This window comes from Glycine max, chromosome 13 (assembly GCF_000004515.6).
Source record: "Glycine max cultivar Williams 82 chromosome 13, Glycine_max_v4.0, whole genome shotgun sequence".
NCBI classification, from domain to species: domain Eukaryota; kingdom Viridiplantae; phylum Streptophyta; class Magnoliopsida; order Fabales; family Fabaceae; genus Glycine; species Glycine max.
In genome coordinates, this window is record NC_038249.2 from 15,861,381 (window position 1) to 15,930,781 (window position 69,401).

At 31.5% G+C, this 69,401-nt stretch overlaps 6 protein-coding genes and 2 long non-coding RNA genes across 9 annotated transcripts; 4 read left to right on the top strand and 4 right to left on the bottom strand.

Annotated features, from left to right (window-relative positions):
- Positions 1–2,945: 2,945 nt before the first annotated feature.
- LOC100811858 (alpha-mannosidase 2) lies at positions 2,946–10,145 on the top strand. 2 transcript variants are annotated; one of them, XM_006593581.4, is made up of 5 exons: positions 3,743–3,879; positions 5,238–5,301; positions 5,386–5,535; positions 5,889–5,921; positions 6,952–10,145. In XM_006593581.4, the coding sequence occupies exons 3-5, from the start codon at positions 5,416–5,418 to the stop codon at positions 9,688–9,690; spliced, it is 2,892 nt and encodes a 963-aa protein (XP_006593644.1). In that variant the 5' UTR covers positions 3,743–3,879; positions 5,238–5,301; positions 5,386–5,415; the 3' UTR covers positions 9,691–10,145. The 2 variants fall into 2 exon arrangements, with proteins under 2 accessions (XP_003543837.1, XP_006593644.1); XM_003543789.5 differs by lacking the exon at positions 5,238–5,301 and having other exon boundaries at positions 2,946–3,879.
- Positions 10,146–22,535: 12,390 nt separating this feature from the next.
- On the top strand, positions 22,536–34,091 carry LOC100801385 (protein NRT1/ PTR FAMILY 5.8). The gene is made up of 5 exons (XM_003543492.4): positions 22,536–23,013; positions 28,513–29,168; positions 29,670–29,887; positions 32,121–32,635; positions 33,049–34,091. The coding sequence occupies exons 2-5, from the start codon at positions 29,114–29,116 to the stop codon at positions 33,881–33,883; spliced, it is 1,623 nt and encodes a 540-aa protein (XP_003543540.1). The 5' UTR covers positions 22,536–23,013; positions 28,513–29,113; the 3' UTR covers positions 33,884–34,091.
- Positions 34,092–37,153: 3,062 nt separating this feature from the next.
- Positions 37,154–40,230, top strand: LOC121173383 (uncharacterized). Its single transcript, XR_005888131.1, has 2 exons — positions 37,154–38,407; positions 40,143–40,230. It is a non-coding gene; the product is annotated as an uncharacterized lncRNA (long non-coding RNA).
- Positions 40,101–41,973, bottom strand: LOC100797484 (uncharacterized). The gene is made up of 3 exons (NM_001255113.2): positions 41,745–41,973; positions 41,430–41,551; positions 40,101–40,729 (listed from the first exon to the last, which is right to left on the bottom strand). The coding sequence occupies exons 2-3, from the start codon at positions 41,539–41,541 to the stop codon at positions 40,527–40,529; spliced, it is 315 nt and encodes a 104-aa protein (NP_001242042.2). The 5' UTR covers positions 41,542–41,551; positions 41,745–41,973; the 3' UTR covers positions 40,101–40,526.
- Positions 41,974–48,765: 6,792 nt separating this feature from the next.
- On the top strand, positions 48,766–51,270 carry LOC100793075 (cytochrome P450 82A4-like). The gene is made up of 2 exons (XM_003543475.5): positions 48,766–49,807; positions 50,543–51,270. Exons 1-2 carry the CDS (start codon positions 48,788–48,790, stop codon positions 51,164–51,166), a joined length of 1,644 nt encoding a protein of 547 aa, XP_003543523.2. The 5' UTR covers positions 48,766–48,787; the 3' UTR covers positions 51,167–51,270.
- Positions 51,271–51,601: 331 nt separating this feature from the next.
- LOC106795487 (uncharacterized) lies at positions 51,602–54,961 on the bottom strand. Its single transcript, XR_001384135.3, has 4 exons — positions 54,795–54,961; positions 54,561–54,700; positions 53,544–53,628; positions 51,602–52,016 (listed from the first exon to the last, which is right to left on the bottom strand). It is a non-coding gene; the product is annotated as an uncharacterized lncRNA (long non-coding RNA).
- Positions 54,962–55,881: 920 nt separating this feature from the next.
- On the bottom strand, positions 55,882–56,544 carry LOC100499837 (NAD(P)H-quinone oxidoreductase subunit 3, chloroplastic; the record flags this gene model as incomplete). The annotated part of the gene is given in 1 exon segment (NM_001249765.2): positions 55,882–56,544. A coding segment is annotated over 1 exon segment (363 nt). The 5' UTR covers positions 56,508–56,544.
- A 4,941-nt stretch (positions 56,545–61,485) lies between these two features.
- CYP82A3 (cytochrome P450 82A3-like) lies at positions 61,486–64,625 on the bottom strand. Its single transcript, NM_001254043.2, has 2 exons — positions 63,158–64,625; positions 61,486–62,396 (listed from the first exon to the last, which is right to left on the bottom strand). Exons 1-2 carry the CDS (start codon positions 64,109–64,111, stop codon positions 61,767–61,769), a joined length of 1,584 nt encoding a protein of 527 aa, NP_001240972.1. The 5' UTR covers positions 64,112–64,625; the 3' UTR covers positions 61,486–61,766.
- Between the last annotated feature and the right edge of the window lie 4,776 nt (positions 64,626–69,401).

Consider the following 69,401-nt stretch of genomic DNA (forward strand, 5'->3'; position numbering starts at 1 on the left):
CTTAAAGGAATTAATTGGTACTACATATACCAACAAAATACATATACTTTTCGGTAGCCTATCACTTAAAAACTTCATAGTTAAGCATGTTTGACTTTGAGTAGTTATGAGATAGGTGACCTTTTGGAACGTTTCTCAAAAAACGTGTGAGTGAGGATAAAATACGTTGAAAAGTTTCATGTTGGTTTGTGGGGATAATCAGTGATCTTGGAAGCAGTTAGACCTAATTGTTGAGGTCTCAAAAAGGGCTATAGATAGAGGATTCTGACCGGTGAAGGATTCTGACCAACAAGGATGTTGAGTGAAGTGTCACCGTGTGAAGTATCATAGTGTGTGAGTTGTTGAGAAATTGACAATCAAGGATGTTCCACAAAGTTTTGGCAATCATTTAAGTTAATGCTTTGTGTTTGAGATTTATTTTTACAGAAAATGTCTTGAAACATTCTTCCTATGATTTGTCAAAGGCCAAAGGAAGTGAGAGAATAATCAAAGATTTAAAGAACATTTATCCTTTTCTTAAAATATGTGTTTGTTGTGGACAATATCTTTTATGAGCAAAAGCACTCTAACCTTTTTTGAAGTGTAGATCAAGAAAGATAAAAGAAAGGTGTTGCAACATGGAGAAGACGTGCATTTAATGCACCAACTGGCATGTTTTCATACAGAAGCTCACAAAGAAAAAAGAAGTTTAGAGACAACAAACACTTTCTGAAGTTTGTTTATAAATACAAGAAGCTTTGAAGAGAAAAAGCTACCAACTTGTAAGATATATTTGAAATTAGCTTTCGCTCTTCTTTAAGCCATTTCTCGATAATTGTTTAAATTATAAAGTTCTCAAAACACCTTGTAGCCCTGAGAGAAAAAAGACTTAGTGATTAACTTGTATATTTGTCTTTGAGACAATAATAAGAGTAGTTTGTGTGCAAACAACACACCAAAAAATATACTGATTTGTGTAGATCTAAGAGTGACTTTGTAGTTAAAGAGTACTTATTTGTTTTGTAAGCTTGGGTATAAGCTCTTTTTTGTAAGATTCAGAAGTGGTCGTGGAGAATACTTTTAATGTTAGTAAAACTTGATGGATTGTCAAGAATTAAACGTAGTTTTAGTAGTAGAGATAAATCAGTATAAAACTGTGTGTATTATGTCTTTATCTCTCTTGCTTTAATTGACTAAGGATTTGAATTTGATTGTATTTTGATTTTTTTTTATAAAAAGGGTTGATATCGCCTGACCAAGTGTATTTGTGAAAATCAAGTTATCTATTTTTATATCTTCATTAGACAATAGCTTTGTTGTTAGAAAAAGTCTTATGAAATTTTTCAAAATCACACTTTAACTCTCTTCTTAAGATATTTATCTTTACATAATTTCTAGCATAATTATTTAACTTGTGTCCAAAAATACGTTAAGGAGACTTGTCACTTTTCAACTCATTAATTAGACTGTATGGCACTCTTGTTGACAATAATCCAGTCTTCTATACATAGTTCATTTTACCAACTTTAGTTTAGATTGAGTAGGATGCAATTTCAACATATTTCTCATACAAAATCATATATGTGTATAAAATGAAAAAAGGGAATAAAAATCACCTTTCTTGATGGATAGAATGCTCATATTTTAACTAAGATTACCTTTCATAATTAACTTAGTTATATGGCAACTCTTATCCTAAAAAAAAGTTAAATGATCTATTTGATCTTCTATCTTTTAAAAAAATTATTTTAATCCTTTATCTATTTAAATTGATCCAAAATGGTCATTCCGTCAATTTAAAGTTAACATTGTTAACAATATTTAGATTTGACCTTCCCTAAACAACACATTTTGCACCATGATACTCCCAATTTCAACTTTGACCTTCCCAAAATTTTTTTTATTATGACCCACAAATGGGGTGCACCATGGACAAGAAGGTTTGTAACTGGGACTAGAACTGAGAGGTGTGGCACAAACTCCACCCTTCCTTCACCACTACAATGCGTGAACAAGTTTTAATGGTGATGGCATGCCAGTTGATGTTGTGCAAGAACCCTTTGATGACCACCTTCTTCTATGTTTATCACAAGCTTGTAATTGGCCTTGTTGACACAGGTGAGGATCATGTGGACCTTGGATTGGAACTGTCCATGTGGATTTGCATGAAATAGAGTATGTGATTATCAATTTGGGGAAATGGGATTAAGGTTTACGAAGAATGAAATTGGTTCTTCTTATTTTTGTTTTTGTGACAGTTAAAAGTTGTCAGTATCTAAATATTATAAATGGTGTTAACTTTAAATTGATTTGAATCAATTTAAATAGATAAAGGATTAAAATGAATTTTTTAAAAGATAAATAAATAAATTAAATCAAAAAATAAGGTAAAGAAAAAAAAACTATATGACAATTCTTAATTTAGGTTCCCAACACTAATAAATTAAGAGCATATTTGGATTGTTGGTAGGATTGTTCAAACCTACATTTTAAGAAGGAACTTCATCATGCTTATGTGATACAACATTGGACTTTGTGTTATTGCAAGTACACCACAAATCGAAACACACACTAAATAATAGTAAAAGTAAATTGTAGTTCTAAGCATATTTGGCTTATAATGTCACCACTTTTAAAATATAGAATGATTTTGTTTAAACTTAATTTTTTAATGAGTAGATATGATTTGCTAATTAAAATAAGTAAAAAATTATTTTTTAAGTAAAAAAAATTTAAACAAACATATTAAGAACCAAACAAAATCACTTTTTTTAATAAATAAATTTAAACAAATGGCCTCATAAAAACTAAAACTAATTTGAATAAAATCTATCATAATAATGATAGAAACAATCTCTAACACATTTTTTTTATCAATTAAAATTTATTAAAACTTTCTATCCCACATCATATCCAATGTCTTTCTCTTAATTTTATAATTTTAAATAAATCTATTATTCTGTCCCTTAAAAACAATATTATTTTCAATTTTCATGACATGTTGGCCGGACTGCATTACTTTCCCAAAGTCTTTGTGCAGAACATTTGCCAGTTTCCAAAAACACATTTGACAATTCCAAAGTACCAAACAAAATATCCCCACCAATTTCCAATTTCCAATTTCCCTCAACACAGACACACACTCACACACACCAGATGCTTCACTCGACACAACAACACAAACACAACACAGAAAAACACTCTCCCAGGTCGAAACCTCCCACGATCCTACTTGAAAATTCATTCCCAAACCCTTCACATCTCGTAACATAACAGATCCCCACAAAGACCAAAAACCAAAAACTCATTTTTCTTTTCTTTCCTTCTTTGCATCCCAATTCACCCAAACCAAACATGCCCTTCTCCTCCTCTCGCCGTGGAACATCCTGGGCCTCCTCGATCCTCCCCTCTTCGAACCCACCCAAATCAAAGGCACCCAGAAAGGGTAGAAAACGCGCGTTGGTGAAAGACTTCATCTTTTCCAACTTCTTCGCCATTGGCCTCGTCCTCTCCCTTTCCCTCTTCCTCCTCATCCTCCTCCGATTCGGGGTCCCCAAGCCCCTCTCCACGCACTTCCGCACCACCACGCGCTCCTCACGCGCCCGCCACACCCGAAAGCCCCTCCCTGCCGGTACCAACCGCAGCACACTCGCCGGCGCCGCCGTGGACGTCACCACCAAGGCGCTGTATGACAAGATTGAGTTTTTGGACGTGGACGGCGGAGCGTGGAAGCAGGGGTGGAGCGTGACCTACAGGGGCAACGAGTGGGACTCGGAGAAGCTGAAGGTGTTCGTGGTGCCACACTCGCATAACGATCCTGGGTGGAAGCTCACTGTGGATGAGTACTATGATAGACAATCGAGGCATATACTTGATACCATTGTGCAAACACTAACCAAGGTCCAAGTCAAATCTCAATTCATCCTTAGTAGTACTTTTAAGAGTTTCATTTTTAGTGTTAAAAAAAGTTTATTTGTGGAAGTGATAGGAAGGAATGACCTTTGAAGTAGTTAATACAATAAACTTATCATGCATGATGATTGTGACTAGACAGACACTATAAGAATAAAAATCTCTTACGTTGTTAATGGCGTCAGTGTAAAAAAGGATTCTTTGTGGAACTGCTGGAATTCGTGATAGGTAATGACTTTTAAAGTAGTTAATGTAACAAACTTAATAGTGTGTTTGGATAGCACCAAGAATCAATTCTACTCCTCAAAATCATGGTGGTACCATGAAAAAGTAGAAGCAACTATTTGTTGCTTTGCCTTCACCATTAAAAAATTATTGATTATTTCTCACCATGAAGGCATGAATCTAATCCAAACACACTATTATCATGTAGGATGACTGTGACTAGATGGCAGTGTAAAAATAAAAATCCTCTACATTGTCAATGCACATACTATTTTATACTACTTTTAATGGGTTTTTGGTGTTTCTTCTTTTGAATAAATAATAATAGTATATACATTGACGGTGTATAAGGTCTTTTACAGCATCATCTATTTTTGTGGACTTTTATAACTATGTTTAGTTTCCATGCACTATTACTGTAGTTTACATCGTCAACCAATTGGAAATCATGGTAAGTATGACTTTTAGGATAATTATTGTAAAAGTCAATAGAGTTGCCATAGCTGACAATTTGTGATAGAGCATGATTATTATTAAGCTCTTTCTTTCTTGTTTTTTTTTTTGCTTGTTCATTCCTTGATGAAATTGTAGGTGACTGCAGTTGGTTAAGTAAGGTTGTTATTTCTGAAAAAAAAAATAAGGTTGTTATTTGGTTCGTGTGAAGTGATGGGAGGTGTGCATGTGGATAGCTTTAGTTTGTTTTATTGAAGCATTTGGCCATTTGGAGTGATGTGAGGTGTGTGTGACTTGTGATGCGAGTGAAATTGGGGAAGGTTAAATGGTACAAATTTTTCTTGGTTGAGCGTTTTAACTAGTTAACTAGGTGCTTTGAAGCTGCAAATGAATGATGATGGAGCACTGCATGTGATGACAAAAATGGTATGCCTTAAAATTAAATATTAATGTTGTTGTTTAAATGTTGGATTGGAGGATAGTAATGAGTTAGTCAACAAATGCCCTGTTGAATGAAGTGGTTGAGTAAATTTGTGTTTCTGGGTTGAAGTAGTTAACTTGCTGCTTTGGAGCTGCAGATCATGTGCTGGGCGGTGCTTGTGATAAAAAAAGTGTTAGACATTAAAAGTGAAAATTGTTTTCTTAATTTGATAAGGTTTACATGTTAGGTTGTAGTGTAGGAGATTAAAAAGCCCGAGTGAAATGGAGCTAATAAGCCCGCCAGTTCCCTAGGTAGCCCTTTTTATTTTAATCTTCATTTTTAGAGCAACTTGAGCTATGAATCTATGATATTGACTGGATGATTTGGCTGTGTAGGATTTTCGCCGGAAGTTCATATGGGAGGAGATGTCATACTTAGAAAGATGGTGGAGGGATGCATCAGATGAGATGAAGGAATCCTTCATCAATTTGGTAAAAAATGGACAGCTAGAAATTGTTGGAGGTGGCTGGGTGATGAATGATGAGGTAACATGATACTGGTATTTTTACACTTATCTTATTTACAACAAATAGCATTTATATATGTTGATACTTCATTCCTGTTGAAGTAATTATGACATGAGAATTTGTGGAAGGTAGGTTTTGTGATGCTTTTCATCATACTTGTTTTGTTGCTTAAATTATTTTAATTTAAGGACCTTCTAGAGTTCCAGTTTCCTCTCCTGTTAATGAAGTTCATGCTCTAGTAATGTACATGTCAATGGAATAATTATGTCTAAATAAGAATCTCATGAAAGCCTTCCTGTGAATAAAGTTGATTATTGGTGCCCGTTTTGCTTTTGGAAATTTGACATTTAATTGTTTTCTCATTTGTGCAGGCCAATTCCCATTATTTTGCTATAATTGAACAGGTATGCTGAAAGCTTTGTCTACTTTTGCAAATGCATATATTATTTATTTCTTGGCTGTGTTGCTATAATTTTTTTAGTTGATCATTATGTAAGAAACAGGGACAGTCCAATTATGTATTGTATCACATTGCATGGTATTTGGCTGGCATGCTGATGGATGCAAATTCTTCCATGCTTTTTAAGCTATTCTGTAAAATTACTGAAAAAATTGCTCATTATATGAATGTAGTGTATTGTCTCACTATGCATGGTATTTGGCTGGCATGCTGATGGATGTTAATGCTTCAGTTCCATGCTTTTTTAGTTATTCAGAAATATTACTGAAAAAATGGCTCATTATATGAATGTAAGGTCGTAGTGATCTATTTTGTCTTAAAGGTGATTAGTTATTGTATTAAAGACTGGATGTGCTAATAAGTACTCAGGTATGCTAGGTACAGATAATATACATGTTTTGTAATTAAAGTTAGGACTTTTAGTTAGTCAATAGGGATGCATTTTATCATTTACCTAATAATACTGGTGAGATTAGATGATTAAAATTTAAAACCATTATCTTGCTTGTTTTTTTAGATAACTTAATCAGGTTTTATAATGTGATAAGTAGATTGATGCAAAAGTATGTTTTCAATGTTTTTTTTTAAATAAACATGTTTATATATCGTTGCAATACTCTATGTCTTCCCTGTATTTTCTGAACTTAGTTTATTATTATAATTGGCATCTCAGACATCATGTTATTGCAAACAACAATACAAAGTTTCAACAACACATAAAGGCAAGGGTACTGTGTATTGATCATGTAAACTTTTAAAGGGCGTACCTTTTCTTAATAATGGACCACATTCTCAAGTTTTGAGTATGCAGTAGTGCACTTGGTATTCATTCATTAGAAGAGGAAATTATGTTTCCATGTTTCAGCCTGTCTGTGTCTTGTGATTTCATGTTCATATCAGACTATGATCTTTCTGCTCTAGAGATTTGTATATTATTTTGCGATGGTGCTTGATCTCTGACACTTGTGTAACAGATAGCAGAAGGAAACATGTGGTTGAATGACACCATTGGGTTTGTTCCAAAAAATTCTTGGGCAATAGATCCATTTGGATACTCATCTACCATGGCATATCTTCTGCGTCGCATGGGTTTTGACAACATGCTTATCCAGAGGACCCATTATGAGCTGAAGAAGGAGCTTGCATGGCATAAAAATTTAGAATACATATGGCGTCAAAGCTGGGATGCAGAGGAAACCACTGATATATTTGTCCATATGATGCCCTTCTATTCGTATGATATACCTCATACATGTGGCCCAGAGCCTGCTATTTGCTGTCAGTTTGACTTTGCACGCATGTCGGGTTTTGCTTATGAACAATGCCCATGGGGGCAGTATCCTGTGGAGACCACTCAGGAAAATGTTCAGGAAAGAGCTCTTAAATTACTGGATCAATACAAGAAAAAGTCAACTTTGTACCGAACCAATACTCTTCTTGTTCCTCTTGGAGATGATTTTCGGTATATTAATGTTGAAGAAGCAGAAGCCCAATTCCGAAATTACCAAATGTTGTTTGATTATATCAATTCAAACCCCAGTTTGAATGCAGAGGCCAAGTTTGGTACTTTGGAAGACTACTTTGTAACCCTGCGTGAGGAAGCAGAGAGAATAAATTACTCGTCTCCTGGTGAAATAGGATCTGGTCTAGTTGAAGGTTTTCCTTCTCTATCTGGTGACTTTTTTACTTATGCTGATCGGCAACAAGACTACTGGAGTGGTTATTATGTTTCACGACCCTTCTTCAAGGCTGTTGATAGGGTACTAGAACAGACACTTCGTGCCACTGAAATGATGGTAGCTCTAATACTTGGCACCTGTTGGAGATCACATTGTGAAAAGTTTGCAATGGGGTTTTCTTATAAGTTGACAGCTGCTAGAAGGAACTTAGCTCTTTTTCAGCATCATGATGGGGTGACTGGTACTGCAAAAGATCATGTGGTTATGGACTATGGAATGCGCATGCATACTTCATTACTGGACTTGCAAATTTTCATGTCCAAGGCAGCTGAGGCACTTCTTGGAATCCGCTTTGATAAATTAGACCACAGTCCTGCTCAGTTTGAGCCAGCAATAGTGAGATCTAAATATGATGCTCAACCATTGCATAAAGTGATTAGTGTTCATGAGGGTTCTTATGAATCAGTGGTCTTTTTTAATCCTTTGGAGCAAACCAGAGAAGAAGTTGTGATGGTTGTTGTTGACAGTCCTGATGTTACAGTTGTTGATTCTAGCTGGACTTGTGTTCAGAGCCAGATTTTGCCCGAGTTGCAGTATCATAGTAGCAAGATCTTTACTGGGAAGCATCGACTTTACTGGAAAGTTTCTGTTCCTGCAATGGGGTTGGAAACTTATTATATTTCCAATAGTTTTGCTCAGTGTGAAAAGGCCAGGCCTGCAAAGTTGAAAATTTTCTCTAAATCTAGCTCGGTTGCCTGTCCTACACCCTATTCTTGTGTGAAAATAGAGGCTGATGTGGCTGAAATTGAGAATGAGCATCAAAAACTAATTTTTGATGTGAAGTACGGCTTGTTGCAGAAGATAATCTCAGAAAATAGTTCCCCAAATACTGTAAATGAGGAAATTGGTATGTATTCTAGTTCTGGTGGGGCATACTTGTTCAAGCCCCATGGCGATGCCCAGTCCATTATTGAAGAAGGTGGCCAGTTGTTGGTGTCAGAGGGTCCTTTGATGCAGGAAGTATACTCTTATCCAAGGACAGCTTGGGAGAAATCCCCCATTTCTCATAGCACCCGAATATATAGTGGAGAGAGTACAGTCCAAGGGTTTGCCATTGAAAAGGAATATCATGTTGAGCTTCTTGGCCATGATTTCAATGATAGGGAATTGATAGTTAGATATAAAACAGATATTGATAACAAGAAGATTTTTTACTCAGATTTAAATGGATTTCAGATGAGTCGAAGAGAAACTTACGATAAGATTCCTCTGCAAGGTAATTACTATCCCATGCCCTATCTAGCATTCATACAAGGATCAAATGGTCGGCGGTTTTCTGTCCATTCCCGGCAATCATTAGGTGTGACTAGCCTTAAAAATGGATGGCTAGAAATAATGGTTGACCGCCGGTTGGTAAGAGATGACGGTCGTGGTTTGGGACAAGGAGTGATGGATAATCGTGTGATGAACGTTGTCTTCCACCTAACCGTGGAAGCCAATGTTTCTGCCACATCAAATCTGGTTCCCACCCCTTTTCCTTACAGCCCTTCTCTTTTGTCTCACCGAGTTGGTTCTCACTTGAACTATCCAATACATGCATTTGTTTCTAAGAAACCGCAGGATATGTCTATGAAGCCACCGCCTAGATCCTTTTCTCCTCTTGCAGCCCCCTTGCCGTGTGATTTGCACATAGTGAACTTCAAGGTTCCCAAACCCTTAAAATTTTTGCAGCAACCACCTGAAGGTCCTAGATTTGGGCTAATTTTGCACAGGCGACATTGGGATTCTTCGTACTGCCAGAAGGGAAGATCGCAATGCACTAATCTGGCCAATGGCACCATGAATCTGTTCAGCATGTTCAAGAATCTTACAGTCTCGAAGGCCAAAGCAACTTCCCTGAATCTCTTGCATGAAGACCCTGAAGTAATGGGATTCTCAGAGCAGTTTGGAGATCTTGCACAAGAGGGGCATGTAGCCATATCTCCAATGGAAATACAAGCTTACAAGTTGGAATTGAGGCCACAACCACAATAGAATACTCATTACTGAGTTGCTCCTGCTGATTTAAGCTGAACCACACGGGATTCTTGGACCGATTCAAAGACGAATTGTTAGCAAATTTTTTTGACTGCTCCATTGATGGTAGGGATGAGTTATTCTTGGACTGCTTGCTCGGTGGAGCAGGTAAGAGAATGTCCAAGCAAAGAGGAGTTACATTGGTTGATGAAGTGTGAGAATGAACTTTTGTAGATTGCTGTTATGAAGACATGACATGAATGAGATTGTAGCATCTGCGGCTTCTTGTCTGTTTTTGTGCTTTGCTGTAGCATTTGTTTACGTTTTCAGACTTAAAAAGATGAATTTTGCTTTGTCCATGTTATTGTATAACATGTCTCTTAGAGACTAGATACATGTACAGATTTAATACCTCCATGCAGGGGAGAGAGTATAATCTTTTTTGGAAGTGGGCTCAACAATTTACAAAACAATACTTGTCATGCTTCACAATTACTAGAATAAATTGGCAAAAAGTTGACATTAACTATTAAGGAACAGATTTTAAATTTCTATTAGATCGTGTTAGCTGGTGTTGGTTTAGGATTTAATAACAGAAAGTTTTTATTGAATATTACATTACATTAAAAATTATGGCAGGGTATATCAATACTGTTTTCAATAATTTCCTTTTTCACTTTTGATGACATTGGTTAGTATTTATCTAGTATATCTACTAATTCTTTTAAACATATTTTTACATATTGGTTGAAATTGATTGAAAATCATAAAATTTGATGGATTCCACTTCTTATTTAATAATCCTTTCTCTCCCCCTCTTAACCCATCTTCTTATTTAATAATCCTTTCTCTCCCCCTCTTGATTTTGTAGTTTCAATACATTTGTTTTTTGTTTAAATAAGTTTCTAGGATCCATAAACATTTTTTTTTATTTTTGATCCCTATAAATTTATATTTCCAATTTTAATCATTCTTGTAAGTTGATATTTTTTTTCAATTTTGACCCTTATAAGTTTTTTGTTTGTTTTTAGTTCCTTTTAATTTTGTGTTTTTTAATTTTAGTTCCTTTAAGATTTTAATTTTTTCATTTATAATCCCCATAAATTTGTATTTACATGGACCAAAATAGAAAAAATGTAAATTTATAAGGACAAAAAAATAAAAAAATAAACTTATAGGGATCAAAAATGAAAAAAATGTTAACTTACAATAATAAAAAATATTTTAAAACTTTTTTATTTTTTTATATACAATGGAGCCCAAAGACTTAGTATTCAATACATTTTAACCAATAAAAAATATGTTAAAGAGTATGTTGCTAGCACTCTTCATCAATTAATGGTCCCATGAAATCATCCTAATTTGGATTTCTCAAAAGTATTGGGAGATTCGTTGCTTGTAGATTTTTCTCAGCCGAATTATTTATGTATTATTCATTGATTCTTTGAGAATAACTATATAGTTGTTTGTAAGTTTGTTTAAAGGTTACTTGTGTTCAGAAAAGAAAAAAAACAACTTATAGCTGTTTGCTAACAATTTCTAGTTTCAGTTAGTCATAATTTATTATTTATTTCAACCAATCAAAGACCCTGTTAGTTTCTCTATTTAAGCTATATTTATAATAGTTCAAAGTGTTCAAAATATAAGTTACAAATCTGAAATATATCATATCAATTTTTGCTCTTTATTTTTTTATACGTTTATATTCTTGCTGTCCTGATGTTCAATTTCTGTTTTTCCCAACAATCCCCAATGTAAAGGGATTAGCCATTTTGAAGGACAACACGCCCCAAGATAGAGCATGCTTTCAAATTTTATGCTTCTAAACTGTGGAAAGATAACTATTTTTTAATTAATAAAAAAATAGATCGCATGGTTTTTTCGTCCCGAGAGGTTTCATAATAAATAACATTTGAAGCTTTTATTTTTGATTGCGCTAAATAACGTATATCTATTTAACTAACAATCTGCAAACATAACGTAGCCAATCTGTTAGAATCTATACACTAATAATTCCAAAGTTAGTCCACACTATAACATAAATGGTAAAAGCAGTGATAAGACAAGTTTTTCTAACCGGGTTGTCTTCAAATATCTAGATAGATATCAATAACACACCATGGTTAGGTCTAGCATTTAACAGAGCTTAACATGCTTTCTCTTATTAAAGCTACATAATATAATTGCTAATGCACTAATCACCTTGCTGGCAATTTCAGCTCATTTGAGATTGAAGAGACATATAAAGCAAATTCTCGATCCTCGTAGAATCCAGTAAGATATATTTGAGCTAAATTGGGTATCTGTAGAAGACAAAACTAGTAAGTAAAAACACTCCACACCTTTTACGTCACATACCCCCTCTCCTCTCCTCTTCATCAGTTTTTAATGTGAGCTTTAATTTGAATTTTAGACTAATGGAGACCATATATACTTACACACATAGTATGTAAGTCAACACTAACATTGAAGTTCCTTCTAATTTTTTCTCTTCTCAATTTGATCAAATTTGAATTTTAGACTAATGAAGACCAAAATAAAAATATTAATCATATTATTAAAAGCAATTTGTTAAAAGATTCCTTAAGTTTATATGTTTGATATTTTTATTTCAAATTTATAATTAATATATTATAATAAAGTTAATATGTAAAAAAAATTAGATATTAAACTCTAACCTTTTTATAGATTAAATCTTTAACTACTATCAAGTCGTGGGTCCCCGTGATAATAAACTTGTTTTTCTTAAGTAAATTCTTTGAATTCAAGTCTTCTTAATGAAAAAAATATAGTTAGGAGGAGAGATCCCCCTAAACATAACTTGTTAGGTTCTAGACATTAAAGTTAAAGGATATTTCATATTAATGTCATGGTTAAAAAAAAATAATTAAATTATTAACTTATTTTTCTTAAGATTTATTTAACATTAGTTTACTCTTTCAAATTTTTGTGATATCAAATGAGTTTTAAAATATGAAATGATGTGAAAAGCATTATTCTAATTTTTAATTGGTTTATTTGAAATCAATGCTTTTAAAAAATAAAATAAAATTATTGTTATTGTAATTTTCTATAATCTAATTAAATAAATAATTTAGTTTTATAAATAAATTCTAATATTTTATTTTGTTTAAAATATTTAATGATTTAAAGAATAAATTACCAATTTCTTCTTTGAAAGTGCAAGATGTTATCAATTTAATCTCTAAAAGTAATAAAATGATAAAAAAATTCTTAAAAGTATAATTTGTCACTCATTTTGGTTTAGAAGTTGTGTGACTTTGGTGACAATATTAACCTACTATTTCAGAAATTAAAATGATAATAAATAATTAAATTTAGGAATTAAAGTGATAACAGAAATTTTTAGGATTTTTTTTGTCATTTTATTACTTTTAGGTATTGAATTAACTGCGCCTTATGCTTTTATGGACAAAATTAGTGATTTACCCTAATTTAAACGATATCAACCTAATTAATGTTGTAATAACTTAACTTTAAACGAGTAATTTTATAAAATAAAAAGAATACTTATACATGTAGATAATCTAGTTTCTGAAACTCCATAATATACATGTTCTGTGAACAATAGTGGGGTGATTATTTTATAGATTTGTAATTATTTTACCATTTTTTTGTAAGTTGAAACTTGAAAGTGTACCACTACCGTACCACCTCCTAAGCAAGTCAAGTACCCTTTAGGTATCGCAATAAATTTTCGCCCATGGAACAACCTCTTAGCCTAATAAACAAAGTACCCCCCAGGGGAAATTCCCCCCCCCCTTTTAAAAAAAGGGGGAAACAATTTTCTTTTTTTGGAAAAAAAAAAATTTTGGTTTTTTTTTTTTTAAGGAATTTTTTGGCCCCCCCCCCCCCCCCCCCCCCCCTCTTCCTACTTATTTGATTTTTTTTTTCTATTTTGAAAATTAGCTTTTAGAATCTAAAAATACATTTAAAAAATTAGGTTATGAAAAAAAAGAAGTGTAAAGAGAAAAAAGAGTAAAAATAAAATGGGCCTAATATTATGACCATGGGTGTTACTATTGGTCTTGACGTCATTGCTATTGGTCCCTACTAAGTAATTTTTCTATAATGGAATCTAGTTTCCGGTGTTTCCTGAAGAGGGTGCAGAAAAAAATAACAAAAACACGATTATGTTATTTTCTGGAGGGGGTGTAAAAAAATAAATAACGAAAATATGATTTCGTTTTATACTGTACAATGGATTGTATTTCCATTTTTTTAAAGGGGGTGCAAAAAATGGAAATATGATTCCAATGTGCAATGTACAACAAAATTGTGTTTCCGTTGCCTCTTCTTCTTCCTCTGTGCTTCACATTCTCATACCTCAACCATAATTATGTTGCGCGACGCCATCACCACCACCATACCAAGAACATCATCGTGGTGCCATCACCACCATACCAACAACATCATCGCATGCCCAAACAACACCCACATGGGTGATGCGGAGCCTTGGAGGTTGAGTGCGCAGGGAGCCTCATATGTTATTTTGCGCAGGGAGCCTCAGATTAAATAATGTTTTTATACATAACACTAAACTTTTTAATGTATATTTAATGCGCATGTAAATTTAAATAATAAATTTTGTAACAATTAATTTTAATATAACTAACTCATATGAATTATTTAATCCGTATATTTTTTTATAAATAAAAAATATTTACTGTTAAAAAATTTAATATATTAATAAATTAAAAAAACATATTTTTGAAAAAAAAACACTTACAGATTACGTGATCCGTATGAGTCATACAAATTAACTCATATGGATTACGTAATCTCTACGAGTCATACAGATTATGTATGAATTGCATAATTCATATGAGTTAACTCATATGGATTACATGATCCGTAAGTATTTTTTTTTCAAAAATATGTTTTTTTAATTTATTAATATATTAAAATTTTTAATAGTAAATATTTTTTATTTATAAAAAAATATACGGATTAAATAATTCGTATGAGTTATATTAAAATTAATTGTCATAATTTATTATTTAAATTTATATGCGCATTAAATATACATTAAAAAGTTTAGTATTATGTATATAATAATATTATTTATTTTATAACATAATTAACTTATTAGTTCAATTGATTAATAAAAATCACAACTAAACTGATCCGGATCAGCTGCAGCTATATAAGTCTTGGGCCTTAGCCTCGTTGTTCCTGAACTACCAAGAGAGAACAAGGAATGAATGATGAAGCACGTTGAGATTCACAACAAATTTGTTAAGAACGAAAAGAATATTAAAAATAAAAAATTTAAAATTGAATTATAATTTTAGTAAATATTTGGTTTTAAGTTTATTATTTAATTATTATCTAGGGTGGGCAAGTCAACTATTATTATTTTTTTATCAAGGGCAGTGTGGACAGTTACATCCCTAAACTTGTTTCTGTCCCACTCTTACAAGTTGAAAAAATTCAAACCTAATTAAAATGTATTTTTTCTGGTCAAGATTTGATTAAAATCGAAAGGGTACCTACTACAAGTTTAAATTTTTTTTATCATGCCTGAATAGATATTAAGTACACAATTTTAATATAAAATAAATAACTTAATTGAGAATCCAACAAGAGAATTTAGTCAAACATAACAGAGAAGACAATTTTTTTTTTTTTTTTATGAATTCGGGGTATCCCTAAGTTAAGTGTAGGTGAATAATTTTTTGAGATATTGACTATGTTTGTTTAAACTTTTTGTTTTATTTGTAGGAATGAAACATAAGTATCAGAATGTTTATAACAATTGATGTATCTATTCAATTAATTGAGATAAATTCTTTTGATTATTTAAACATATTTGTTAAAAGAATATTTTTTAGAAATAAAATAAACAATTTTCTATAAATGATGTATATATTTAAATTATTTTTTCTTGAAAAATGTTTTATTGTTTTTTAAGAAGTAAATTTTATCTGTTTATTGAAAAAACGTTTTTCAAAAAGTACTTTTTTATAATTGTTTTTTTTAAGTTTAAACACAAAGGTCCAATGGTCCAGTTTGTTTAAACTTAAAAAAATATATTCTAAAATACTGTTTTTTAAATGATTTTTTTGATAAGTAGATGATATATGCTTTTTAAAAAAAATAGAAAACTATTTTTTTTTAAAAGAAAAGGAGTTATGAGAAACACAATGTGCCTAATTCTTTAGGCACCCTTAGATAAACATTTCCTCAATTTTTGGAGTTCTCTTTTTAACTCCTCGCGTGGATGATCTTTGATGACTTTATCTACCTTCATAACATATACAAACAACTAAGTAAAATGAGAATTAACTTAAATAACCTAATTTCTTAATAAAATTCCAAAAATAAGGAAACACTTAAATTGATAACAAAATGAATCAAAGGATAAATTTCGTCCAAAAGTCAAAATGGATAAATTTCGTCCAAAAGTCAAAATTGAGAAAAGAAATCACACATTACCTATAATCTATGACTAAATATGAGGTTCATTAAAACCGTCCAATTACTATTTGTGAAAGTAATGAGGCCACTTTGTAGACTCTGAAAAGTAATTGGAATAAATGATGTTGATTTCTAATTGAGGGAAGCAAAAATCTTCTCTGCTCCCACATGCTTAGGCCGGCAATTTATGGTGAAGTTTTTTTTTTCTTTTCTTTTTCATGGAGCAACTCGAGATATGACAAATGGAAGAAGTTTTAATTTGTTGAATAATTTTTTAAAGCAAGGAGTACTAGGCTAAAATCCGTATAATTTATTTTTTAATTTTGAAATCCTATTTTCGAACATCATGTTAATATGTTAGTATCACATCATCTCTAATATGCTATGTTTGACAAAATTTCATTTTAAATAAATTAATGTCACCTAATTAATGCTATTAGAAATTGACAATAAATTAAGTTTTGGACTTTATTTCATTAATTTAAAAAATATAGGAACTTGATTTGAGCAATTAATACTAGAGGGACTAAAATCACCCATTTGTACGGATAAGAAACACAATTAGATGTGGATAACTTAGCATATATTTAAATTGTCAATTAATTAAAAATATTCTAAACATAATTTTTAAAATAATTATTATAAAAATAAACAATTTTAAATTAGGATGTAATGAAAACAAAAAAAAAATATTATTAATGCATTATAATTTTTTTTACCCTTCCATTATAATTCAACTCAATTTATTCAAACCATCGAATTAATTAACACCCCTGGTCATAGAAAAAAAATGTAGTGAACATAGATTTTCTCTATAAATAGTAACTCCCACAAAGGCATTTGTGGTACCAATTCAAAAGAATGCAAGTGAGTGCATGTAAGATTTCTTTGAGTTTTTCTAAGTGTATTGTTCGATTTTATTCTCACCTTTTTGTTTTTTTTTCTTTAATTCTATTCTCACCTAACGTTTAAAGAAATTAAAACATTTTTTACAGAATGAAAATTTTGTACAATCTTTGATTCTTTGTTCATGACTTACTCGACTCTATTTTTCACTGCATGAAACTATTTAGGAACTTTGATTCTGATCACTTTTGGCCTTGGTAATGTCTCCCAAAGAAAGCTAACAACATATCAGGCAAGAGCAATTTATAATATCTTGTTTTATGTTTTCTGATTAATCATGTATTTCTTTTTCTGATTGATTTCTTCAAGTTAATATTTTTTAAAAATAATTTGACTTATCAACCCAATCTAATCCGATAGTTTACTTCAGGTTGAATTAAATCAGCTCTTCATCCTAACATTTTTTGTACTTTAAAAGTAAGAGTCATTATTCTCGTTGTAGATGTGAGAATTTTGTTGGCAATCGATTTGTAAGCATTAAGTGAAGCTTGAAGCATGTCTTATTCTTGTTGAATTCTAAGATCCAATTCACCTAAATTTTCTTATATAAAAAGTTAAGAATAAAATAAGAGTCATCATATTTCCTCTTTGTTGGAAAATCAACGAGAATAAATATCAGAGAGATTTACACCAATGAGCAACCATATAAATGAATTTGACACCATACCTTAACTCAAAATCTTAAAGCTAAGGTTTATGAGTCTTCTCCTTACTTATATTGTGCTCAAACTTCTCATTCCTACACGATGTTAGACTTCACCTTACACTTCAACAATCTCCCCCTCAAGTGTGAGTCTCATCCACATGGTAGTCTCTCCCTCAAACAAAAGCCATTTTCATCCATGAGTATTTCCATGATGACCATTAGACCCCACATGCTCTAAATACTTGCATCGTCGCTCCATCCACGAGCCATGTCACTTGGACTCACTACTAAGAAGACTTTCGAACAAAGAATTCTCAGGCCAATGATTTATCGTCGCCATCAGAGCTGAACACCAAGTCAAACTATCGACTCTAATACCAACTGTTGGGGGGGGGGGGGGGAACACACTCATATCTTTATTACTCAAAAATCGCACAACCAAGAACAAGAGATAATACCATAAACAAAATAGAAAAAGATCACAAATTTGTTTAACGTGGTTCAAACCCTCATCCTTACGTCCACAACCTCAATTTGTTTAACATGGTTCAGACTCTCATCCCTACATCCACGATCACCTAGGGTGACAATCCCCTCTCCAGACTGACTAATTATTCTCATCTTGAGAATTATATATATATAGTGGCGAACCTATACTATGGTGAGGGTGTGCACTTGTACCCCCTCATTTTTTAAAATTCACTAATAATTTTTTTAAAATTAAAAATTGTAAATAAAATCTTATATTTTTGTATTTTATTTCATATATATTTATATAGTTGAACCCACCAATTTTATTTTTTATAATTTACTCCCACTTAGGATCTTGGTTCTACCACTATTAATATATATATATATACACACACACACACACACACACACCTAACATCATAATCTTAAAAGAGAAAACAAATTTTTAATTTATAGAATATATCTTTAATTCTAAAACACATCCTAGAAATAAAACAACATCTTTTTTTAAAAAATTTAAACAATATCCTAAAGATTTGAAATTTCCCTCAATTAAAATTTAATTTCTTCTTCAATCTTCTTAGATGCTCGTCATGCTTTTGCTTTGGTTGCATAAAATCTAATATATTTTATGATATGCTCCACGAATATTAATATGATAAATAGAAGATAAATTAATATATATCTATATCTATCTAGATAGATATAGATACATAACATAAATAAAGACACATTATGGTATGACATTGATTCTAATTCACTAATATATATATATATATATATATATATAATTCTTTTTTTCAAGTATACAATTTTTTATAGTGAATCAATAAAAAGTAAAATGCAAAAAGAAGGGACAAACTTTCATTTTTTATGGTTAAAAATTCATTTATATCATCACACATTAAGGTTCAAGTTTATGAGTCTTCTCCTTTCTTATATTATGCTCAAACTTCTCATTCTTATAAGATGTGAGACTTTACCTCACATTTGTACTCCAACACTTATGTATATCTTTTCTCTTGCCAGTAGCAAATGCCAACTTCCCACCAAACCATATGGCCAAAATCATAAGTGCAGGAACAATTAATTAAGAAGAAAAAATGAACCAAAACCCAAGCCATCCAGAATCCGTTCTCCCTTGCACTATAAGCTTTAGTTAAAAGTTGATTATATTAAGCAATATAGCTTGTTTTCTACCCACCAAACCATGCGGCCAAAACCACAAGTGCAGGACGAAGAAGAAGAAAAATTGAATCAAATTTAAATCCCAAACCAGAAACCATTCCCCCTTGCATACCATCTTATAAGCTTTAGTTAAGGGTTGATTATATTTAGCAATATACAGCTTGTTTTTAACCCCCTAGCTAGTGAATCATACAAATCAAATTAAACTAAGGCATCAAGTAGGCAGGTACAACATGGACAAATAACATGAGCTGCATGACAAATTAATGGAATTCATTGAATCAATGCGCAAAATATCCAAAGAGAGATACAAAGTAAACTATGAGAAATAGCATTTACGTACGTTTGGTAAATTAAACATAATAAAATAGGATAGGATAAGATGAATTATTTTCTTATATTTTCTGTTGTAAAAAAATTAGGAGATAACATCTCAGTTTAAGGTAGGAAAAATATCTAAGCTAAAAAAAATACTTACAAAGAAACTTATCTTTATCTCATCATAAAGAAACGAGTAAAATTTCGAACCTATAACTTATCAAATTACACTTGAGCAACTGCTCGATGTTTATCTCATTGTAATAATCAATTGTATCGGGTGCATAAAATTATCCTAATCTAATCTCTATGCAAGCACACATGCCATGGGTATATAATTTGCTTCCTATTCCTGATTCATACAAGTGCACAGAGAATATATTTTGTAAAATGACACTAACAATATTTTTTCACTTCAAAAGAAAATCATGCATGATGATTATGTACATAAAATTACCCAATCAATAAAATGTATATAAAATTTTACATGATTTAAACATATCTATATAACTAAATAGATTATATCTTTATTATGCTTATATTTTAAATAATATATCATCTATACTTATATAAAATCTTCCAAGCCATTGTCACATGTCACCATTTTATACAGTATAGCCCACTTTTTATATATTATTTTTTCACTATATATAGCATGGGATCTCCCTGATTAAAAAAAAAAAGCATGTGCTCTCACTCTAGTATGTTAATATAAAGTGGGATGACCAAGTCTTTGTGTGAAATTTCGTAAATTTGATTTGCAAATGCTAATTTCAAAATAAAAAAAATAGGTTTAGTTAAAATATAACTATATATTTATATCTCACTTTATTTTAAAAACAAAATAATTTTGATTTTTAATTTTAAAAATAATCATTTAATTATTTCATCTCTTTCTTTTTTTATTAACAAATATTATTTGTTAATTTCTTAGTGAGAGAGATTTAAAAACACAACCTCTTCTTTTCCTTTTTCCTTCAACCATCATGCCAATCATATAACCTCCTTACTTTTATCTCTTTCTAAAGTTCACATATTATCACACCCCATTATTATCTTCAGTACTATTGCTATATGTAGGTAGTTATCATGACTATTTTTCATCATCATTGTTATCACAATTTTGGTAATCATTGTAGCTATCAGGATAATTAACTATTATCAGTTTTATTACTTTGATGGTAACACTGCTACTACTAGCCTAATACAACTATATATTAATGTTACTACTAATTATCCATATGATCATCGTTCTTGGAATCATATACATTATTGTTATAATCATCACTATAACCACCATCATGTTTATCACTAATCATTGTTATTTTTGTTACCAACACTACTACTAGCTAGTCAATTATTATTATTAGTGTCATTGATAACGATACCACTATTATTGTCATCACTCTAATCGTTGTCATCATCATTATTACCTTTATTATCTTCACTAATACTTTTGTCATTATATAACTAGAGAACATTATCATCATCATTGTTGTTATCACCATTGAATCATTACCACTAACCAATATAATTTTCATCATATTTGTTATCTTTATTGTCACTTTTTTTTTATAATTGATGTTCTTAATATATAAATCAATCATATATATTATGGTCTCTAAATGAGTTGATATGAGAAAATAGTAAATGATTCATGTGATTTGAATATTAAATTTCAAAATTAATGACAAAAACTGAAACTAAAAACTATTAACTAAAAATTAATTTTAATATTTAAAGATTTTAAAACTTAAAAGTTAAAACTAATATCTACCTCAAACAATTACTAAGGAAAGAGGATTTAAATTTTACACGGTAAAAGAAGATGTCTATTTCCCGTGGATCTCCCAACTAAATAAAAAAGCGAGAACTCAATTTCATTGTCTAGAACAATTTTTTTTTCTAAAGATATTTTTTTACAATTTCTTAAAGAATTTTTTTAAAAAATGTACGTAGTTTTCGTTTATAATTTCAAACACATTTGTAATATGGTTAATGTTAATTTTTTTAATGCAAATTTTATTTATTTTTTATTCTTTCTGAATATCATCATTGAGTATAACTCATTTCCCTAAGACGTATGCTAGCTTGCCATTGACACTTCATTCTTATCATGTTTATGTTGATTTTAGTGCGTGAATTTCTAATATTTTCCCACCATTGTGCGATCATGTCAATTTATTGAGACAATTAAAAAATTTAAGAAGATCTTCAGCCAAATTCAAATGAGAAAAAAAGGAAATTTCCAACTGTCATTTTTCCATATATCACTACTCCAACATTTTTTATTTAAATTAATTCCTTTGGTTGAATTAATAATGAATGTTAAGGCTAAGGGATTTCGTCTTCCAAGAATCCCCGGCTTCTCAGCTATTCCAAAGCGTAACAACTATTAAATTAAAGATAGTAAAATTAAGCATTAGTAGTACCAATATTTATTATTTGATATTTTATAATTTGGTTCCATTTCAAACTAAAATGGTAAACGGTTGACTCGTTTTTTCAAGAAAAGGAAACATAAACTTTTCCAGAATCATTTCCAGCATATTGTGGCCCTAAGGTTTCGTTGCTTTGTGAGTCATGTAAAGAAATTAATCAAGGAAAGAAATTGCTGAGTATTTTATTTTCTATTTTTTATTTTTTATATTAGGGGTATTCCCCAATTAATTAACCAACTATCAAAGATAAAAGATTAATCATGTAAGACATAAAGACGAGTGAAGTAGATTTTTTTCTTGAGGGGGAATGAAGTAGATTATAGTTACCTCTTTTAATAAAGTTTTTTTATATACATAATCACATACGATAGAAACCAAATTCATGAGTAACAAATATGCATTACCATATACCAAACGACATTTTTGAGGATATAGTATTTTCAATTTCTAACATTTAAATTTAGGATGGGAATAGACAAATTTATTGCTTTCTTATACAGAAATATAATAAAGGAAAAATTATAACCAACAAACTTTTTTTCTTAAACAAATAATAAAGGAAAAATTAGGTAGTAACAATAATTACTATATTTTTGTCAAATTGTTCTGGTATGGTATACCATTAATTAAGCAGAAAAAAAGGAAAAAAAAATTGAAGTTAGAAGAGGTTGAAACAGATCTCTGAACTTGAACATTTCCAAAGGGCTTGAGCATTCCATGGAGATACTTCAGGATTGATTAATTTCCAACAAAGTTTTCTGTTGAATACCACAAATTTTACGAGCTTGAATCTTTGTACTTGTGCCAGAAACCAGAGGACTTCTCGGAGGTGGCATGAATCTTCTTGATTTATCAACATCTATAGCTACAATGCTGCCAACATAATTTTGGGGACTCACAAAGGAGATCATTTTTCCAAGAACTCTAGAGGTAACAATATTCTCTTTAACTCAATATATAATACTCATCAATGTCATTACCTCCTTTTAATTTCTTTAAATTAGGTAATAATTTCACAATTTGTTTATTGCCAGTTTATGTTTCCACACATAATATATATACTGCTTTAAATGAAGGCCACCTGTGTCTTAACTAAATTAGTGTGAGAAAGACTATTGCAAACGACAAACTGTGTAATAATTTGAAATGTAGAAAGTTAATTGGGTGCCTTTTATCAAAGATTTTATGGAAGGACAGTGTTGAAAGTTGAAACATTGAGACACCTAGGCCAAAACTTTAGTGTTCAATGCTGGGATCACTCACACAAAGTGGAATCAACCCACAGATTCAGATCCCCTTTTGATCCTCTCAAAAAATAGCCTAATTTGGAACAAATTGCCAAATTGAAGACCTCCTTATTGTCCCTTTTGGTGGAGATTAAAGTTGGTCTACCTATAATACCTTTTTGAACATATCTTGATAACACCCTTCACAATTATTTGATCAGAATCTTAAGGGGCATCACTTTCTGTCCTAAAAGCCTTTCCATTATTACTTGCTTGCTCCATGCATCCTAGTCTGCTTTAAAGAATGGCATTGATCTCATTGCTCTTTGGGCAGAGATATAAGCCATTGTCAATGGCTTTCATGCATGCCTTAGTAATTTCATTCATTCACGAAATAGTGTTTGTAATGTTCAGAACTTCAAATAATGTCCAATAATTAACACGTAGACATTGTGTGTTTCCTTTTTTGAATGTTTTTCCCTGTGGATAACACTGCTCTTAGAGATTAGATCAGCCAGAGAAATAAAGCATTTGCTTGTGCATGCAGCATACTTAGGAAAAAATGTTTGGACTATGCAGCTTTTTCTTTTGTTTTTAGAACACCTTTTTTGCTTTATGAAAAAAGAAAACTATTAATGGACTAGTCGCGTAATATGTTAATTAGTTGCATATTTCATGTGATTGAGTTGAGCCAGGACCAGGAGTGACAAGATGGAAAGATATTGTAGAATATGTCATTGACAAAGAATTATAAAACAATCATAAGGTAGATTTTTCGAGTGTGTGAAAAAAGATAAAGGTGAGTTGGATCCCAAAAATCTATGAAAAGAGGTTTTATAGTTTAAAAAATACTTACAAAAATACATTCAAATTACTTGTTACGAACCTATGTGAGTTAAATCAATTCGAATAATCTTATTTATTCTCCTATAAGCGTGCTTATGAAAAAAAATTATGCAAAGAAGCCGTACTTATGAAGTCTTCATGTAGGCAACATAATTCGAACTTGAATCCTATCCTTTACCAACCAAATGAACCTTCGTTGGCACATCCATAATGTAGATATACTTTAGATGACTTTCTTTAGAACAATTCTAAAATATGTGTAGCGCAGATAGATTATAAGCAAAGGGAAGCTCGATCAGTGGTGGCTTGAATTCAGATAATTGCACAAGTATATTCTTTCGTATAACGTTTACAATATGCAACCTTAATTTCATCAATAAATTAAAATTAAGACTTTCATATATAGTAATATGTCCATATGTTAATGAATACGAGTTATCATTGGCCAAGAAAAAACAATTGGCATTGTTTTTTTACCCCCTAATTGCTGAAAGGAAAAAAGGGTATGAACAATTGTAGTGCGTAAGCGCACTCATGCCAACATAGTAGTGTTTCTTTCCTAGGTGTCAACTAAGGAATTTCAGCATAAACAACAGTAGCAGTCACGATGCTGCCACGGTCCAATTTGACCTCTCAAGAAAACCATAGAAAAAAATCAGTATATATTTAATGGTAAATATTAATTAATATTTTGAAGATATAGATTAAAAAACTAAAAAGATATTTTTTTTTATCAAAATATGCAAAATTGTGTTATCGTTAATTTTTTATGCTTTTTTTTATAATTTTTACAATAAATAATTTTTTATTTTAGTTTCTTAACTAATGTGTTAAGGATCCATGTTAACCAGACCTATATTTATTTACCTTAGTAATTGTGATAAATTAATTTACAAAAACTTCAAATAGTACTGAAATATCCTTTGAGCGTCTCTAAGGTTGTTTGTTTAACTCCTTGTTTTATGTCACATTAATTTTAAGAATTTTTTACATTTACGGTGCAATTTTTAAGAACTTAAAACATGTTTTATAACTTATCCTACATATTTATATTTTTATAGGTTTCACAAGAAATTATTTTCTGATGTTAACTATATGTTCTTGTAAAAGAACTGTTTTTACACGTGACTTCCATCGATATCCCATGTGACTCCAAGTGAAACTAAATTAGAACTCATTTATATTTTTAAGAATTCTGAAGGCAACTCCTATTGAAAACATTCTTAGAGATTAATATAGAATAATCTAAAATTTTAAGTTCACAGAGTGTGTGTATATATTACATAATTCATTGAATTAAGGGTAAGTTTGATGTCACAAGCTTTCCTTGAAGGTCATACGTTTAAATCCAATAAGTAATATCTCAACTTGTGAAGAGAAGACTGTGCAAACAGAGAACTTACCTTTACCCTTAATGAAAAATAATTTCGGTGAGTTTGATAGTTGATTTTTAAAAGGAAAAAGGGGGAAGTGCAGCTTTTTTTTCCCCGACAATTATTCTCTAATTCAATAGTTTTTAAAAATGAAAGAGATAAAATAATGATTTACCATTAACTAGTTAATATCTTAATCTTTTGTTTTTTTTTATAAACATTACATAATTCTTTTAATTTAAAAATAAAATTGTAATTATTTTCCCTTTTTTTTTCTTCTTAACCCAATCCCCAAATATATATGCTTTCAAGTTTCAAGTTTCAACCAAACATTTTATGATCACATTACTTGCATCTGAACGTGGAACCTTTAATATACACATATTCTCCCACCCCACTACATTTTCGTATCATAATAAAACTAAGTGGTGTCCATCTCACTGAAGCACCAACATTAAAGGCAAGAAGAGAGATGCATGGAGATGTTATCTTATGCCTGTTCAATGGGTAGTTAGTTAATATGTATATAAATCTATTGGATATACTTGTGACTTGTGAACTCAGCTCCTCTTACCCTCTCTCTGTTCATGACGTGTTTGCTAACTTTGTGGAAATTGTGGTGTGCTTGCTCTAGTTTAAAATGTTCTTGCTCCTGACAAATGAAAAATTACTGCATAATTTAAGATTATCTAGTCCAATCAATTTTTACATGACATATAATTTCATTTTTTAATTTTAAAAAAACTTTATTAGGTGAAAATAGATTGAGACCACATGATCTTAGACCATACAATAATTTGTGAAGAGTGTAAGTATAATATTCTCAAACACATATTTTCTAGCATACAATTAAAATTTATTAAAAATTACATAATAAATAAAAATCATCAAATTAATTAGAATTTAGGCACAACAAAATATGTGGTTTTTTTAATAAATTTTAACTAATAATAAAATGTGTTAATATTTTTTTTTATAATTTTTCCCTCGTAATGTTAATTCGTAAAATAAAATATAAGTATAAATGAATTTATTCTTTGAAATTATAAAAAAAAAAGTTATTTTAGCTAACTAAAAGTAAGTTATTCTAATTTTAATTTTTGTAGTTTTAATAACTAAAATCATTATTATTTAATAATCTTAGGAACTGATGATGTGTTAATTTGTAATTCTAAGAGAGTTAAATTGATTAGCATTCGAAAATTTTAAAATTAGTGTAATGTATTATTCGTCCAATGATGTTTAACCATTGAGCACGGAGTACACTTCCAATCGCTAGTCAACTTTCAACCTTTTGTACTTATTATAAGGAAAAAAAAATTAATGGTTGGATTGGAAAGGCAATTTACTGAAGTTATGAAAATGAAAATAAAAAGGATAAAGGACATTATGATAGCACAAAAAGGCTCGCACGCCATTTAGGATTTATTTATTTTTAATTATAAGCTTGATGATGATGGAGGACATGCATTTTTACACGGAATATATGCTTATCATACATTACCATTTGTCTCGCATTCCTTTTTCTTTTTTTTTTTTGCCGAGTTTTGTCTCGCATTCCTTGTATATGCATATTTGTACAAGTGACGTAATTGGAGTAAACATATAGAAAATAGGGTAGGCCAAACATTGATTGGATGATAAAAACTGTGCAAAAATACAATGTTGTCTCACGTATGTTTGTGTATCATGCATTCTTTGTTTCTATACCTTATAGAGGTTCGGCCAGTAAGATTTTACATGCACAGAGAAGGAGTAACCTTCCCAAATTTGCAATTTGTCACCTAACCTTCCATTCCATTTGAAGCACAAAAGATTAGAATCCTAGGATTTAGTTTGTAGTGTAACCATGCAATTGTGATATATCATAATAATATGATATTTTACCTGTTCAAATATAATTCTATCTTACCCGTTTTTAAAAAAATGTTAAGACCTTAATAAGAAAATATTTAATTAAAATTTAGATTTGAAAAATCCTTTTAAAGTTGATAGGCTCACCAGGCCACTCCTCAAAAAAGTTAAATCAGATCAAAAGGAAAAAGAAAAATCACGATCATATTAAGCAAATGTTGTTTTATATTTAGAAAATAAGTTAAATATATTATCGACCACTTGATCAATTGTTTCCATGCCTATATATACATAAGATTTACTTTGCCATTAAACTCGACAACTCACTCATTCATATATTTCTGCATAAAACTTGTAAGTATATAGAATATTTGAAAAATAAAAGTATACATATTCTTGGAAAAGATGACAAAAATACGAAAGATAAGAGAGAACGTATAATAAATGAGATAAATAATGTAATAGATCATAAAATGAAAACAGATGTTAAAAGGTATAAGAGGGGGTCGTAAAAAATAAGACCCGAAGAAATTATGATTGTTAACTTTTCCACGTGGAACAGTCCAGTCACTTGCATTATGGCACCATCATGTCAACACCTATGGTTATAACATATTTTGAGTTTAGTTTTTATACATTCATAACACTTTTTTTACACCATTAATTAATAAAAAAAATATAGTAGATATATACTTTTTTATATTTAAATATATTGTTTATATTTGTAATATAATTTATTTTAATTTTATTACTTAAATTTCATTTTTTTTACTTTATTATTTAATTTTTTTATGTTTAATTTCAATATCTAACGTCAATAAAGTCTGTTAAATAATGATGTAATATTTTATTAGTCTATCACATTATTACTTAACTGATTATATGACATTTTATTACCTTGTTATTTATTTGATCATTAAATAAATACGGTAAATACTAAAATCAAATGTAAAAAAAAAATATAAAATTACATATATGAAAAACATATACAAACCTATATTTTTTTATTATCTTTTGTAAATTTTCATATAAAACGACTTTTTAATTAAATAATAGTGTAAAAAATTGTCCACTATTTTGTCATGTTATTTTTTTTTTTACATTGTTCTTGGTTTGGTTACGTGGAGTAGGGAAGTGGCTTTTTGGATGTGTGAAAGCATGCAATGGTCACGTGTCAATGAGGAGAGGAGAGTGTGTTTGATGGAATCCACCTGATGCTATGCACGATTGGCTTGATTCCTCGGTAACGCAATCATATAACGCCATTCTCAAAACTGAAAGTTCGCTATGTAGCTCTTACTTTTGTGAAAATTATCCTGTGTGACGGTTAAATATAAAACAGCTACAACAACAAGCAAAGCAAGTATATAGTAACGTTTTCATGTGTGACATGCTTTTTGGTGTGGCATGCTTCAAAGTTCAAAGTGAAAAGCCTAGTGTCCCATTATCAGGAGCTAAAGACAATCCATCTCGGCTATATAATACGTTTTATACAATCTCCTAAGGTGTTTAAAGAGGTGGTGGGGGGTTGAGTCCACAGTGAATGATATTTGTGACTGAACTAAAGTGCCAAAAACATGATCATGAGGAAGCACAACAACCCACTTTGGTTTGTGGTGCTTTTGTTTCCCTCTTAGGCTCTTTTGGTGAACTTCAGAGTGTTGTTGGGTTGGTTGGTTGGTTGGTGTGGTTGCTTCATTTTGTTGGTGCATTTTGGTTTCTCTTTTTCTCATGGCTGATGGACAGAGACAACAGAGGCTTAGCAAGTCATGCATTCTCCTCATAGGTAAACATTTTTTGTGTCTTGTTTCGTGTTCTCGACCATGTTGTTGCACTAGAATTTGCTTAATAGTTGTTGTTGTAGAGATTAGAGAATCATTCTTGGATGGGAAGAGGAAAGTACACCAATCCCATTGATCATTTTCTCTATAGTTTTATGTATATATGTATCCTAATTACCATCTTTTGAGAGTAAGAATAACTTCTATCGGGAGATATCAAATGAATCTTAATACATTGAAAGATTAGTGTTTGACTCTCAGTTATCCTTGTTTTTTTTTTATAAAAAAAAACCTTTTTGAGAGTAAGTGAAAATGAAAAAAAAAAAAAATCCAAAGCATAGAAAAGCAATCATATTCTAGCAATCTTATAGAATATCAGAAAAAGAGCCAGAGTCAAGAATCTAACCAATATTCTACTTCTAGTGTTCTTGCCCCTTAGATTTTCTGTAATGCCATTTTTGGGATTAAAATATAACTTTGACTTGTTTGCGGGTGAACTTTGGCAGCCATTGCAGGAATAGAAAGGTTTGCATTCAAGGGGGTGGCATCCAACTTGGTGACTTACCTAACTGATGTCGTGAACTTGAGCAACTCATCTGCAGCAAAGATGGTTAACAGCTGGGTAGGATTTACTTCCATAATGCCATTGCTGGTGGCACCAATTGCTGACGCATATTGGCGCAAATACTCCACTATAATGGTCTCATCTTTCCTGTATTTTGTGGTGAGTCCCCTTCTACACTGCCTTTCACATCCATGTATTTAGAAAAGTATCTCCCTTGCTAATGAAATTCTACGTACAGATTAGTTATAGAACAAAGATTAGATGCAACTATCTAAGTGCTTTAGGTATATATTGATCTTTAATTAGAATTGGAGTTTTACTTCCATAATTCGCCTAATAAAGTTTTACATTAAAGATCAACATAAGTCACGGAAGTAAAATTCTATTCTGATTAGTGAACAACATCAGAAGTATCTAAGGATATGCATAATTGCATATAAGTTTTGTCCTAAGTTATATATTGGAGCTTTGCCATGCTTCTTTTGGTTCTTTTGCCTCTTAACTTTATTGGCCACTTCGGAATTGAAATATGACACATGTATGTGGCTGCTAATTTAGCTGACCTACTTTGTTATAACATGTTATTAGGATATCCATTAAGTTTGTTAATTGGAGTCTGAGTCATAACCACTCTTATTTATGGATGAATGAGACTAATGACTTCTAGAGTTTTGTGAACCAATTGGAGAGTTCCAGCAGCCAGAGAAAAGTTACAGTTATTGATGTTTTGGAAGATGCAGGATACCCCTTCTCAATTGATGAACATTTCACCTTGTCTCAACCTTAGTGCCACATGTTTTACTACTTTTGAAGTCAGATTCTACATCCCACCAGAATATGTATTCAGACTTTGATTAAAAATGAAAACTGATGGAAAGAGTAGGAAGAACATATGATACTTTCTTATATTCTTTAATAGTTTTAAAGCTTTTCCTTTAATCTATACTCAACCAGGCAAGATTCTTTTCTTCCAGTTTCTTCTTTTTTTTATCTGTGGGATTTTCTTCTACATCAGTAGAACAAAATTCACACCAGACATGAAATATCGAACACTAAAAATATCTAATGGAATATTCCAAGACAGCCTAGGAGTAAATGCCTTAGCTTGAACAATCCTTTATAGCCCTGCATGCAAGCTGCAACAAGCATTCTTTGGTTCTGAATTAGATATGCTTAGTCTACAATTTCTCTCCGTACACGTGTTAGATAATTATTATTGGTTTGTGTGCATCCTCAGCCTCAGGTGGTAAATAAATAATAGGATAAAGATGTCTAGATACTTCACGCTATACGATACCTTGAGAGGGAAACAGAGAAAATATAAATATAATAAGTGCTATAATTTGATAGGAAGAGAAAGATAGAAAGAAATAAAGCATGTCAAATAGGTGTTTGTAATTTTTGGGTGTTCCTATATAATTACTAAATAGTACCCATGCTACCATTCCTGTAGTAACTCAAAAATTGATATGCTCTTATATAGAAGGTTATCATTGCTCTGTTGACTTAGGAGGACATCTCAATAATTAAAATAATTATTCATTTTTATACTGCCTTCATTTCTTTTTTCTTCTTATCTGTTGACTTAGGAGGATATCTCAAAGGTTTAGGATTAGGAATATTGTTATCATCATTAATAATAAAATTATTTTTAACTTCCTTACATGACCGCTACTAATATGTCTCTCTTATTTATGATGTTTGTAAAGTATATTTGAAAATTAGGGAGAAATAAGGACATGATTAAAAAAAGTAATTAATATTGTCTTTTAACTTTTAAATGAATAAATAAATAGAAATCAAGTTTTCTTTCAAAAGTGGACAAATAAAAAGAAATAGTGGAAGTATTTTTTATTTTGTCTTATCCTTGCTTTGAAGGAGTAGCAATCAATGATATGCAACTTCATGGAAGTAATTCAAGTGAAGTTGTCACCAAATTTACACGACACAATTAACACAAGGCAACGATGATTATATTATTATAAAAATTCTTGTCTTACTTTAACTTTGGATAAAAGCATACCACTACTCCTTTTAAGTTATTAAATAAAGAACTATAGCACCACTTGCTAAAAGGGTGTCATTATTGAAAAAACCCCACAGTGAAATGACCTAAAGTTATTTACCAATTATAATCCATGGAGCATTGATGTTGATATCATGAATTTATATCAACAAGGTAATTTATTCACCAGAAAGCATAAGTAAAACCGCAGTACAGTGATTTTTGAAGTGCTTAGAGAACAATTTTTCATATTATTTGATATGTGGTTTTTTTAAATACATGCACAATGACATAAACAGCATTTTGTGGATGCTTCTGTTAGACAATTTGAATTTTCAACATTTGCTTCATAAGTTGACTATAATCTATTTTGTGTTCTCTTCTTAGGGACTTGCGGCATTGACAACAACAGCACTAGCAAGGTCATGGCATCACAAAAACAGATCAATGTCTTCTTCATTCCTCTCCCTGTCTCTCTACTTAATTTCATTAGGCCAAGGTGGATACAACCCATCTCTGCAAGCCTTTGGAGCAGATCAACTTGGTGAGGAGGAAGAATTGCCTTGTAGCAAAGAAGATAAAAGTTGCAACAAAAAAACTCTATTCTTCCAGTGGTGGTATTTTGGTGTCTGTAGTGGAAGCCTATTGGGTGTTACAGTCATGTCCTACATCCAAGATACCTTTGGATGGGTGCTAGGTTTTGCCATCCCTGCTATTTCAATGATTCTGTCAATTTTAATTTTCTCTGGTGGAAGCCCTATATATTTATATAAAGAACATGATGTCCTTCAAGCTAAGAAGCCCCTCAGGAACATATTTCAAGCCGTAAAAGCTTCTGCATTGAGATGCTTCCATTGTGAAATTACCCTTCCAAATGATAAGACTGAAGTGGTGGAGCTAGAGTAAGTTCCACTATCACTCGCAGATAGTTGTTATATTTAGGCTTCCTTATTATCGTCCATATTTGATTTTGGTCCTCTATTTGTTTTTTTAACAAATTTGGTCTCTTTATTGTAAAATTTTGATTCATTCATTAATTTCATATCTAATATTCAACATAGATGTCGACATGACAGTATAAGAGAATGTCATGTCAGCACATCATAATAGAGTGTTACATCAGCATTTTTGTTAAATATTTGATAGTAAGTTAATTGATGGACTAAAATTGCTCCATCTAAATAAGAGAAAGATCAAATTCATGCAAAAAAATAAATATAGAGAGACCAAAAATACAATCAACTTCACATTTACTACTATTTCTTAAGCAAATTTGAAAGTACTTAGAACTGAATATTTGTTTTTCTTATGTCAGGCTTCAAGAGAAACCCCTTTGTCCTGAAAAGTTGGAAAGCCTCAAGGACTTGAATAAGGATCCTAAAGGTGGCATGTATCTGCTAGCAAATGCCAAGGTTATGGTGAGGCTTTTGCCCATATGGACAATGCTTCTCATGTTTGCAGTGATTTTCCAGCAGCCTGCCACATTTTTCACAAAACAAGGCATGACAATGAAGAGGAACATTGGTGCAGGCTTCAAGATTCCACCAGCTACACTCCAAAGTGCTATAACACTGTCCATAATACTCTTGATGCCATTGTATGACAAAATATTCATACCAATCACTCAGGTGATCACTAGGCAGGAGAGGGGTATAAGTGTGATGCAAAGGATGGGAATTGGAATGGTTCTCTCAATCATAGCCATGATTATTGCTGCTCTAGTTGAAATGAGAAGGCTTGAGATTGGAAGCCAAATGAGAAGTGCAGGGTCACAATCAGAAACAGTTCCTCTAAGCATTTTCTGGCTGCTACCACAGTACATTCTTCTTGGCATCTCAGACATTTTCACAGTTGTTGGCATGCAAGAGTTCTTTTATGGTGAAGTTCCCAGGCATATGAGGACAATGGGAATTGCGTTGTATACAAGTGTTTTTGGGGTTGGAAGCTTTGTGAGTGCACTGTTGATCACACTAGTTGAAGTGTACACAAGTTCAAAGGGAATACCAAGCTGGTTCTGTGATGATATGGTTGAAGCACGCTTGGACAGTTACTATTGGCTTCTAGCATGGTTAAGTACAGTGAGCTTGCTATTGTATGCACTCTTGTGTAGATATTACCCTAAGAAGAGTGATTCGGACAATGAATATTGAGGGTTTTTTTTTCCTTCCTCTTTAGTTTTCAAGTGTTATCTTCCCAAACCCACTGGGTTGGCCTAGTGGTGGGAAACTTGGGATAGAATACATGAGATCATAGGTTCCAAGGCGTACACACAAAAAAAAATGTTATCTTCCCACATTCCTTTTGGGCTAAAGTTTGTTGAACTACTTGACATGATATTCAATAACAGTAATTGTATGATATGATGTGTGTTTCATGTGACCAAGTGAAAAACTGAAAATGAAGGAGTTAAAAACTAAAAGATGACAATACATTTTTGACAAAGTATAATATATTAAATGTTCTTAATTTTATATTCATTTTCACATTATCGGGCACATCCGGATTCAGGAATTTTAATCTGATTGACTCTCTTCCCCAAAAACATACATTATACATTAGGCAGATAATTATGAGCTTGGACACAATATATTAATAAACAATTAAATCTGATGTTCGTATTTTTCCTACTTAAGCCAAGAGTTTATAATTATTTTTGTCCTGAGATAGATATTTTATTTCACTCTGAGTACAAATACACACATAAATTAAGATACTTATGTCAACGCCTTAATTGGACAAGTGAAACTACATGGGAAAATCTTTATCGCTATCGGTGACCCTTAGGTGTTACTAACAAACTAATCATCGATAACTACAGATGCTTAGTAGCATCGATAATTATTGCACAACTTGACCGTCAGAAAATACAACAACTTTGTCATTTGCATGTGGGCTAACTTATCAATAGTTATGCAGTTGATAATATCAATTTGATAAATATTCAGTATTCTTAGGACATTAAAATGATAAAAAAATTATTAAAATACATAAAACTATGTTACACATAATTTTCTTTTACGTTTTTCTTATAATTTTTACATTATATATATATATATATATATATATATATATATATATATATATATATATATATATATATATATATATATATTTTACTAATATAACCTTTTTTATATGCATAAATATAAAGATTTTTATACTATCAGCTAATTAATTTTTAATTGATTAATAGTATAAAAACCTTTTATGCTACAAGTAAATACCCATAAATTAACAGGGAAAGTTATAAAAACTTTACTTCTAAGCATCAAAACCTAGTGGAAGACTTTTGGGCAGAAGATATGTTGACTTGGGAAGATAGTACTGCATTTGGAGTTCTTGGATGACTGATACGGCTATAGTCTGGATATGCTTGGAATTAATTATTTTTTTAAGAAAAAGAATAAAATGATGAGTGGGTGGGGGCGATATGTGCCCCCCACAATGTCCTAATGTGGATTGTCCAATGTCCATAATCGCTAAAGTAAGCATTTCCACAATTTTGTCGGTAAATGTTGCTACAGATTTGAAAAGAACTTAACCTACTCAAAGGAAGGTTCCTTAAGTACATGAGGTCCTATGATCGAGGTTGGTCATGTCCTTGGTGGACTCCTTCAAAGCTTCCACATCTAATTATTTAAAGGCATAAATCTACTTTTTAATCTTATATTTTAATAATTGTGTAATTTTATTCTCTTAAAAATTTATTATATATTTAGTTTCTCACATTTTTTATGAAATGATGTTAGTTTATCAATAATTTATCATTAATATTTTAATAAAATTATTAACATGACACGTTAATAATAATAATGGTGACATTGATATATAAACATAACAAATGATATAATAGTCTAACTCATAGGTTGACATGGTAGTTGAGGATTAAAGCTGTATACTTAATTTTGTCTCAATTTTTGTTTTATTTTATTTTATTTTTATTCATTTTTTCTAAAATTATCAAATTAAAATGTTTCAGTTTAAATTAAATAATGTTCATAAATAAATAAATAAAGAAAATTAGAAATGAAGAAAAGTGAAAAAACAAAAACATAAAGAAAAAGCTTTAACAAAACAAAGGAAAAAATATCATTCAAGAACTTCGGGACTTCACCTTCAACTTATCAATCATCATCACACGTTATTGAACTATGTAGTCAATATCACATTTGGAAGCGTCGAAGCATAGAATTAATTACAGAGCCTCGTTGAATCCTATCATTACCATCACTTAAATCGGGACACATAGTAGCCCAACATCACATTAATTTCATACCATCACCCAAATCAATTAAGTATCATAGTCATTATGTTTTTCCAACCAACAATCATATAAGAAGATATGAGGTAGATTTAGTTATTTCTACTAACAAAATTAACATTTATATATATAAAAAAAAAAACAGCCACATGAACAACATCTCATGTTTATTAGGTGAGACACAAAGATTTGTTATTATCTCATAGCCTCAAACTAAGAGCACGTCAAATATCATCATAAGCAACAAAGCTTTGTTGAATATGATATGAGTGAGACTTTATAATGATAAAAATGTGAAATAAATAAGAAAGGAGAGTTACCTAGAAAAGGAATTAGATTTGTATTAAATCAAACAAAAATAGAAAAGACATGTAGTTGTTTTTAGTTAAGTCATTGTGTGAAACTCAACTTTGACCTTATTTTTTTGTTTTTTTATTTCAATTTCAAAATAAATATCAATTTCGTTCTATTTACTATTTTGACCACATTCACATTAAAGAATGTGCCTTCTTCGTCCAGCTCAATTCTTTGTCTTTTTCTTTTTATTTTCATTTATTTATTTTATTTCCTAATTGTATCTCATGTTGAGTTTGACCTTTTTTCTCATTTAAAAATTAAATATATTTTAATTCAAAAAATTCTTAAATTATTTTTTAACTTTATTAATTCAGTATTTAATAAATTATTTTAATAATAATTATGTCAAAAAATATTTTAGTAATATAATAATCTACAAATAAAATTATGTGTTAAACATGTGATATAATATTGTAAAATTTATGTAATTATAATTTTTATCTCTCTATATAAAAGGAAATGTTGACATAAATCCACTTAAAAAATAGAAGATGTATGCTAACATCCAATATCTTTTTATTTGAAAAAAAACATAATTTTTCTTTGAAAAATACTATTAATTTTTTAAGGATATTGATTAAAAAATTTAAATATAAATATTTTTATTATGAAAAAAAAATTGTGTTGTTCATGATTTTCTTTTACATTTTTTATAATTTACATAATAAATATATTTTTAAATTTTTTTTTTTAATGAATACCCTAAAAACATTTGTTGACAAGACTTCTTTTTATTTATGTTAGTATATATTAAAGGACAACAATATACTTTTAATTTATTTTATTTTTAAAAAACAATTAATTCAAAGTCTCTTTTTCTCTTTTCCACTTTCAGTCATGGTTTCTTTTTGTTGAGGCTGCAACACGTTTCCAGCGAGATTGTGTATTTGGAGAGTTCCATAGACGAGAAATCCAATTGCGAAAGTCGGAGGAGAAGTTTCATCTTCTGTCTCTCCGTGCCCCTCCCTTTCGTCCTCCCACCTCCACTGCTGCTGCAAGCCCCTTCTCTCTTTCCAATTTTATTCATGTTTTTGGCTATTTGGGAATTGTTGTGTTTGACTATTTAATTCACTTTATGGGCTGCTATTGGCATCATGACATTGTGAGAGCAAGTGCACTTCCTCATCACAACGGAAAACGAAAGAGAAAAGGAGATTTGAGATTATTTAAATATCCTTTTCATAAATCTTGTTTATCTTCTTTAGTAATAAAAGAATGACTACTTCTCCCATGCGTCACCTTCACGATTTTCTCCAAATTTCATTTTCAAATTTAATAGGCTAGGTTACGGCGACGTTAGGTTGCAGGCCTCATAGGTCACGTTGCTGAAGCTCATCTTCAAAGACCCATGTTGACCTTCCTCATCTTCTTCGTTCTACTACCATTTTGTGGCTCATTTCAAATTTCAATTTCAATTTCAAAAACAGAAGCTTTCATCTCACTAGCTTCCAGACCTATTTGGTGACCTAGGGTAGCTATGTTGATTCTGCATACTATAGCAAAAATCCCAACCAGATATCAGTTATTGTGTTTCCATTTCAACCTTTGTGTTTAACTTTCGATTAGTTTTCTTTCAACCTCATTTCTCTATTCTAGTTGCATGTTCGGCAACCTAAACAGGATCCTGCATTTTCATTCTCCATTGTAGTAAGGGTCTCAACCTATGCTGATTCAAGAAGCTTACCTTACTTAGTAAGGGTTTTTCTATGTATCGTCTCATGCTCTATATTATACATGGGTTAATGGTATATTATCTATTGTTTAACAACCTTCTTTTTGAATTCTTGTGTTTTTTCTATCTTATCGCACTTCTATTTGCTGTCACCTTAGCTCATTTTTGCATTTTCATCCTCTGCTGCATGAAGCTTCTGCACGTCTTAAAACTCAATAAACTCAATAAGCTCACCTCACTTTGTAAGCATGTTTCTATCTATGGACTCATGGTTTGTTTTATATTTACATTAATGGATTTTTAAAGATGGTTTAACAACCATGTTTTCAATATTTTTAAAATTTTGCAGTTGTTGTTGAAAGTTTAATGGTCGCTGGTAAAGATGTAAGCTTTTTACTTTCTATCCTTTTTGTAATATAGTGGTTCTGTTTATAATAATTGTGATCTGTGTAGCACTATCCACTACTTTATTTTATCTGGATAATGCTATATGAGTCTTTTTGCATTTTGTTTGAATGATATTATATTTTTTTATTTGTTTTGAACTAATTTATGAGTTGCAAGTTATGTGTTTGATCTAATGTCCAAATGAACTTTGAGATGTTTTAGCTGATATAATGCCTAAGTTTATTATAAAACATGAACTTTGAAAAGAAAATTGCACATGATTAGTTCAACCAAATAATTTTTTTTCAAGTGAATAGGGATTTTGATCCTTGTCTTTGTATCCATTTTACAAATTAGTCCCTATCTTTTTAAAATGTAAAAAATAGTCTCTATCTTTGTCGTTATATTTGAAAGTAACGCTAATAGTGAGGTACATTGTTGACAATTTTAGTGTCACGTAGACTATCCAACGTGACACTAAAGTGTGTGTTTATAAAGCTTCTCCGACACCCAAAAGTTCCAAACAACGTTGTGTGTTGTTGTCGCAACATTCTTTCAGACTCTTCTTCTTCTCATACATTCAAAGGTGGCTGTGTGTTGTTGTCGCAACATTCTTTCAGACTCTTCTTCTTCTCATACATTCAAAGGTGGAGCAGAGACGCTGGTGGGGAGGGAGCTAGCAATAGCAATGGGGTCCAATAATCATGACAACTCAAAGGAGTTTCTAGAACTCATAAAGTCCACCTGCGAGTCCCGATCCAAGGCCGAGGAGGATCGCATCGTCCTCCACGGGATTGAAGCCCTAAAACGCCGCATCAACGAGGCAGGGAACAATGTCTTAGTTGCTAATTGTTTGTTAATTTTTAAAATTTATAAACTAAAAACTAAAAATCACCTCAAATAGGGTCTTAGTTGCTAATTGTTAAACTTTTTTTTATTAGTGGGAAAAATCAAACCCACAAACTTTTTCTCCTTTTTTTTTTACTATCAAACCAATCTTATAACTCTAAATAATGACAAATGATATATATTTTATATATCTTATTAACATATGTCTCGTCTTATACACGTGAAACATTACACACGTGAAACACAAGATATGTGTGCTATACACATACATATATAAATGTGGTAGTGACAAAAATCATGATTACAATTCACACACTTATCTTCTTTTTTTTAAAATTTTGTTTTACCCTTTTTTATAAATAGTTTCAAAATTTTGTAAACTAATTAGTAAAAAAATTTGTTCGTGTACAGTGAATTTTATTCCCTTAAGTTTGTTTGTGGGGGTAATTTGATCCACTTTCAACCATTCCCATCATTAGCATTCAATTAATTTACCCGTTTAGCTAAAGTAAAGTAACGTAACGTATTCGTGTCTGTGCCAAAAAAGTAATAAATTCATGTCCCTAACCTGAAACTCAAGTCACCAAGTGTGTCCAAAACAATTCAATATAATTGAAAGGAAAGAAAGAAAAATCTCTTGAAAAAAAGAAAAAGTTAAAAGTAACTTTGCCGACATTTAAATTACTTTAATATTTGGAACAAGAAATTTAAATCTCAATTATGCAAACAATCAAGCATATATAACGTATATTCTCCAAATGAAGTGAAACTTAATAATTAAAAAAGAACATATAATATGCATATTGAAGTATTTGATGCACATGAGATTCCGAATATTTATAATAACTACACATATTTATATGCCTTCTTCTTCTGAATGCAGATAGTTTCCGATACAAAAACCAAGCAGAAAGCCAGAGATAGACATGATTCATGGATCTCTAAAAGCAATACATGAACCTCTGGTTGAACATACCAAGATGATGATAAAACACAGCACAAACTACACATATAACAATTTTGATACCACACTAATTAAGCACATGGATGGAGTAAGAGATGGTCACATCGACTTGGTGGATGCATGCGGTTGATATTTACATATGGTTGAGTTGGTTGATTCAAAGGAAAAGAGAACCGTGTTCTACACGAACCCCTCTGACTCAGAACTCTTTATTCATGATTGAAGCAAAAACCAAATCAACGCACAGGTTGGATTTTTGTTCTGTGAAGAGAAAAGACTCACTCACGTACACAGCAATTATGATCAGGCGCGGCACATATATGGAGCACACCTTGCCCACCTCAACAACTTCCAGCAATGCCCCTTCTTGTTGTTATTGTTGTTGTTGCCTTTCCTAGAGCTAGAAGAATGACCAAACTCTGATTCGTTTCTGTTCAGTATCTCCCACATCACTCGAATGTCCTCATATTCACATGCCCTCACATCATGCCTTAGCTTCAGTAACCCTGCAATTTTATTTATTTCCCAAATATTATTAATCACAATTCACAAAGACCCCTAAACACCTTAACATTGTAATTTTTTTTTTTATCTGTAGGTATCAAAGACAGATAGCAGGATTTACAATAATTATGTGCAACCAACTGAACTGAATTAAACCCCTAGTATATCGTTCTTGAAAAGCACCATTAACTTGATTGAAATCACATTGCATATTGCTTTAAAAAACATGCTAATTAATTTCACCCCAACCCCTTTTTCCCCAATTTTAAAATTAAACCGCATAAGAATGCTTAATCAAAATCGTCAGAATAAGTAATCTTCAGATTATGAAGCCATCACTAAAACAACTAAAACAACTAAAAGGTAAAATATGTTTCGAATCTCTCAATTTTCTATCAAAATTGGTCTTCATCTATATACTTTAAAAATAATGTTTTAGTCTTCATATTTTGTATAGTTGGTGCATTTGGTCCGATCCGAAAAATAAGATATGACTTATGAGTTAGAGAGAAAATTCATCAAATATAGACTAATTTTGACCAAAATGACATCTAAAACACATTACTAACGAACAGAGGCAATCCAAGATCATTTAAAATATACCAACACATTCAAAATCCCAACCACACTTGCAATCACATTAACATAAAAAGAAAGAAAGAAAGAAATTGATGGAAACAAATGAAAAGAAGAGGTCTTTACCATTTTTGCGAATGCCGAGGCGCGTGGCGACGACAAACCAAACCCTTCGTACTGGGTACATCATGTTCTGCCACCACTCCACCCGCCGAGAAACTTCCATCTCCTCCATCATGCTCACAATGCTACAATTCATTTCAATACCCCACAAAAAAATGTTCAGATTTTCAATTACCCTTATAAATGAAAATGACGAAAAGTGAATTCAAAATCAGAACGCAAGCATCTTATAAAAGAAAACTAGAAAAACAAAACGTGGAATCGGTAAAAACAAGAAGAGTTGTTGTTGGGAAAGAGGAACTAATAAAACTAACTAACCGATAAGTTTTTTTTTTTTTTGTGTGTGTGTTCCTCGGCGTAAGGGAGGGACAACTCAATCGTTGTGAGGAACGGAACAACCAGGTAAGTTGTTTTCATAAACTCATGCTTCTTCGATTCAAGGACTTGTTGCAACGGAAAGCGCCATCGTGGGTGTACCACGTGTCTCTCTCATGTTCCGTTGCTGAACTGTGTGGCTGTCGTTGAGATTGTGACGCTTCCTATGTATGTGGAGAGCAGCTATTGGTGGTTGCTTCTTATGCTTCGAACAGCCATTGTGATTTGTGACGATATTATCCCACGTGCCCCCAACCCGCGAGATTTTGAACCCAGAGGGGGGAATGGACCAAACATTTGCTATCCCTTACTCAAATGTCAAATGTTTCATCCAAAACGGGATTCCAAATGAGTGGAGTAAAGCTAGTTTTTTGTACGTTAAAATATTTTTTTTTTTTTTTAAATTTAATGCCTGAACATTGGAGAATTGGAGGAGAGAGATAGAGAGAAAAAGTGAAAAGAGAAAAAAAATTATGCATAACAATTTAAAAAGTTTTATCTAATTATTTAATCATCTTATCATATATAATAAATTTATTAACTTTTAAAATAAGAGTCTTGTTAACTAGTATCTTTAGGATATTAATTAAAAAACTAAAAAGGAAAAATATTTATTGTGTAAATTATAGAAGAAGATAAAAAAATCATAGATGATACAATTTTCCATCTCACAATTATAACATTTTTACTTTAAGTTCCCTAATCAATGCATTTAGAGAACTAGTTAATATTTGTTTTAGTATAATTATCTTAAGATAATTCAAATAATAATTTTTATGATTAGGTAACAGTGTAAAAATGGTTTACACTATTAATGCATAGCGCAATGTAATGATTTTATTACTTGTGTGAATAAGTATTTTTTTTAATTGTAAGATAAAATTATATATGACTTTATGTTAATTGATACGTTAGTTAATTTAATTTGCTTAACTTTGGTGTAATATAAGTATTAATGGACTCAAACAATTTTGGGCCCTAACGTTGGTTACAAAAAAAATCAGAGGAGGGGTGAAAATAGAAGAAAGGAGAGTTAGATAGGACAAGTAATCTATCACTTCTACTAATCCCCTTCAACTTGAAGAGCTCTCAATTCCTTATCATGTCTTTTTCTCTTCATTCCTCTTGTGCTTTGAATCCCTTCCTTATCGAGAGCAAATGATTGTGAGAATCCCATAATAAGAGCTTGGTTTCCTGAATCCCAAAAGTCTTCTCACTTGATTTCAGTTGGTAAGCAACAATTTTTTCTCTTTTTGATCCCTTGAGCTCATTTTTACTTTTTGTATGAGCTTTCTTATGGGTTGTGTTAGAATATTGTTGTGAAGTTGTTTTGATGTTGGCCTAGGACTTATTAGTTGGTCTTAGATCACAAGATGAGGAGGTTCACTCAAAATTCACCAACTTCATCCTTTCCTTGCACCTTCCTCTTACAAGGGCTTGGAACCTTAGGGCCTTGATTTGGGTAAAGGGAGCTTTTATTATGTAATTTGTTGTTTGTACTGAGTTTGAATATTGATTTTTGTGATGCTTGGTTGTTGAATGTTAAGTATTTAAGTTAAATTAGTCGTATTTTGGTTTTGGTGTGGATTTAGGGGCTAGGTTGCTCTATTTTGAGGCCATATCACAATCTGTAGAATTTTGCAGTCTTGCTAAGCGAGCAAAGATTTATAAGATTTTAGAAATTTCATAATACTCACTAAGCAAGTCATTCTCACTAAACGAGCAAACCTCATTGACCAAAAAAAAATGGAACTCACTAAGCAAGACTAGCTCGCTAAGAGAGACATACAAGTTTGGCTTAACCAGAAATGCTAGCTAAGCGAAAATGTCAATTGTCACTTCTTTTGTTTTGGCTATAGAGTTTCCAAAATTATAATTAATAGTCATTTTCTTATCTCAATAATGAATATGATTAATTGTGAAATTAACATAAAGAATTATGGGTATACTGTGCTTTGGAAACCTATAACTATGTTAGGAATATGATTGGTCTAAAAACTAATAATTTGTGAGAGTGTAGAATGTCTTGTTGAACTAACGGACATGCTAGATGAGTTCCTAGGTATGTTGTTAAGATTGAGAATGGACTTGTAGTACCATAGTGGTTTAATGAACAATGCATGCATGGCATTGCATATGGGTAGACACGTAAGTTAAGAGTGTTTGGTGGGCTCTCAACCTGATGCTGGAAGTTTTGGTGGTAGCTAATGGGAATGGGCCTATAGAATAGACGAGTAGGCAAAATCCTATAAATGTCAGGTCATGCAAATCTTACAGAGGTAAACCATTATCCACACTTGTCTATTTTCGATAAAAACCAAACTACTTCCATAAGGTTAGCTCAAAGGACTATGGTTAGAGAACTTAACCATGGTAGGGGGTGGTACCTTTGGGGACTGTCCAAAAGTTTGTAGAAATCTCCATGGTTTTGTGTAGCATATCATTACATAATACTTATGCATATGAGATTAAAGTGTGAATTGAGCTTATTGTATCGTATGTTTTAATGGATTTGGGAATGATTGTTTTATTCAAATTACTTATGCATATGAGATTAAAGTGTGAATTGAGCTTATTGTATCGTATGTTTTAATGGATTTGGGAATGATTGTTTTATTCAAATTTCTCTTTAAAACTATATCCCCATGCTTGTGTTTCTTTTATAGTATGATTTTTTTTTTTATATAAGCTTACCCTTGTGTTTCATTTTGTTTGTATGATATTTTATGGTTGTGATGATCGTGTTTGACACGAGAGTAAATGGTACTGATGCTACAGGAGATCATATAGTTTCTTGAAGACCTAGATCTAGAAGATGGAATAGGAGTCGAGATCTCTTTCCTTCTACTAGCTACACATATAATGTTAAAGGGGACCAACTTAGGGCCTTATGATAGTATTTTGGGTTATTGTATATATATTTTCCCTTAAAGGGAATCCTTTTGAAGCTTGTAGTTTACTTTACATATAATAACCTTGTGTTCTAATATCAAACAATGCTTGAATAGTATAACTGTATGTTTTGTAAGTGGAAAGTTTTAAAAAAATTGAATATTTCTAATAGGAGCATAATAAAGTTATGACTACTTTAGTATTATAAACTCATAGTGAAGATGGATCACTACAATAGTGGCATTAGAGCTTGTCGTATCTTTTGGAACAAGCCGACCAGGATATGTTTGTTATGTGTGTGTGTTTGATGTGACGAGCATAAGGCTTTAGTCAAAGTTACCATCTAACTTGGTTCGGTCTTACGTTAGGATGGTGAGACCAGCTAGACCTCCTCCTCCTTCGTTTGAAGTGACCCAAATGGTCCATGCCATAGAGGTGATGGTAGTTGCAATGCAACAACAAAGTTAGGATTTAATATTCAAAATTCACTTAACTTTTTAAATAGTTATATAACATCAAATCTTGATCTCTCATATTTAATTAGGTGGTCCATATTTAATTTTTTCACTTTCACATACAATACTTTTCTCTTATAAGGGTACCGCTAACATACATCTAAAAAAATAAAAGATGTAATTTAGCAATTTACACCTTCTTATGTGGGCAAAATAATCTCTCTTTTTTATATTTAGATGACTGTAATTAAGTTAAAAGGTATTTACGTAAATTTATTTTAGTTTAATTATCTCATCTAATTTTTTTATTAACCTATTTTTATCTCTCCCGGCTGCCCATGTCATCCACTTGTTCTCACAGAGCCGACCCTGAGCATGGTTTGACCGTGCACCCGCATTGGGCCCATGTTGGAAAAAGGAGCCCAAAAAAATTCCAACTTCGATATTTTCAAAGAAAAATCTACATGTGTCACCTTTTTATTTTTCTAACTTATCTTATTCAACTCCCAATTAATGGACTTAATGTCATTCCTACTATTTGAAGATTCAAATTTTATTAAAATATTAAAATAATTTCACTATATTCTAGGTCTATGCCTTTGTGGTAACAACATGATTTTTTTCCAACATGGAGATTGGATAATATGGAAGCCGAAGAAAAAAAAAAGATAATTAAATTTAAACTATATAATCATATATGAAAAGTTAAGATTTCATGTTAAAAATTCACATAATTTTTTAAACGATTATATAACATTAAATTTTAGTCGTTCATGTTTGATTAAATGATACATATTTAATTCTTTCATTTATATATAATATTTTTCTCTTACACGGAAACTGCTAACATAAATCAACAAAAATAATAAATGATGTAATTTAGCAATTTACACCTTTTTATTTGGGCAAACTAATCTTTCTTTTTTTTATTATTTAGATGACTGTAATTAAGTTAAAATGTATTTACGTAAATTTATTTTAGTTTAATTATCTCATTTTATTTTATTAACCTATTTTTCTCTCTCCCGGCTGCCCATGTCATCTATTTGTTCTCGCAGACCCAACCCAACCCTGAGCATGGTTTGACAGTGCACCCACATTGGGCCCATGTTGAAAAAAGGAGCCCAAAAAAATTCCATCTTCAATATTTTCAAAAAAAAATCTACATGTGCGACCTTTTTATTTCTCTAACTTATCTTATTCAACTTCCAATTAATCAATTAATGACTTAATCTCATTTCAAATTTTCAACTATTTGAAGATTCAAATTTTGTTAAAATAATTTCACTATTTTCTAAGTTTATGCCTTTGTGGTAGCAACACAATTTTTTTCCAGGTGATTGAATAATATGGAAGCCGAAGAAAACAAGTGATACTAACACATAACCAAATGCAGATACAAAAGAAGTTAATCTAGTTAGTAACCGTTGAAGTTGGTACTAGATAAATTAAAAGCCTTATTTTCATAAAAAAAAGAGAGAAATAATTCATTATTTACTTTAAAAATTAATAACAAAAGTGTAGTGGTAATACTATAGTAAAAATAACAAGTTAAAATTAATTACTAAAGATTGAACAGTCAAGAAGATTAAAAAAGATTGATGATAAATAATGGTAATGGACTTGATTAAAATACATTTTTTAAGATTGTCTAAATTATGCTATTTACTCAATGTAATAAAATATATTATTTTTAATGAAATTACACGTTTATTTTTATAACATATATTTATATTTTAAAATACTGAAATATTTAAGAGGCACTTGTTTATTGTTTTGCCTCGAACCCTAAAATGTCATGATCATTGATCACCCATGTGTTTTCGTTCCGGTAGTCTGTGGCTGCAATTCAGTCTCATGCCTTTGAGCATTTCGACTCTCAGTCATCTCTATTTCAAATTGGGGGCTGAATATTCATTCATCTTCCAATTGCTCGGTTTCGGCAAAAGCTTACAATGACGGTGGTTTCGGTGGCGGATGCCTGTTCCGAATCTTTTAAACCTCTGAATGGTAATGCATTGGTTATCAATTTTTTTTTTTTATATTGTAGATCGAAAAGAAAAGCACACAGAATATTCATTGGTTTTATTTTAGCACTTAAAGTGAGAATAATATTTTAGTACAAACGAAAAGAATTAAGTGCTAACATACACCTTTTAATTTTAAAGTGAATCGTTAGCATTCTTTGATATATATATATATATATATATATATATATATATATATATATATATATATATATATATATATATATAATATTTTATTAAGTGAATCTCATACAACTTATGTGTGTTTGATTAATCGTTAAAACTTATCTTCTATAGAAAAACACAAGTTCCAAAGCGCAAAAACTAAAGTAACGTGAGAGAAACTTTATTTTCAAAGTCAGTTGCATATGGTTCACTAACACACCCTTACACTAGCATAAATTAACAGATGGAGTTAAGTCATGCATGAGGACCCACATTTGAGTATTTATCTGTGATTGCATTGTAGTATTTTGTCTTTTTATCTCACGAAAATTATACTCCCATCATTATTATAGTTGTTGTGTAAAAAAAATTATTTTAATTTTTTAATATAATATTAATCAATTCTTATGTATATTTTTTATAATATTAATAATAAACAATAAAATTTATAAATGAATTAATAAAATATAAGACTAATTTTATACGATTATTACTTTTTCATCTATTTTTTTTATCAATGTAAAATAATCTAAAATCTGAAAAACATTTATGATGAATTAATTTAAAATTAATAATCCAAGCAAGACTCAAAATTGTGATTTTCAGGTTATTAACTCAATGCTCTAACCAATTAAGCTAATGAGTCAATTACATTATAAAATAAATAATGTTGTTATATATAATATTAAATTTTTTGATGAATATTAAATGGATATGTAAATTTAAATAATAAATTTTGTGACAATTAATTTTGATATAAATCATACAAATTATTTAATCTGTATACTTTTTAAAAATAAAAAATATTTATTATTATAAAATTTAATATATATTAAATTTTATAATAGTAAAAAAATTAACACACAATTGAATAATTTAACATATTAATAATTAAAAATATAAATATTAAATTTAATATATATTTATTATTACAAAATTTAATATATATTAAATTTTCTAATAGTAAATATTTTTTATTTTTATAAAAATATACAGATTAAATATTTCGTATGATTTATATCAAAATTAATTATCATAAAATTTATTATTTAAATTTACATGTATATCAATATTATGTATAATAATATTATTTATTTTATAATGTAATTGATTTATTAGTTGATTAGTACGTTAAACTAATAATTCGAAAGTCATAATTTTAGATTTTATTGGAATCATTAATTTTAAATTAATTTTAAAAAAAACTATTATGAAAGAACTTCTACCGAAAAAGGCGGCAAAATTTAGTGGGCGCCTTAACTTCTACCGAAAAAGGCTGCAAAATTTAGTGGGGGCCTTAATAGTAATCTCATTTCTGTCAAACATTATCTTGAGGACAAAATATAGTGGGGGCAAATTTGCCGCTCTTGGTAAATAATGGAAAAAAAGAAATATTTCACACTCCTTTCTCTATCCAACAATGAATGATCTATTTAATAATGAATAAATGATTCTCTGCATCATTGCACATCTCTCTAGAAGCAGATCCTACCATAAACAATCTTCACAACTATCCAAAATGGAGTTTGTTCTAAATTACCTAAATGCCACTGCCATTGGAGTTCTTTCTCTAATCCTCTTCTGTATGTTCTTGTATAATCCTTTCAAAATTGCATTAGGTAAACAAGATGCTCCCACAGTTGCAGGTGCATGGCCAATACTTGGTCACCTTCCACTATTGAGTGGTTCAGAGACACCCCATAGGGTTTTGGGTGCTTTGGCTGATAAGTATGGACCCATATTCACCATCAAGATTGGTGTCAAAAAGGCTTTGGTAATTAGCAACTGGGAAATAGCTAAGGAATGCTTCACCACAAACGACATTGTCGTTTCGTCTCGCCCCAAGCTTGTTGCCATTGAACTCATGTGCTACAACCAAGCCATGTTTGGGTTTGCACCCTATGGTCCTTATTGGCGCCAACTAAGAAAGATTGTAAACTTAGAAATCCTCTCCAATCGCCGAGTAGAGCAACTACAGCACGTTCATGTCTCAGAAGTTCAAAGTTCAATCAAAGAGCTCTTCAATGTTTGGTCAAGCAAAAAGAATGAGTCTGGCTATGCGTTGGTGGAGTTGAATCAATGGTTTTCTCATTTGACATTCAACACGGTTCTTCGAGTGGTCGTTGGAAAGCGACTTTTCGGTGCTACAACTATGAATGATGAGGAGGCTCAGAGATGTCTGAAGGCTGTGGAAGAGTTCATGCGTCTGTTGGGGGTGTTCACGGTGGCAGATGCCATTCCTTTCTTGAGATGGTTTGATTTTGGCGGCCATGAGAGGGCTATGAAAGAAACTGCCAAAGATTTGGACAAGATTTTTGGTGAGTGGTTAGAGGAGCACAAACGAAAAAGGGCTTTTGGTGAGAACGTTGATGGAATTCAAGACTTCATGGACGTGATGCTTTCCTTGTTTGATGGAAAAACAATTGATGGCATACATGCGGATACCATCATCAAATCCACTTTACTGGTATGTATACTGGACCTACTATACTGTTATAAGATTGTTAGAAGGTTTTAAATATTGGCCATGATGATCACATTACGATTTTGTCTTATTTGTTGATATTGCGGAAAATTATGGATAAATGTAGTTGATGCGGTTTCAAATGTGATCGTGTATAATTAAAAAAAAAAAAAATCTTTGATGTTGCATTTCAAATCATGATATAGGATCATTTTTTAAAACCTTGGGTTGTTAGCACAGGTGACTTTAAATGGAACTAAACAAAATCTTCAATTTTGATATTGATACTGCAAACGTAAGCTTGTGATTCTGCAAAAGTAAAGATTAAAGAAGTGAAGATTCTCTTTGCCTGGCTAATAATTTTATGATTAGAATATTGGGGTATGAAATATGAATATAGTAAAAGAGGTTTAAGTTTTTCAGAAAATGAGAAACAATGGTAAAAAATTCTCACATATAGAAACATTCACATTTAATTAAGGGTATGTCAATTGAATGATTTAAATAAATTTTAAGTTGGACTATAATAGATGAGTTCACAATTTATTAATTTATTTATGATCTATTGGAAATGTATTTTGAGAGAGAGATAGTTTCAACTTCATGTACAGAGATTCGAAGGATGTGTAACTACATTATCTTAAAGCATGCAAATATGTATCTATTTGCTTTGACTTATTTAAACTCACTTATACGATGATACTTTTGTTCAACATTTTTTTTAATTTTGATTTGCAGTCAGTAATTTCAGGAGGAACTGAAACAAACACTACTACTCTTACATGGGCAATATGTTTGATATTGAGAAATCCTATTGTATTGGAAAACATTAAAGCCGAACTTAACTTCCAAGTTGGAAAAGAGAGATGTATAAGTGAATCTGATGTAGCGAAGCTAGCATACCTTCAGGCTGTGGTCAAAGAAACTTTTAGATTGTACCCAGCAGGTCCTCTCTCAGCACCTCGTGAATTCATAGGGGATTGCACTTTAGGCGGCTATAATGTCAAAAAAGGAACTCGTCTAATTACAAATCTTTGGAAGATTCACACAGATCCTAGTGTTTGGTCAAATTCATTAGAGTTCAAACCAGAAAGGTTTCTTACCACCCATAAAGACATTGATGTTAGGGGACATCATTTTGAACTATTACCATTTGGTGGTGGTAGAAGAGTGTGTCCTGGAATATCTTTTAGCCTTCAATTGGTTCATTTCACTCTTGCCAATCTTTTTCATTCTTTTGAATTCTTAAATCCATCAAATGAACCCATTGATATGACTGAAACCCTTGGATTAACCAACACTAAAGCCACTCCACTTGAGATTCTTATTAAACCTCGATTATCTCCTAGTTGTTATGTATGAAAGCATGTGATTCTTGTGTGTTAGCGGTGTGTTTAAAGTCCATTGTTAAACTATATGTGATCTTCTTTACTTAAATAAGGTTTGGCTAATAGACCATTATCTTCTTTAATTGTCTCTTACATTTATTTCAACCATGCATTGTTGAGGAGAAGTCTGATATGAAGATTTTTGTTGAGGATTATTACGTCATAATAGAATTTGAATGAAGGATGAAATTTTTTAATTCAACCCAAATTCATGTTTCTATTACTACCAACTTTTTCTAATTTTATTGGTATATTGATATTTTAAATTGTAATTAATACAAGTAAACATTATTTCGATTATTGAATAATTTAAGATTGATAATATTAGTTCTTAAATGAAAAAAAAAATACTACTCTATTTGGATTTCTAAAAGATGAAAAAGTTTATTAACTTACTCAATTTGCTCTTTTAAAATTTAAGTTGATTAATATTTCGATGAGGCATTAGCATCCGAGATGGAAATAAACCACTTCAATTCTTGGAGGCCATGTAAAAAACACACCAACTATCCCTAACCACCTCCATCAAAAGCCTTTATTATAACATTCAATGCAACTGTATCCAAACCACATGCAATGTTATTAATCAGGCTGGCCAAAATCCTTTGAAGTTTTGTGTTGTTCCAAACAATTGCCGCTTCACAGCTCTGTTTCTTTTTTCTGCTAAACAGTGCCAACCCATTCATTGCCAAAAGAGTGTCTTCCCTTCTTTCCAATGACACGTATCAATCATTTGCCCCTTAGCCTGTCACATGTATGCTTGATGCTTCATTTGACAACATGCAACGCTCAACAAAACCTCCTAATTACAGTTATGTTGGTATCTGAAAGTGATAATTATACAGTCACAGTACTTACCCTTTTATTTTTAGTAAACAGTCATATTAATCCTAAAAATCTTAAATGAATTCATGAAATGTCAAATGCTAAGTTTTTAAAATTAACTATTTAATGTCATTTTATTATTAATATTATTACTTTAGTTGCACATTCTTTTTGGTAAACAGTCATAATAATCCTAATTTTTTTAAATGTGAAATAAATTAAATAAATGTCAAACACTAAGTTTTTAAAATTAACTATTTACTGTCATTTTATTATTATTATTATTATTATTATTATTATTATTATTATTATTATTATTTTTATCACATATTCTTTTGAATTTTAAACTTATATGAGTGCTGATTATTAGTTTCAAATGATTTATTTCTACTTTCGTTCAATTCTAAGATTAATGTGACTATGGCCTCCAACTCAAGAGTCAAAATGATAATTTACTGAATCCACTAATTCTTTACCAAAACATTAGCTAAAAAACAAATGGTTGTTTTAGATTTTAAAATTGTGATCTTAATCACTTTAGTCCCTAAAACTAATAAAACAAAAGAGAAATCCTAAAACTATAATCCACCACTCATTTTAGTCCCTCGGTAAACTGAAATTTGTTTTCTTTAATGGAAGTGCCAACATGACACACTGATTATTAATGTGACTTGTTGATCGATTGATGATATGTCAAACCATATCATACATAACGCAAATGTGGAAGCTATGGTGGCACACACATGATTGCTATGTGTCATATGGTATGTCGTTTGTCATATGAGTGTATCACTTGTCAGATGAGTTCCTAAAATTATAACTTGGATAATGATATTAGAGTATTTCTTTTTTAAAAAAAATATCTCACCAACACCTTTATTTTAAGAATAACTTTTCATATATAAATACGAGAAATTGATGGAAAAGTTAATATAATTTCACACTTTTTGTTTATAAACCAAGGTTGTAATTTCCTTTTTTTATATAGAAAAAACAAAAAAGTCATGTTTCTACTGTGTGTCAAAAAGATGGAAATCACCATTTTGTCTAAAAAAAATGAACATATATATATTAATCAACTTTGATCTTTTTTAGAGACTTAATTGATATTAAAAAAAGAGTAATTAAGTTAATAAAAATTTTCATCTTTTGTAATAAAAACGGTGTTAAATTTTTTTATAATTGAAATAATGTTTTATGCATATATTTACAGTTCAACATATCAATATACCAGTAAATTAAGAAGAGTTGGTAATCATCAAAACATGAATTGGAGTTAAATTAAAAAATTCCACCTTAATCCAAATTCTATTTAGACAAAATGATCCTCAACGAAAAAGATATTCAAATTAAAAAATTAAAAAATTAAAAGAGAGTGGAAGTGAGAAAATCAAAGTCTACACCAATCGAACTCCATTCTAGTTTCTATTGTTTTTGGACCATAAATTCACCATAAAATTGTTCATATATGATTAAAGCAAACCGAACCAGTACAGGTAAAAGCAGGAAATAATTGATGAACACACCTCAATGAGAGTTGATAACTTCTTTTTGCAAATTTTGTCATATTTTTGCTTTTTGGTGACAGCTTGCAGACCCTGCCAAGGAAGGCTAAAAATATGCAAGAACCAAGTAGTCAAATACATAGCTGGAAATCCTGAGCAACTAATACTCTCAAACATTTTTATGAAATCAAGATGCCTTGTAAAATTACCATCAGTTGCATGAGACATACCTTCCTTTTAAAAAGTACATTATAACATAGCACAAATATGCAGACTTTGTAGTATAAATCCCAGTAGTACTAGTTGCCCAATCCTAGCAATTTTGGACAAGGGTGTAAATGGGGACTGTTTTATCTTTACCCCTTTACTAACTTAAAATTATCAGAGATATTTATTTGGATCTGAACCAAACATCATCATCAAGACCAATAATATATGCAACAAGATCATATTAATCTATTTTTTTTACACAATATATCAATTTAATGTTATATATATCTATATAAATGAAGGAAAACAGAGTATAACAAAGCCCAATACTCAACCAATCTATACAATCACACTCATAGACATCACCCAGAACCAATACTCAATGGCCAGAAAATCTTGCTTTCTGTTCCGTGATTAAAATACCAACACAATAAAATAGAATAAACTACTATTTCACTCTAGTTTCTTTTAGAACTCAGTAGCAGATAAGAACTCATCCATGGCCCTAACAAAAGACCCCTTAAACCCATCTTCATCCTTGACAACATCCCTAATCATGTCTCCAACATCCCCAGCTTTCTTCTTCATCACAATCCCTTTCTCGGTCTCGTCCATCACCAATTCAATTTTTTAAGAATATTAAATTAGGAACAAAAATTAAGAATATTCAGTTTGTTTTATCTGGATTAAACGAGCATGGACCAATTTCTTCAATGCTGCTGCCAAGGTTGATTTGACGGAATACATATAGTTATGCAACATGCCTTAACATCCAACTCAAACTCAACAAAAAAATATCAATAACAGCCAAAAACAATTGTTATTTACCTAATTGAAAAACCTCATATCTCAACAGTGGCAAGGACCTTCATTGGAGTTTGGCGCGCTCACTGCGGCGAGGGACTGCGAAAAGCTTTTTGAGGTTGTGCGAGTGACTGAGTGACGGTGGCGTGGGAAAACGTTTTACCCTGAAATGTTTTAGCTGAGCCTCCATTTAGACAACATGAATAAGAGAAGCAACAAGCGAGGGAGCGCAAGGGAGAAGGAAGCGAGGGTTCTTACCTTCGCAGAAGACAATGTCGCAAGGGAGGGAGTGCGAGGAAGAAGGAAGATGGCGGCAGCTGCTCAGCGGAAGAACAGTGGTGGGTACGAGAGGGTGTGCGGGGACGATGAGGGAGACAATGTGAAAGCAAAGCTCACTGAGAGAGGGGAGTGAGAGCAGAGCGCGAATGTGTTTTTAGGATTTATTAAGCGTTGTTCTGTTTTCATGAAATTAAAAATGGTATGGTGATCAAAATATGTTTGGTTAAATTTTTGAAAATATTTTTAGTGAAAATATTTTCTCAAACGAACCAAAAACTGAAAACAATAAAATATCGTTTTTAGTTAAAACCAAGAACCTCATTTTGTGTATAATGAAAACGCGGTGACAAGGAATGTAATTTTAAGCAAATCTAAAAATACATTTCCTTTTGAAAACGCATTTTCGATGTTTTTATTTCTTGAAAGCAAAAAACAAGAAGTCAAATCAAACATATTTTCAGAATTCTAATATTTTGAAAATGAAAATAGTTTTCAAGAAATGAAAACAGAAAATGAAAATACAAATCAAACATATCTTAATATTTTAGAATGGTTTAACTTATAACCATCCCAAAAAGGTAACTTTTTATAATAGTTTAACTTATAATCATTCTATTTTTTTTAGAATTGTTTTCCTACAACCATTCTAAAAATAATGTCTTTATTTATTGAAATGTCACCGCATTTTTAGAATAATTATTTTATAATCATTCAAAAAAGTATTTTTTGCACTAGTGAATATATATAGATGACATTGTATTTGGAGTCATTAATGATGTCTTGTGCAAAGAATTTGCTAAGACTATGCAGGAGAGAGTTTGAAATGTTCGTAACATGGAAGTTATCGTACTTCCTAGGATTCCAAATAAAATAGTTAGAAATTGGAATCTTCATCAATTGATCCAAGTATTTGTATTAATATGCTTAAAAGATTTGATAGGGAGAAATCCAAAGAGACAATAACTCCAATGGCTACCTCATGCTATCTTGACTTAGATGAAAAAGGTAAACATGTGGATGAATCAAGATATAGAGGTATGATTGACTCTCTACTATATCTACTGCTAGTCCTCGATCGTGGTACTAGTCCATAACGATCAAAGTCGAATCGTGATCCTATTAATGAAGCAAATTCAATGAAGCAACAACTAGTACCATAGAGAAGCGGCCATAAACTGGATAATCTTGACCAATTTGAAAGATCATTTAATGTAGTTGAAATAACTGAATTTTTGGTTGTTTGATCAAGTAAGGGAAACTCAATGGAATTCATAATTGTCTCAATATTTTTTTCTAATTGTCTAATCTAATTGTCTAAATAGTCAAGAATTAAGACCATTCTAATGCCCCCTTTCGCCATGCATAAACTGAACCAACAATTAGGATAAGCACGAATATGAAAGCTTCTATAAATACGGATACCCCTAATACATCGAAACTCATTGCCCAAGGATAAAGAAAAACCGTTTCAACATCAAAAACAACAAAAATGAGAGCAAACATATAATAACGAATTCGAAATTGTAACCAAGCATCACCTATTGGTTCTATTCCCGATTCATAACTAGAAAGTTTCTCTGGTCCCTTGCTAATCGGGGCTAAAATTCCAGAAATTAGAAATGCCAAAATAGGAATAAAACTTGATATTATTAGAAATGCCCAAAAAATATCATATTCGTAAAGAAGAAACATAAACGTACTCCTCTGAATGTGGAAAATATACCGGATTAGTATTAATTATTAGTCTAAAGTTTAAATAATAAAGTATAAATTTTTTTAGAGCTCCGATATTATGTATAGTGTTTGTCTATGTGCTAGATTTTAAGCTAATCCTAAAAAATCTCATTTAATAGTTGTTAAGAGAATTTTTAAGTACATTAAGGGTACATTAAAAGTAGGATTGTGGTATCCTAAGGGTGCACCTATAAGCTTAGTTGGGTATTCCTATTCAGATTATGTAGGATGAAAAGTAGATAAGAAGAGTACTAGTGGAGCATTTCATTTGCTTGGGAGTGCTTTGGTTTCTCACTTTAAGAAACAAGCTTGTGTGGCTTTATCCATAGTTGATGCTGAGTATATTACTGCCAATTGTTGTTGTGCTTAGATAATTTAGATGAAACAACAACTTGAGGATTTTGGTATCTACCTTACCCCAAAGTGGGGGTTAATGTTTAATGATATTTTATATATAAAATAAAAATAAAAATATTATAGTGAAAATTTAAGTTTTTTAATATATCCATTTTTATTATTATATAAAATCTTTTACATAATTTATTTTTATTATATTTTTTTTACCCATTTAAATAAGTGGAGAGAATTTTTCTATAAATTTCTCTCTTAATTCTGTATATTTAAATAACATATTTTTACTCTACCTTTGGTCCTCTCTTTTTTTCCCACCTTATTTCATCTCTCATCCGAATAAAGTGGGAAAAAACCTATTACTCAAAATAGATAAAATAAGACACGAAAAAAAATCGAAAATTTTCTGTCCACTTATTAAAATAAGTAAAAGAGATCGGATAAAACAAAGTTAAAGAGAAATTAAAAATAAATAAATAAACTATATAAAAAGTTATATTAATTAGACAAATTGTATTAAACTAAAATAATAATATTTTAAGAAAATTACACTAATACTTCTTGAGATTTACACAAACTACACATATATTTCCTTTTTTCTATAAGAAACTGCTTAACTTTTAAATGGTGTTAATTCCATTTAAAATGTATGAAAAATAATTTTTAAATAAAATTTTAACTAGAAAATGTCCCCTAGTCCATTTGACCCCCTTCCACAGTCATGACAACAGTTTTCCAAATCAACAAATCCTACCCATGGTCATGGCTATAAATAGTTTTCCAAATCAATGATTCCCATATGAATCAATGTTCAATTTCAACAAGCATCGGGAAAATATGGTAAACAATTTGTTAATGGAATCAAATTCAGAAAGCATCTATTTTCATGAAATTAAAAATGGTATGGTGATGAAAATGTGTTTGGTTGAATTTTTGAAAATATTTTTAGTGAAAATATTTTCTCAAACGAACCAAAAACTAAAAACAATAAAATATCGTTTTTAGTTAAAACCAAGAACTCATTTTGTGTATAATGAAAACGCGGTGACAAGGAATGTAATTTTAAACAAATCTAAAAATATATTTCCTTTTGAAAACGCATTTTCGGTGTTTTTATTTCCTGAAAACAAAAAACAAGAAGTCAAACCAAACATGTTTTCAGAATTCTAATATTTTAAAAATGAAAATAGTTTTCAGGAAATGAAAACAGAAAATGAAAATACAAATCAAACATATCTTAATATTTTATAAGGGTTTAACTTATAACCATTCCAGAAAGGTAACTTTTTATAATAGTTTCACTTATAATCATTCTAATTTTTTTAGAATTGTTTTCCTACAACCATTCTAAAAATAATGTCTTTATTTATTGAAATGTCACCGCATTTTTAGAATAATTGTTTTATAATTGTTCAAAAAAGTATTTTTTGCACTAGTGAATATATATAGATGACATTGTATTTGGAGTCATTAATGATGTCTTGTGCAAAGAATTTGCTAAGACTATGCAGGAGAGAGTTTGAAATGTTCGTAACATGGGAGTTATCCTACTTCCTAGGATTCCAAATAAAATAGTTAGAAATTGGAATCTTCATCAATTGATCCAAGTATTTGTATTAATATGCTTAAAAGATTTGATAGGGAGAAATCCAAAGAGGCAATAACTCCAATGACTACCTCATGCTATCTTGACTTAGATGAAAAAGGTAAACATGTGGATGAATCAAGATATAGAGGTATGATTAACTCTCTACTATATCTACTAGTCGCTCCGATATTATATATAGTGTTTGTGTATGTGCTAGATTTTAAGCTAATCCTAACAAATCTCATTTAATAGTTGTTAAGAGAATTTTTAAGTACATTAAGGGTACATTAAAAGTAGGATTGTGGTATCCTAAGGGTGCACCTATAAGCTTAGTTGGGTATTCCTATTCAGATTATGTAGGATGAAAAGTAGATAAGAAGAGTACTAGTGGAGCATTTCATCTGCTTGGGAGTGCTTTGGTTTCTCACTTTAAGAAACAAGCTTGTGTGGCTTTATCCATAGTTGATGTTGAGTATATTACTGCCAATTGTTGTTGTGCTTAGATAATTTAGATGAAACAACAACTTGAGGATTTTGGTATCTACCTTGATCATATTCCTTTGAGATGTGACAACACAAGTGCAATCAACATGGTCAAAAATCGTGTCATGCATTCTAGTACTAAACATATAAAAATAAGACATCATTTCATTAAAGATCATGTGTTAAAAGGTGATTTGTAGACACAAACAACCAACTAGCTGACATCTTTATAAAACCCTGACATCTTTAGAAAAACCCTTGCCATCCTAAATGAGGATTGTCTAATTTAATATGCATATGCATTCGTGTGTATGTAGATTTAATCTTATATCTTTGCAGGGACACCCCACCATCATTGAATTACTACCTTGAGGCCATCGACGGAGAGAAAACCAATGAGAATGCATCCCCATCGAGCTCGAGCTAGCTTGATGTTGTCATGTGTGACAAACCTCCTTGCAAATAATTTTGGCCATTCCAGCTCCCATTCTTTTGGTAATGTCCTCAATTGCTTCCTGATAGATGCAAAAATCATTGACTAACATTTAATTTGTTTGTCATCACAGCCATAACTATTTTCTTTAACAGCCAAGACAAATTTATTCACAAAAACTTGGATAGGACAGAAGTAGTGACCCAAACCAGGATAGGATCCATTACATCCCGATCACAGTTTCTCAAATTTCCAAAACAAAAATTTCACTATACATATCAGACACATGCTGTAAAAGCACTGCTTATTTACAATACATCTCACAATAATATATTCATCGGTTGACTCAACCTCTCTACACTACTACTCCATCTGTACATGCCAACACAACGTCATGATTATACTGCAATATCAAACAAAATTATGTTTAAAATGCTACAAACTATATATGCCCATTACTTTATATCCCCACACTGACACGTAGATAGAAAACAAAAACTATAAATATAAGACATCACAATGAAAATCACAGTAGCAACATGATGACCCGTGGATACCTCAAAGTCTGAGCGGTAAGTTGCATACAAAATCCAGGTCATCACCACCATGGTTTGGGTAGGGGTAGATGTTTTATCTTCCTTCTTCTCCTGATCATCACATTGCAAAACAGGGAGACACGAAGAAGGAGTTCAATATATCACCCATTGTTGAGGGGAGTTGGTTGGTTACCAAGAGTAGTTCCAAAGAGAATGGTAACTCGCCAATCCAATTTTTAAGTGGCAATGTGAAGGAAAGGTTGAATCTAGACGCGAACCAATTTTAAGTGTGCAGCTATAACAACAGTTTCTGATTGAAACATGTAAAAAACTGAAAACCTAAAAAATAAAGATAACATGCAAAAAAAAAAAAGTAGATAAATTTGTGAAGAGCAAAGAGATAAAAATTTGTTATGCATACATATATTAAGATTCAGGCCTTTCTCTTGGGTCTTGATAAGGAAGAAGTACCAATTATGAACTCAAAATCTACAACAAACACCCCAAAATAAAAATAACTGTATTTAAACCAAAGAAACGAAAGAGGAAACCTTTTCATTCACTGTTTTAAAGAGATAAACAGCAATACAACAATGCCTACAAAGCAAATTAATTTAAAGCCAATAATTTCAACAAATATAATAAAACATACTATGTCAGTAGGTTTGTTTTGATTATGCTCTGTTTTCTTTGACTCCACCACCTTGTTCACAGTCTCTTGATCCCAATCCTCCATTATCTATTTGTTCCTATAATCAAACATAAGGGGAAAAAACACAAAAAATAAACCGCCAACACATTATTTCTCTTAAAAGACAACTTCAACAATGGAAATAAATAAATAAAAAGAATCAAAATCATAAGCATAAAATATTTTAGAAGGAAGAAACCAATGTATTTGTAAGATGCGCTAAAAAGTAATTGACCACAAATAAACTCATTAAGATGAATTTTCAAAAGTAAGATTGCAAGGCATCATTTTATGCATGTCTGAAGAAATAAATTTTCATGTTTCAACCCAATATTCATGTCCCTAATTATGTCTGAAATTTGTGGTTGATTTGTCTGTTATTGTCCTCTGGTAAGTACTAGAAGATTTCTTACTCTCTCCCTTTCGCTCTTCTTCTGCTGTTAGTGGACTCCTTTGTACATCAAGACGAACAAAGTAGTAAAAATAAAGAGAACCTAATCAACTTTAGAACACCTAGGATAAGAAGAGGGTTTGAGAATGTGAGACAGGAAGAGAGACATGATATTGAACCAAGAGAGAGACCATAAAACATGGTGCGATAAAACCAACTAGTGTCGGTTACTCCATTTGCAGTGAGGAATAAATGTAAGACACGATTTAATAGAGGTCTGCGATTTCTTTTGTATCAATTTAACAAGAGATCTTGTGTTCATATCTTTTCTCATTTTATCCTTAAAATGTACAAATATTACAATTGCATATGAGGAACAGTTGGAGCTAGCAATCAAATTTAGGAATAAAGATATGTAACAAAATGTGTACATCAAATCAATTGCATAGCTTGTGCTATGTTTGGAATGCTTTTTCCTAATATTGATTTTGCTTATAAAAAAATTATAACCCATTTAAAATATTATTTTAACCATACGCCAATACAAATAAATTGATAACAAAACCACGGGTTTTCACGATCAGTAAATAGAAGCCAGTACAATGCATCTACCTAATTAAGAAAAATTAAAATATCGCAAGGTTACATAACAAAATTTTCCAAAACAGACGCAATTTAACTTAGAATAGACGACAAACCACGATTTGAAAAAGAACAATAAGGATCACACGACTGACATAAGGGTTATAAAGTTTCATAATAGTTGGGAGACTGACGTGGTTTGACCAAAATCTCAAGTGGAGTAGCCTTGGTGTTGGTAAATCCAAAGAATTCAGTCATGTCTACAGGTTCAGCCGATGGATTCAAGATGTCAAAGGAATGCAATAAATTAGCCAAAGTGAAATGAACCATGTTTAAGCCAAGGGACATTCCAGCACAAACTCTTCTCCCGCTTCCAAAGGGTAACAACTCAAAATTGTGACCCCTTAGATCAACATCTTTGTGAGTGGTAAGGAACCTTTCTGGTTTGAATTCCAATGGGTCTGACCAAACACTAGGGTCCCTGTGGATCTTCCACAAGTTATGGATAAGTCGAGTTCCCTTTTTGATGTGGTATCCACCTAGGATGCAATTCTCTGTGAATTCACGAGGTGATGAAAAAGGGGCTGGTGGATACAATCTTAGTGTCTCTTTAACTATAGCTTGAAGATACACAAGTTTGCTTATATCTGACTCACGTATATATTCATCTTTGCCAATTTGCATATCAATTTCTTCTTTAGCCTTTCCCAATGCAAGAGGATTTCGCAATAGAAGACTAAGTGCCCATGTAAGAGTAACAGCTGTTGAATCAGTTCCTCCCAAAATCAATTCCTGTAAAGAAGTTCAAACTTGTCAAAAGAGTCGTCTAAATTAAATTATCTAAGAAAAAGAAATACAATGAAAATATTATATATTTATATTCAACTTTATAATAGTATTGGTACTCAATTTCTCACTTTCATCTTATAGTTCAGAAAAGCCAATGCAGACCACCGCATGAGATTCTAAGGTAATGCTTATATATCTTAATCTTTTTAGAATTTAAACATTACTAAAGCTATTGCTAAAACAAATTAAGTTAAAGTTATATAATATGTTAATGCTATAAATATATAGGGTTAAATTTAGCTTTAAGTTAGAAATTTGTAGGTATTGCAATTTTTTTTTTTACGTTAGGTATTATAAATTTAAATCTTAGAAGAATTTAAAATAAAGAAAGAATAAGTAGGGAAAAAATTCAGAAACTATTTTTCTTAACATTCTCTCGGTTACAAAAAGTTATTTTTTTTAAAAAAAAATCTTAATGTTATTTCTTTTAAAAATATATATATATATATACTATAATTCCAAAATTAATTCAACCAATATTCCCCATGTCAATCATGCACGATTTCTTTTGAAACACTAATTCATTAATGTAAGATAAAAAGGAGTACAAAAAGAGGTTGAGGGTACCAGTGGTACCACACCAGGATAGGCAATGAAAGCTGCCCAGTTAAATTATCATGCACGATGAGTTTGTATGTCATAAAAATGAAATTTTACTGTCTCATTAGAAAATAGAAGTAATACTAATTTCATAAACTACTTACCAAGCTTGTGGCTTTGCATATGGTATCAGCATCAAACGCACCGATTTGTGCACCATTAAGTGCTGAAATCATCACGTCCATGAAGTCTCTATCACTTTCAACATTTTCACCTAAAAGCTTCTTCTGACGGTGCTCCTCCAACCACTCACTCAATAATTTATCAACTTCCTTAGCGTTTGCCTTCATAGCCTTCTCATGACCCCCCAAATCCAACCACCTCAAACAAGGAACCCCATCTGCCACCGTGAAAGTCCCCATCAAATTCATGAACTCCCTAATATTCTTCATAAACCTTTGCGCTTTGTCTTTGCCTTCCACGTGCATGACACCAAAATACCTCTTCCCAACGACCATTCGCACAACCATGTTAAATGTCAAATACGCCAACCATTGTTTTATGTCCACCAGAGTATACCTAGACTCGTTCTTATTTCCATTCGACCAAATGTCGAATAGCTCTTTAATCGAAGTTCGAACTTCGGAGACACGAATGTGGTTCCGTTGTTCGATTCTTCGATTGGAGAGAAACTCGAACGTGACAATTTTACGTAACTCGCGCCAATAGGGTCCATACGGTGCCAAGCCAACAAAGGCTTGGTTGTAAGACATGACTTCAACGGCGACGAGTTTAGGGCGAGATGAAACGGCAAGGTCGTTTGTGGTGAACAATTCCTTAGACATTTCCCAGTTGCTGAGTACCAAAGCCGGTTTCATACCGAGCTTGATGGTGAATAAGGGTCCATACTTGTCAGCCAAAGCACCCAACACTTTATGTGGTGTTTGTGAACCATTCAGCAATGAGAGGTGACCAAGTATTGGCCATGCACCAGACACTACTGGAGCATCTTTCCCACGAGAATTTTTACGATATAGAAACAAACATAAGAAGATTAGAGAAAGGATTGATGCAATAGCAATGGTGTTAAGGTTTAGGCAATTTAGGAGAAGGTCCATTTTTTTGCTAGTTATGTTGCAATTGTTGCATGCCTTGCTCTTGAAACTCTTCTCCTATCTCCTTTTATAAGTAGAAGATGTGTCTAGGATTTAAGGGCATGGCCGCATGGTTGGACCAATATGATTTCATTTGTTTATTATAATGTATTAAAACTATTTGGAATAGTCAGAGAATTATCGTGATGTGTATAAAGTATGAGGTAATCTAAAATAGGAAATATCGTAACTTGATCTGCAATGATTATAGTATTAGGTGATGCTACTGCATACATGTGTTTGAATGCGATTTGACTTCTTTTTTCTTTTTCAAACCTGGCTGGCTGCTCACTTTTGCATTTGTTTCCGCTTGATTGTATTAGAAAATGCAAAGGATAACAGAATGGATAAAATATAAAAATCAAAATATATTTATTATATTCAAAATCCAAAATTATTTTTTTAAAAAATTAATATTTTATGGATATATTCTTTAAAATATTTTTTAGTTGACACTTCTGCGTTAGTAGTACTTCTGACAAGAATTTCTGTATAAAAGTATTACTAGTATAAAATTATTTGAACTGTCAATATCACAACCTTGGTGACCAAGGATACTTGACGACCAAGGATTCCACTGCGGCTGCTGCTTCCATGTGATGAAAATAAGACAAACGCTTATTGTCGGTATCGGTATTCGATAGTGAGGTTTACAATTTTTAGAAAAATCAAATAGAAACAAAATAAAAATTGGAAAAGTGAAAATTAAAAAAATAAAGGAAAAAACTATTATTTAGAAAAATAAAAATAAGAAGGAAAAGGTGGAGAAATTTTTCTTCTATCATTTAAATGAATGAAAAAGATAATATGATAAACAAATAAATTGTATATAAATTTTTTCATGATAATTAAAAAAATTTAATTTTTAAAAAATTAAAGTGTTCAATATATTTTTTACATAAAATTATTTAGAATTAGTTTTAGTTTTTAATTTCAAAAATATATATTTAAGTTTTAAAAGAAATTAAAACTATTAAAAACTATACTTTTTCACTTTTCCCTTCTACCGAGGAAAGATTTTTCTTTTTCCTTTTATTTTTCAATAGTCACTCTCGGATATTTCTTTTTAGATGGTCAGTTGTAAATTTTCTTCCCTATTTCTTTTCCCTTTGTTTCATCTAATTCAAATAAAAAGGACTTATTTTTAAATTTGAAAATAATCACTACTAGAAGAAAGCCTTTTTAAGTCGGTCATTTGGGTCATTTTAAGACGATTTTGACCCGTCTTAGAAAACAGTGTCGTAAAATCCCCTAGGCTATATACAATGTTTTATTTGGTAGATAGATAGTATTAATATTATGTTACTAGTGGTGCTCGACTAGTGACCACTACATGTGACATGGGTCTTATTCCTTGTCATTCATTCACCCATTCATTTTAAAAGGGAATTGTTTGCTAACCTTATCTTATATGGAATAAATGTCACAACATTATTCCTTTCTCCTCACTTATTGCAGTCATTGAAGCTCCATGTTTTGAAGCTAGATAGGAACATAAATGAATTGAAACTTCAAATGGTGAGTGGTCCTTGCTTTCTTTATTATGTTCCTGACATACATTTTGATTTCAATTAAGAAATGTAGATTATTCACCATATTAGGTTAAAGATATGGAGGTAAATAGTAAGCAGACTTCTGTTGAAAATCAGCAAGCAATACAGGAACAACCACTTAAGCTGATAGATAGTAGTAGAGCTCATCAAGCTGAACCACGAAATTCCATAAATTGGAATTCTCCTAAAGAAGCTTCTGTTGACTATCAACAAGCAATACAGGAGCAGTCAGTTGAATTGTTTGATGGTGGTGGAGCTGATCAAAGTGAACCAGAAAATTCCATAAATTGGAACTCTCCCAAAGAAGCTTCTGTTGATAACGAACAAGCAATACAGGGGCAGCCAGTTGAGCTGATTGATAGTGGTGAAGCTCATCAAGGTGAACCAGAAAATTCTGTAAATTGGAATTCTCCTAAAGAAGCTTTTGTTGACAATCAACAAGCAATACAGGGGCAGTCGGTTGAGCTGATTGATGGTGGTGGAGCTCATCAAGATGAACCTGAATATTGGTCTGGTGATTCCTAAAGAAACAAAGATAAGTACATGACTTTGATGAGAAATAAACTATTTGTTAAGCCTTGGAATTCGAGGACCAAGACAACCTCCAGAAGGTAAGAAGGAAAGGAAGTTTTTGAGTTTTTATTCTCTATCGTTTTCAATGAAAAGGTAATTCCTATATATAATACCAATTGCTGAGGGACAAGCTCTCGACAACAATAACAAAGAGGATAAAGACAAACAAAAATTATCCTAACAGAATGATAACAATATTATTCTTTCTAACAGCCTAACAATCTTATTCCTGATTCTACTAGCTGTTCCTAGGCGTAATCCTTCAAATAAGCAGGTGGTCCACTCTTCCTTTTAGGCCTTGTGGTTCTTGCTTCTTGTAGACCCCCAGTGTTTGTTGTATCATTCCCAAGCCCATCAAGTAACACCTTGTCCTCAAGGTGGTATGCTACTTTCAATTCAGACCACTCCTCCCAAGCGATTTCATCAGGATGCAACCTAAGCCATTGTACCAATACCATTTGCTTCGGCCCAGAAGACAAAAGAATCCATTTTGTTGTGAGGAAGGTCAAAGGTGAAATGACAGGTTGGTTTTCCATGGCTGAAGGTGGCATTTCTACTGGCTCAGGTGAAGCTGAAGAAGCTTGAAAATACGGTTTAAGAATGGAACACTGGATGTATGCGAGACTGTTCTGGCAGCTTCAATTTATAAGCGATATTCCCAATTCGATCCTCAACTTGAAAGTGGCCGACACTTGAGGATGAGGGCACAACTTCACCATCACTTAATCGCAAATTTGAAATTCGCGCTCCCTTTGATGAGTGTCTATAATTTGTTTCATTCGGGCTTGTAACTTCAACAACATTCTATGTAACAAGGCAAACACAGCTTCCTGTTGACCAAGCATTTCATCCACTGCTTCAATTTTAGAAGTACTTGCTATATACTGAGGAAAATTAGGTGACTTTCTGTCAAAAGTAATTTCGAATGGAGATATGCCTGTAGTTGAATGACAGGATGTATTGTAAGACCATTCTGCCCATAAGAGGAAACGCCCCCAAGACGAATGTCTTCTATGAACAAAGGCACGTAAATATTGCTCAACAATGCAATTAGCTACTTTGGTTTGGCCATTCGATTGTGGATGATATGCCAAACTCATCCTGAGTTTAGTGCCGCTTAAGGAAAATAATTCCTGCCAGAACTTACTGATAAAAAGTGGGTCTCGATCAGAAACAATACTTCTAGGCATGCCAGGGAGTTTGCCAACTATCTTTGTAAAAAGAAGAGTGACTGAATGCGCAGTGTGGTGCTTGGCCAGCATACCCAAATGAAGCCCTTTGAGAACCTGTCTACCACTACAAGAATGCTTGTGTGGCCACGATAAGCAGGTAGTCCCACGATGAAGTCCATGGATAGATCCTCCCAGGGTCGATTAGGGACAGGCAAGGGACAAAGCAATCCAACTAGTTTTTGAGTTTCATACTTGGTATGTTGGCAATCCAAGCAGCTGGCAATAAATGTTCGAGTATCCTCCCTAATGGTGCTCCAAGTGAAGTTATCTTCCAAACGCGCCAGGGTTTTACAGACTCCCATATGACCTCCCGTTGGGGACTGATGGAATTCTGCTAATAAGGCTGCAATGAAAAGGAGCCTAGGTGGTAACCATATACGACCTTTCTGCATAATGAAATCCTAAGTCAAAGAGTAATCTGGATAGGCTACAGGGTCAACTTGAATTGCATTACGAAGGTTGACGAAACTTGAATTGTAGGGATTAGATATGATTTGAATTTAAATTGTAATTGATCCAAATTTCTATATATTTTCTCCTTTTTATTTGTGATTCTATTTTGATATTTTGTCCTTAATAATCATGGAAAAATGGTAGAGATGATCATGTATTTATTCACTATTTCATATCAATGAAAATTATCAGATTCCATTTTCTTAACATGGTATCAGAACCAAGTTCAATTACCTCTCTTCTTTAGGAACTGGAGATTAGCTTCTGAGTACGAAAATGGAAGATAGGGCAAATAAATTAGATTCTGTTCCACATATGCAGGATCTATCTCAAATCCTTACACCTAAGCGTCTTGATGGTACAAATTATATTGAATGGGCTCTAAATGCATAGAACAAGATCAGAGGTCGTAGGCGTTGGGGTTACACTCTATCCTTTGGGGTTAATTACCAAGAAACCTTTGCACCAGTTGCAAGGGGTTACACTCAATCCTTTGGGGTTGATTACCAAGAAACCTTTGCACCAGTTGCAAGGGATTACACTTAATTCTTTGGGGTTGATTACCAAGAAACCTTTGCACCAGTTGAAAAGCTCAATACAATGAGGGCATTATTATCACTAGCAGCAAATCAAGATTAGCCACTTCTTCAATGGAGATTTAAAGGCCCTTAGTAATTCTCTTGACAAGTTGGGAATGTGTGACATCCATGCACCAACTTGAGAGGGAGTGTTAGAATCCATTAATTGTAGGGATTAGATATGATTTGAATTTAAATTGTAATTGATCCAAATTTTTGTACATTTTCTCACTAGGGACCGACTGTCCCCGGTGAGCCCTTTTGCTCACTGTCTTTCTTCTATCATTCTTTTTCTAGTTTTTGGTGTACCATTCCACTCATTGCCCTTCTTTCGGAGAACTGTTTCTGTTTTCCAGTAACTTTTCCGGCGAGTGTTCTTATTCGGTGAACCATATTTCGCTGTGCAAAAGCTGTCACTGCTAGCACCACTGGTCAAGCCCACCTTTCTTCCGAGCCATCGAAGTTGCCATGTGCCACCACCTTCTCTGACCATCTTTTTTAATCTTTTCACATTTTGTCACATTTACTCATCTCCGGTGCAATCTAAGTGCACCCACTATCACCATGGTGCTTGTCTTCCTCCAGTGAGTCTAAACATGTAGTCAGCCACCATTGCTGTCGTCGTGGATTTCAATGTTTAACTATTTTTTGCGTTTTTTTTACTTGCAGATTCTATTTTTGCTATTCTTTTTTTCTCTATCCCCCGTTGTGTCTCCACCATTGGTTCTGAAGCTTCCAACTCTTGGTTTTAAGAAAGTCAAAACTTGCTTTGAACCTTCTGAGGCTGATGTGTTTTCCAACTCTCTCTTTTTCAAGCAATATTTTCTGACTTCGTCAACATCCCTGAGTTGCCCGTCAAATGTAT

Excerpts from the sequence above, each read along its gene's own strand:
- LOC100797484 (NM_001255113.2), bottom strand. The coding sequence starts at position 41,541 with ATGATGGAGGAGATGGAAGTTTCTCGGCGGGTGGAGTGGTGGCAGAAC. Across the intron at positions 40,730-41,429 it reads CCTCGGCATTCGCAAAAATG|GGTTACTGAAGCTAAGGCAT; the intron begins GTAAAGACCTCT and ends ATAAAATTGCAG.
- CYP82A3 (NM_001254043.2), bottom strand. The coding sequence starts at position 64,111 with ATGGACCTTCTCCTAAATTGCCTAAACCTTAACACCATTGCTATTGCA. Across the intron at positions 62,397-63,157 it reads TATGCAAAGCCACAAGCTTG|GAATTGATTTTGGGAGGAAC; the intron begins GTAAGTAGTTTA and ends ACTTCTTTACAG.
- LOC100801385 (XM_003543492.4), top strand. The coding sequence starts at position 29,114 with ATGGCTGATGGACAGAGACAACAGAGGCTTAGCAAGTCATGCATTCTC. Across the intron at positions 29,169-29,669 it reads GTCATGCATTCTCCTCATAG|CCATTGCAGGAATAGAAAGG; the intron begins GTAAACATTTTT and ends GAACTTTGGCAG. Across the intron at positions 29,888-32,120 it reads CATCTTTCCTGTATTTTGTG|GGACTTGCGGCATTGACAAC; the intron begins GTGAGTCCCCTT and ends TTCTCTTCTTAG.
- LOC100793075 (XM_003543475.5), top strand. The coding sequence starts at position 48,788 with ATGATTCTCTGCATCATTGCACATCTCTCTAGAAGCAGATCCTACCAT. Across the intron at positions 49,808-50,542 it reads TCATCAAATCCACTTTACTG|TCAGTAATTTCAGGAGGAAC; the intron begins GTATGTATACTG and ends TTTGATTTGCAG.
- LOC100811858 (XM_003543789.5), top strand. The coding sequence starts at position 3,334 with ATGCCCTTCTCCTCCTCTCGCCGTGGAACATCCTGGGCCTCCTCGATC. Across the intron at positions 5,536-5,888 it reads GCTGGGTGATGAATGATGAG|GCCAATTCCCATTATTTTGC; the intron begins GTAACATGATAC and ends TCATTTGTGCAG. Across the intron at positions 5,922-6,951 it reads ATTTTGCTATAATTGAACAG|ATAGCAGAAGGAAACATGTG; the intron begins GTATGCTGAAAG and ends CTTGTGTAACAG.